The sequence below is a fragment of the Arvicola amphibius genome, chromosome 12, assembly GCF_903992535.2.
Source record: "Arvicola amphibius chromosome 12, mArvAmp1.2, whole genome shotgun sequence".
NCBI classification, from domain to species: Eukaryota; Metazoa; Chordata; class Mammalia; order Rodentia; family Cricetidae; genus Arvicola; species Arvicola amphibius.
Window position 1 is genome coordinate 115,568,122 of NC_052058.2, and position 72,089 is coordinate 115,640,210.

General features: G+C 43.5%; 1 protein-coding gene across 1 annotated transcript; it reads right to left on the minus strand.

Moving 5' to 3' along the window:
- Positions 1 to 8,989: 8,989 nt before the first annotated feature.
- LOC119802839 (sialic acid-binding Ig-like lectin 13) lies at positions 8,990 to 17,842 on the minus strand. The gene is made up of 6 exons (XM_038314020.1): positions 17,392 to 17,842; positions 16,939 to 17,217; positions 16,730 to 16,777; positions 16,020 to 16,113; positions 15,067 to 15,147; positions 8,990 to 10,445 (listed from the first exon to the last, which is right to left on the minus strand). The coding sequence occupies exons 1-5, from the start codon at positions 17,840 to 17,842 to the stop codon at positions 15,075 to 15,077; spliced, it is 945 nt and encodes a 314-aa protein (XP_038169948.1). The 3' UTR covers positions 8,990 to 10,445; positions 15,067 to 15,074.
- Positions 17,843 to 72,089: the final 54,247 nt, after the last annotated feature.

The window sequence follows — 72,089 nt, forward strand, 5'->3', positions numbered from 1 at the left end:
TTGTTTGTTTTTGTTTTTGTTTTTTCAAGACAGGGTTTCTCTATAGCTTTGGAGCCTGTCCTGAAACTAGCTCTTGTAGACCAGGCTGGCCTCAAACTCACAGCGATCTGCCTGCTTCTGCCTCCTGAGTGCTGGGATTAAAAGCATGTGCCACTACTGCCTGGTGGCTCATCCAGTGTATTCTGGTTACAGCTTTTTCCTCTCCCCAACTCTACCCAGATCCTCCCTACTCTCCCTACTGCCCTAGTCCAAATTCACACTATTTCTTTTTCCTTCTCATTAGAAAGCTCATAGGCATCTAAAAAATTAGAATAAGATAAAATAAAAGCAAAACAGAATAGGACTAAACAAATAAACCAAAAGAGCTAAAGAAAAAGATTTTTAAAAATGAAAAAACAGAAGAAAAACACAAGAAACTCATAGAGATGCAGAGACACAACAGTGGCACACACAGAAAATTCATAAAAACAAAATTAAAAACCAAAAGACTAGTAAGGTAAAAAGCCAAACAAAACCCTCCAAAAATATTATCGAGTTAGTGTTGGGTTGGTCATCTATTGCAGGGCACAGGACTAGACTTTAAGTGTATTTGTATCCTCAGTGAGTCTCAGTTGGGGAAAACTGATGTTTTTCTTTTGTGAGTGGTTATCAATTGGAGATAACTTCAGGGTTAGAGATGGGGCTTGTGTCCACTTTTCTCTTTTAGTGCTGGTACTTCATCTGGTTTAGACCTTTGCATACTTTTTAAATTTAAAAGTGTGTTATGAAGAAAATATATAGCAAAGTGACTTGCTAACTTCCTTATTCATGTCTCTGCCAGTCACTTCCTATGAGTGAACACACACATTCCTCTCCCATTTTACCGCTGGCTTCTTTTAACAATATAGTCAAGTCTTGTGGCATAAGATGAGTAACGTTCCCTTGTGTGTGCCTTGGACATACATCGCTCTGTACTGGTACCCAGCTGCTCCCTGCTATGAGCTGTGATGATCAACACTGACGTGGTGATAGATCTTGGCAGCGCCATGAAGAACCCAGTTTCACCCGTGAGGACACAGTCAGAGGTGCAACCACTGGATCAGATGCTCGTGTATCTGTGGCTGTTTGGGGTTTTACCATGGAGCTTTCTGCGGCAGCTGAATCACATCGCATTCTCAGCAGCAGTGCCCCTGAGTTCCAGTTCCTCTGTCCCCTTAAGCCACTTCCCATTTTTAAAAGTTATTCTTGAAATGGGCATAGAGTGGTATTTTATTGTGGTTTTAAGTTACTGTTGGCATATGTTCATTTTGAGGGTCATGTTGACATTTCCATGCATGCCTAGTGTGTGACTTGATATTTACCCCTCCTCTGCTCTCTCTTACATCTCAGTCCCACTCCACCAACCCCTTCCCCCACTATCCCTAGCTGTCGCTCTTCTACTTCAGTTCTTGTGCTGTGATGGCTAAAGGAACCCTATTTTATCCCAAGCATTGATCTTGGTACCCACTAGTCTTTGTTCCTGATTCCTGTCCCTGGAAGATAAGTTCCGAGAAACCTTGACCCAGTGACCCTCACCCGAAAGTCTACAGCCATGGCCATCTATTTGTTATGATAATGACTACTTTTTTTGGGTTCTATAACCTGCTTAGGAAGGTTCCCAGAGATTGTTCTGAGTTGCCTTCACCACTTAACTTGGCAGAACAGACCAATCTTTGATTGCTTGCATAGATATTGATGGTCTTCTTGTGGTTTTCACCTTTAGAAATCCTTGCCTCAAATGCAACTCAAAATGACTCTGAGATACCATCTTACAACTGTCAGAATGGCTAAGATCAAAACCACTGATGACAGCTTATCCTAGAGAGGATGTAGAGTAAGGGAAATACTCCTTCATTGCTGGTGGGAGTACAAACTTGTACAGACCCCTTGGAAATAAGTATGGCAGTTTCTCAGAAAACTGGGAATTAATCTACTTTAAGACCCAGCAATACCACTCTTAGACATATATCCAAAGGATGATCAATCATACCACAAGGACACTTGCCCAAATATGTTCATAGCATCATTATGTGTAATAGCCAGAACCTGGAAACAACCTAGATTCCCCTCAACTGAAGAATGGATAAAGAAAATGTGGTACATTTACACAATGGAGTATTACTTGGTGTTAAAAAAATGACTCATGAAATCTGCAGGCAAATGGATGGAACTAGAAAAAAAATCATCCTGAGTGAGGTAACACAGACCCAGAAAGACAACCATGATATGTACTCACTCAAAAGTGGATATTAGATGTAAAGCAAAGGATAGCCAGGCTACAATCCACAACTCCTGAGAATCCAGGTAGCAAGGAGGACACTAAGAGGGATATGCATGGATCCCCCTGGGAAGGGGAAATGAATGAGATCTCCTGGGTAAACTGGGGTGGGGAGTAAAAGGGAGGGAATGTGGGATGGTCAAGTTGGGAGAAGGACAGAGAGGGAGGACAGTGAAAGAGCTATCTTGATAGATATCATTAGATAGGAACCATTATGAAGTTAGAGAGAAACTTGATGCTAGGGAAATTCACAGTAATCCACAAGGATGACCCCAGATAAAACTCCTGTCAATAGTAAAGAGGGTTCCTGAACCAGACTTCTGTAATAAGATTGATGACTACCCTAATTGTCATCATAGAACCTTCATCCAGTAACTGATGGTTGCAGATGCAGGGATCCACAGCCAAACACTGGGCCAAGCTCCTGGAATCCAGAAGGAGAAAGGGAGGAGGGGTCATATGAACAAGGTGGGGTCAAGGACTTGATGGGGTAACACACAGAGACAGCTGACCTGAGGTAGTGGGAGCTCATGGACTCAGGATCGACAGCTGGGGAGCCTCCATGGTACTGAGCTAGGTCCTCTGAATGCAGACGATGGTTATATGGCTGGGTTTGTTTGTGGGACCACTGGAAGTGGAACCAGGATTTATTCCTGGTGCATGAACTGGGTTTTTGGAGCCCATTCCCTATGGTGGGATACCTTGCTCAGACAGGACAGAGGGGCTTGTTCCTGCCTTACCTGGATATCCTAGGCTTTGTAGAGCCCCCATGGGAGACCTTACCCTTTCTGAGGAGTGCAGAGGGGATGGGAGGAAGGTGGGGGGTAGGAGAAGGGGAGGGAGGGAAACTGTGATTGGTATGTAAAATGAATAAAAATGCATAGCTTACTATTAAAAAAATCCTCCCCTCTTCTCATGGCCATCTCAAATTTGGCTCAGAGATTGTGGTCCTGTCATCCTGCTGGCAGTAACAAATACATTTTTAAATTATAATTGGATTGAGTCTATGGTCTTTTCTCAGGGATTACAAACTCCTTATCAGTAACTTTTCTACTCTGCATACGGCAGAAAACATTTCATACTGGCTTACATTACCTAACATGATGATGTCCATTCCATATGCTTTCCTGGGAACAACAAAAAAAAGTCATGATTTTATTTATGTATTTATGCATGTAATTATGGTCCTCAGTCTGCCCTTGAACTCACTATATGTAGTCATGGATGACTTTGAGCTTCTGATCTTCCTGCATCCACCTTCCACATACTGGGATTACAAGCATGGGCCACTCTCTTAGCCAGTGTTCTATTGCAAAGAGACACCATGACCACAGCAACTCTTACAAAGGAAAGCACTTAGTTTATTTAGGCTTGCTTACAGTATCAATGTTTTAGTCCATTGCCATTATGTCAGGAAGCATGGTGGCATCCAGGCAGACATGCTGCTGGAGAAGGAGCTCAGAGTTCTACATCTGGATCCACAGGCAGCAGGAAGAGAGAGTCACTGGGCCTGTCTTGGGCTTCAGAAAACCTCAAAGCCCACCCCCAGTGACACACTTCTTCCAACAAGACCTTACCTCCTATCCTTTCAAATAATGTCACTTCCTGGTAACCAATCATCCAAATATATAAGCCCATGGGGGCAATTCTCATTCAAACCATCACAGCCACCAGGCTGGTTTTCTGTGTTACCAGGACCAAACCCGAGGTTCCGTGCATCCTGGACCAGTTCTCTTCCACCTGTGCTGCATTCCTAGCCTCCAGTTACAGATTCTGACTTATATTTAGAATGCCTAGTTACATTTGAGCATTTTGTCATGTGTGTATGAACTGTGTGTTTGGATTTGGAGAGCTGTCTGTCCATATCCCCGAATAATTGCAATTACTACTACTACTGCTACTACTATTACTACTAATTTTGGTTTTTCAAGACAGAGTTTCTCTGTGTAGCCCTGGCTGTCCTGGAACTCACTCTGTAGATCAGGGTGGCCTTGAACTCAGAGATTTGCCAGTCTTTGTCTCCCAAGTGTTGGGATTAAAGGTGTGTGCCACCGCAGCCCAGCTCCCTGAACTATTTTCAAATGCAATTATTATTCCTTTATTGTGAAGCCACTACTTTAAAAAGGAAAGAAGGCAGTCTCTTTCTACTTGTTTACAGTCTTCTTTAGGGTAGGGTTGCATGTGATGCAGACTGACTGACCTTGAACAGTTTTATAGGTGAGGATGAGCTTGAACTCCTGATCATTCTATTTCCAACTCTCAAATGCTAAAATGACAGGCATGAGACACAACACCCACCCAGTTTCTTCAGTACTCAGGATGAAACCCAGGGTTCTGTGTTTCCATGAAGGATCTCGCACAGTAGGGGCCATCCTGCATCACACAGTTGTTCCTCACATCCAACCACTAGTGTCCCTTGGGTTGCAGGTGTAAGGGGGTTCATATAACTACAAAGGCAGAGACAGGAGTGTCACGACAGGAGGCCAGCATGTCAATGGCCTCCACCACCTGGAGAGATAAGAGGTAAATACCAGTTCCTAGCTGTCTCTACAGGGACAGTTACCCATGTAACACTGACTTTACCACAGGCACTCCAATCTCAGTTCCTGGTCTGCTGCACTGAAAGAAGAAACCATCTGTGTTTTAGACACCTGCTGTGTGTGACTGTGTCAGGGGCCATCAGAGGCTCATGAGGCCGCATCCACTAAACATCCCTGATCGGCCCAGGGAAGAAGGAAGACAGAGGATTTTCACTGTTGCAGTAGCCTTTTCCATTTTTAATTGTATTTATCAGTGTGTGCTCAGTCTGCAAAGGGAAGGCTTACTAATCTTCCAGTGTAGTACACTACACATTTTTGCTCATACACATTCCCATTATCTTCTGCTATCTTCCCTGTCACTTTTTTTCTGTCTCTGATCAGCTTTCATGTCGTGTGTCTGTGCACATAAACCTACATTCCATGTATGAGAGAAACATAGCATTTGTGCCTTTCTGGTCCAGCTTACTCTGTTTAGCTTACCAATATCCAGTTCCACCCGTTTTCCCCCAAATTTTATCATTTAGTTGTTTATCTGACTACACTTCTCACAGGGGTGCCCGTACTCCCCCAACCCACATCCTTTCTTCCAACCTGGCTCACCTCTCTCCAACTAAGTCTCACCCCAGTTCCCATGGTCCCATCAGAACACCCTCTGTGAGTGGTCTTGGGCCCTATACGGGAACAGCCCAGACTAGATAAAAACATAAAATGTGAGACTTGGGTTAATCAATGCTGTGAGAAACCTGGGCTCTCACTTCATAATAACAAGCATGGAAGAAACAACATTGTTGGGGGATATTCATTCGATCACTACGAACCCCAAGTTTGCTTTTGCATTAATTAAATAAAATTAACCTTGGGTCAGGAGGCTGAGTTAGCAACTAGCTGACAGAAAGTAATCACAGAACATCAGATGGCATGTGGAAGAGAGAGAAAGAGAGAGAGAGAGAGAGAGAGAGAGAGAGAGAGAGAGAGAGAGAGAGAGAGACTCACCAGAAGTAGTACCAAAGGGCTTTGAGTGGCACAGGTTTATCTTTGTTTTTGCTTTTCTGAGCATAAGAACAGGCCCTTTGGAAGATACCAGCAATGACAGAAGGTTAACTAGATGCCACTCAACCTCTTTGAGCTAGCAGGGTATTACCTCGAGTTTTATTTATAAAGAGAGTGGTAGAGATTTAGTTAAAGCTAACTTTAGTGGCAGCAGCAGACCCAGCTCTGCGGGAACAGAATCCTGCTAGGCTGCAGTCTAAGCAGCAGGGGCTTGACTATTGAGTCACAATTGCTGGCTAAAATAGAAGTAGACTAAGGCACAGCTGCTGTGCCTATAGGTAAAACACAGCATGGTGAAGTCAGGCTGTTCATGACCATCCTGTTTATTTGAAAGCTTATTGGGTACATGACCTTGTCACATCTGCAGGTGACTGGCAAGCTTGGCTGTTACTAACTCTCTGGTCTACTATTTTAGTTTGGGTTGGGGTGGGTAGACTACCATACTATAGCAGGGGACCAATCTTTTTGTTCACCTGTAGCTAGACTTAAACTGGCTCAAGGCATTTTCACTTTGAAAATGAACCTATCACTTAAGAAAAAAACTCCTACAAATACCACTAGAGAACAAATTGCAGATTTGGAACACAGATTAATAAAACTATATATACTTGAATATGACCTACCCCTACCCCAAGAATAGGATAAGCTAAAATACATAAATGGGATTGGTTCAAAATGCAAGACTGCTCAGCTAAGCAAGTGAATGCTCCATCACACACACACGGCATTTAAAATCCCTTCGCCTGACCTTCCACATGGATTAAACATACATCCTCATAGGACCTACCTGGTTCAGGCCACCATCACCTCCTCTAGGATGCAGCAGCTCCTTCTCCTTAAATAAAGTCTGAGTATGGAATGGTCCTTCCCCAGACCTTGTTCTCCCTTGCCTCCCAGCAACCATGAGGAGAGCAGACCTCCTTCAGCATGCATTTGCCCTCTAGTATACTCTGTCACCGTCGGCCAATAGCAATAGAGCCAAACAGTAGTACAGACTCAAACCCTGATTTAGACCAACCCTTTCAGCCTTCGGGTGTTTTGTCACAGTGGTGAAAAGCCTACGGACATACCCTTCTCTTTGCAGCCCTAGGATCTGTGTGGTAGTTTGTGTGGCCCCCATAATCCCATAATCCCACAATCTCATATTAGGAGGTGTGGCTTTGTTGGAATGGATGTGGCCTTGTGGGAGGAAATGTGTCATTGTGGGGGTGGGCTTTGGGATTTCATATACTCAGGATACCACCCGATGTCAGTCAACTTCTTGCTGCCTTCTGGTCAAGATGTAGCCCGGACCACATTTGCTATCACGTCCCTACGTGCCCCATCATGAAACCTCTGAACAGTAAACAAGTCACCCCAATTCATTGTTTTCTTTATAAGAATTGCCACGGTCATGATGTCTCTTCACAGCAATAGGAACCCCAAGACAATCTGCCTTGTGTGGTTCTCAGCACGGCAGCCAAAGAAGCCTGTTAAAGTGAAAATCCATATAGCTTTTTTCTCCTCAAAGGCTTTGCATTCTTGCCTCACTCTGAAGTCCTCTTGTTCGGCATCCTGCCATTCTCTGTTCTGAACAACCATCTTTTTCTGTGGGTGACGTGATGCACCAAACACAAGTTCCCCACACGACCTGCTGAACTGTTTCTGCCTCTGAGCCATTGCACTGTCTTTCTCCCTGGGACACTTCCCTCCAGGAAATGCACCAGACATCTTTACTCCTGCCATCACCCCTGATGCCTTCAGATTAGAAGACTGTCCCCAGTCACCAGGCCCTCTCCTGCATGATTTCTCTGAACTTTACCCACCATCCCCTGATTTGTCCTAATTAGTTGTGTTTATTTTTTCATTCTAGTTATGATAATGAGTTTGACAATTTCTTCCTGACAGAAATGGGGGTGCATCTCTAGCCCTTACAAAAATGCTAGTCCCTGGAAGGAGCTCAGTATTATTCACCAAGATGGTGCACAGTTAGTGACTGGCATCACTCCTACACAGAGCCCTGTGTGCATCACAAGCCCTCATCACCCAAAGTGACACACGGACATAGGCAAAGCCTTCTCATTCATTCATGGCTGCTTATGCCTGAAATAGTCACTCAGAAACTACATTATTTGCATTAATGTTTGGCCAATAGCTTGAGTGCATTGCCAGCTAGCTGTTAGATCTAGAATTAACCCATTTCTATTATTTCATATTTTACCACGAGGCTCATGGCCTATTGGCAAGGTTCCAGCTGGCAGCTCGCGTCTTTCCCCTCTGGTAGCTACATGGCATCTCGCAATTCCGCCTTTTTTCTCCCAGCATTCAGTTTAGTTTTCACTGCCTAGTTCTGTTCTGCCCTGCTATAGATTCAAAGCAGTTTCTTTATTCATTGACCAATAAAAGCAAAACATGGCAGAAGGACTTCCCACACCACACAGGCCAAGCCTGAGGAAGATGGAAGGGTATTGAGGAGTAGGCCCAGCATGGGCACAGTCTCTGGTGCAGGAGGATGGGGTAGGCAGGGTGACAGGATCATCATGCAGGATGGAGGAGCTCAGAGTGAAGACACCATGAGGCCCCTAGTACAAACTTTCATGGTTTTCAGTCTCTATCCATAGCAAGAACACAAAGTGCTCAGACTATGGAGGGAGAGGGTGATGGTTGCATCCACAAATATATCCTAGTGCTAGGGAGACACAAAGGTATTCTGGGGTATCCACCAGAGAAAACTGCTTGGGCATGGGTTTAAGCCAATAGAAAATCTTTATTAGCTGGATGGCAGCTACCCTGGGTATTTGCGATCCCAGTGTAACACTGAACTTTCCCCAGTGTGAGCTTTGAAGCACAGACACACTGGTCTGGGTTGGCACACTCCTGTTAACAAGAACAGTTAGCCAGAAGCAGAATTACAGAAGCCAAAAGCCATGGACTTGGATAGACTAGGTCATTATTTTTGTTTTGGTCTGTGGTATTGATGATGCTGAATTTTACAGCCTGAGTGATACTCCTCAAGAAGTTAGCTGTGATAAGGTCTGAGGGCCTCCCAAGGTCTAGGTCCCTGTTACATTCTCCAGTGGTCTTAGTGATTCAGTCAAAGTGTGAACTCATACTATTTTAGTTTAAGATGCAGGACACCTGTGTTAATCCAATCAGAAGTAGAGACCCAGCCAGTGCTACGAGAGGGGGGCAGGGAACAAACCAAGAGAACAGACTGGTGTCAATTATTTGGTTTTTGTCTGTGTCTCTTCTCTTTTTGAGTCTTTTTCCCCCAGCCACAGCGAGATTTTTGTTTCCATTACTCCTGATTAATTAGCATAGAAACAACAGGTTTCTTCCAAAGCTATTTATTGTTGCCTTTATCTCAGGAACAGTTTTTTGGGACCATTTCAGTATCTAACTGTATATTACTGTAGCTTTAGTCCAGAAACAGAACTGTTTAAAACCTCTAGGTCCCGATCAACCTGTCACTTAGTTTGGAAAGCATTAGAAAGGGCACATTTAGTCAAGCCATTGGTATGTGCCTACCAATTAGTCTCAGGGGCTTGGTAATATTGCTGGTGTCCAGATGTGCTAACCCACAAGGCCGAATAGCAGGTGTCAGAATTAAGGGAAGTGCCTAGGTTAAAGATTCAGGAATAGTAGACAAGTTTTAGTCTCTTTTAGGTCCTTATAATTTGGGTGGTTCCCAGTCACAGTGAGTTGTCACTCAATGGGCTGACAGGCTGGTTAGCTCCTATCCTATATAGTATGGGAGCTGGGTATCTAAGCATAACCAGCAATCCTGGCTGATTTCTGGCTGGGAATGAATAACTCTATTCCCAGGGTCCTTTCCTATGGTATAGAGTGATCCTCCAAGTTTTCCGAAGACTGGAATCTTTTTAAAAGATTTTTCAGGTTTTTCTAACTACAGGTTTTGAATTGGAAACACCTTTGTTCCTGGCACCTAAGGGTCCCAGCCTTAGGGAATGCATAAAATTGTAAACTTGGTATTTCTGTCTCAAAAGATAATCCCCCATATCTTTGCTTTGTTTCAATACAACCAAACAAAGTGGGGATGAGTGAGCAAAAGTCAAGATGAATATGGGTTGCTGGCCTATAGTCAACTAGCAAATACATATCCTGTATCTGTCTTTCTCAGTCCTAGGTCCAGGCCTAAGGCCTGTGGGGGTCAGACCATAACTCTATACTCATACCCTTCATACCCATAGAAAAAAGCATAAAACTCAGGAGGACGTAGAGGGGCAGGGAGTGAAAAGGCCTGGGGCCCAATGAAACCTTAGTTTTAATGTACATAGTCCAGAGACAGTCCAGTTGGCATCATTGTCCATGGCTTCTATTTGCTTGACCTGGGTGTGATGGATCCGTCGTGTAATGCCAGCTACCTTCACAGCCACAGGAATGGAGAGAATCTCATTGTAATGTCATTTCTAAGTGGTTCCAGTGCCCCTTTGGCTACCTGCTAGAACCAGAGAGTATCAGCAGACTTCAGCAAGGAGAAACTGGCACTTGGAGGTCAGATGGGTCTCTCGGATAGCCCAGCAAATACACTTTTTGGAGGACTGGAGGTTCTGTTGTGACTTAAGAAAAAAAATGGTTAGAGGGTTCTGCCAACTGCTGGTCTCTGGGCCTGGGATGCAGTGGAAGAGGTCTTCCAAATATGTCTCATGGGGTAAATTCCTTCCTAATGGGGTATAGCAGGCCTGAAGCCAAGGAAAGAGGTCTATATACCCTTCTCTGGACTCTAAAGATAGTTTCGTTATAATTTTATTTTTTTTATAACATCCTATTTTTTCTACCTTCCCAGGACTCTGAGTTCTATAGGAACAATGAAGTTTTCAGTGTATTTCTAAAGCTTTAGCTATTAACAGAGAGGTTTTGGCTTTGAAAGCCAGGCCACTGTCAGGTCCCATTGGCTAGGAGTAGGCCAAATCCGGAAACCAGTCTTTGGAAGGGCTCTTAAGCTTCTACTTACAATCAGAACAGTTTCAGCCCAGGTGGGGAATGCATCTACCCACCCAGAAAAGATAGCTGGCTTCTATAAAAACGAGCAAGTATTTTTAATCTGCCCCTAGCATGCCAGATCACTGTGAAGTCAGTATTCTAAGAGCATACCAGAGTATTGGTCTCTCATTCAGAACCCTTCCTGTATAAGGGTTCTCTGGCTTTGATCTACTTAGGCACAAGGCTGGAATCTGGCTGAGGCATCCTGAGCTAACTATAACAACCTAGCTGGCCTGAGCAACTCTACTCTGTGAATCTCAGGCGAGCAGCCTGATAAAGATCAGTCCCAGAGTCCTGCCAGTTGTTTCTGGGAGAACGCTATTTCCCTCTGTTGTCTTCCATCAACCTTTGGGTTTGAAGTGTCCATTTCTTCTTTACCAAGGAGTCTCAAGCAGCACTGGGTTGGGGTATGTCATTAGAGTATCAAGAAGGCCCCTCTGTTCTTCGTGCCATTCATTGTACAGCAAAGTTTTCATGGCCCCAGAGTGTGGGTTAAGACCTCTTTATTACAAAAGACATTACAGTCTTTTGTTTGTGGGCAAACAGATGGCAAATCTTTTGAGACTTCTGGAAGGGCTAGGGCTGTAGCAGACATCAGGAATGTTTCATAAATCTCAAATGCTTTTTGTTAGGTCTCAGTTCAGGTTTGGGGCTCAATGAGTGCTCCTCTTTGTGCTGGTGTGTAAAGAGAGCTGATGGAGGAGTGTCTATGTGTTACTTTCATTATTAATAAAAAGAACTGCCTTGGCCCTTTAAGAGACAGAAAATTAGGTAGGCGGAGTAGACAGAACAGAATTGTGGGAACAAGGAAGCAGAGTGGGGAGACGCTTCAGGCAGTCGCCATAGTGAGGCTCCATGCTTCTCCTCTCCGAGATGGACGCAGGTTAAGATCTCTCCTGGTAAGCCACACCTCGTGGTGCTACACAGATTACTAAATATGGGTTAAAGGAAGATGTGAGAATTAACAAATAAGAGGCTGAAACTATGGGCCAGGCAGTGTTTTAAAAGAATACAGTTTCCATGTAATTATTTCGGGTGTAAAGCTAGCCAGCGGCCAGGCGGCAGGAAAGCAGCCCGCCGCTTCCTTCTACAGAGAGCCCTTGCTATTTCCACAGACTCTGGCGTCCAGAAGCAGAAATAACTAGCTGCACTTAGGAACTCTCAAGACTGTCTCAGTCTTTGGAGCTGGGATCTGAAGGATGGCAGCATCTTACTCTGAGACAGGCTCCCTTTGCCTGCCCTCAACTGGGACTCAAGATTGGCAGCCTCTTATGTGTGGAGCTGGGCTTTCTTAATTGGTATTCTCTAGCCCAATGTCTGTAACTCTTGCCGCAGCATCTCAGTGGCCCCTTTATGGTCTATTTTCCTAAGAAATCGCTGACAGAAGGGAAGGAGGAATACATTTAGTGTCTTTAAATCCTTGGGACAACCTGGTTCAAGTATACTGCCTGCTGTAACACCCCTCTAGGTCTGTCTATGTAAAAGCAAACATGGTTGACTCACGTCTGCCAGTGGGAGGCTAAGGTCTAAGACAGTGTACACTTGATTTTCTAGAAGAATAAGACTCATGAGAATCGGAGGTCCCAGGTTTCATTACAGGTAGGAGAGGTGTATTCCAGGGTAACTAGAAGGATACCAGGGTGCCCGTCTCTCCAAGCCAGCCAACATGGACTGCAATTTCCCTTTTTGTTTCCAGGGTCATTAGGTATACGGAGTAGCTGAACTGGTTAGCTGAACAATCTTAGGAACTTGGTGTTGGGTCGGTCCTGGAAGTTGATTTCCACCCATAACCTCATGAATCTTTGTCTTCAATCTGAGAAATAGCCCACTGTATCTTTTGACTATAGGCAGAACTTGCAGCTAGGAGGGTAAGACACCACAGTTTCGCTGGGTTTCTGTCAGTCTAACTGAGTCTCATTACAGAGAAGGTGACAGTGGCTTTTGGTTTACACTAAAGGTCTCATCTCAATCAGTTGTCTGTTGTCAAACACCTTTTGAGCTACCTCCTGCAATTGGGACCTATTTATATTTTTAACATTTTGAAACTTTTATGTTTTTTCTAATATCTGGAGCCAACTAGGTGATGAGAGAAATCTTTTTAGCACCTGTCTTTAATTATTCTAAAAAGAACCTAGTGGAAATTGTTTAAAGTTTCCTTGGTCAGTGTTGGTCATAAGGGAAAAATATGTCTGGCATTGATCCCCCAGCCTGGCCCAGGGTTGGGTTCTTTACTTTTTTCAGAGAATGGTGTTTTCCAACTATACAGGTCACTAATTGAAAAGAAGACATAAATCATGAAAGATAAAGGAACAGAGCTTTCTCTTTTCCTTGGGGCTCACCTAGGGGAACTTCCCCCTTCTTTAGAGCTGCTTAGAGCAGGCACAGAGCAGAGAGAATGCTCACTGGGGAAGTATTTCCTCCTTCCATGTGTATTAAATAGCAGGTGTTTTGGATGAGAGGCCCAGCTCCTTCCATCTCTCCACAGGGACCAACACTGAGCAGGAGTCAAGCAGGAAAACAAGCAAGCACTCTCAGTCCTGGAGTGGGGCAGACAGGTGAAGGTTGTTTTTTCAGGAGTGGGGTGGGGTATTTCTCTGGGCAACCTAACAGAGACAAAAGGATTTGGGCCTACAACAAGAGGGTCATACGTCTCAAGCCAGGGGATTCTCACACCAAAGAAAGCCACTGATTAATACAGGGAAACAACTGACAGAAGCACATAGACCCTCCCAATCCAAGAGAGAGAGAGAAAGAGAGAGAGAGAGAGAGACAGAGAGAGAGAGAGAGAGAGAGAGAGAGAGAGAGGAAGAAGAACGAGAAGAAGAATGAGAAGAACGAGAAGAAGAAGAATGAGAAGAAGGAGGAGGAGGAGGAGAGAGGAGAAGGAAAAGGAAGAGATAGGAGCGAGAAGATTAGATAAGAAGAACAAGAACAACAACAAGAAGAAGAACGAGAAGAAGACAAAGAAGAAGAAGAAGAACAACAACAACAACAACAAGAACAAGAACAAGAAGAATAAGAATAAAAAGAAGAACAAGAAGAACAAGAACAAATAAAATCAGGTTACATGGAAGGGGTATAGCGAAGCTGTTTTTGTATTGGAGAATTAGAAGAGAGTGGGTAGAGAAGACAGAGAGACAGAGACAGAGAGACAAAGAGGACAACCAGTGGTGAGCCCCACACATTCATACACCCGAACAGATGGTGGGAATCCAATGACATCTCACATGGTTCCCAGACACTGGATTAGCATCCATGTCTGATCTCTCCTGTATCCAAACAGAAGGCCCCTTAGGCAGACTTAACTCTGCTGGTGACGGGCAGGGTGACTTTCTCATTGGTTTCATTTTGGAGTGTAGGTGTCCGGCTTCTCTGAAGTGTTAGGCAGTAACTGATCCAAGAGAGTCTTGCGGACCTGGAACTCAGGTTGTGTACCCCCTAGGAGCTCTTTGGCCACCACACTCTTTCTCATTTCGAGGGGCTCTAAGACCCCCAGTATCTCAAAGTCTGGTCTCTGGGGATCTTGGTAGAACTTCCAGAAATGTTATGGGGGTACCTTCCAGAGCAGACTACTTGGTTTAAGCTAAGAGAAAAATCTATATTAGTTGACCAGAGACTACACTGAATGTTCAGGATCTCAATGCAGCACCAAGACATTCTCAGTGTGAGCTTTTAAGTCCCAAAACACTGTTCTTGGTTGACTTACTTTGGTTAACAAGAACAGTTAGGCAGAAGCAGAATTACAGAGGCCACATTAGCACCTTTAGAAACTTTCCCAGAACTATGGACTTTGATGGATTCGATTTTTGTTTTAATTTTGGTAGGTGGTGTTGACCATGTGCTGAGTTTTATGGCCTGAATGGTAGTCCCATTATGGAGTCAGGTATACTAAGTTCTGGGGCCCTGCTACAGAGGCAGGAGGTAAGAAAGAGTCAGCAGCCAGGGAAAGATAAAGTTCAAGGATAATCAAGGTTGGGTGGATAACAGGGTCAGTATGGGACATGGGGTGAGGGGTACAGAGAGGCGACAGTAGAGATTCCCAGATAGTTCTGGAAAGAGATGGGGCTGCTGATCCAGGAGAACCATGGGAGGAGGGTAGCAGGTCACCAGTGGCCATGCAAAGCCAGGCCATACTGGGTCCATCACAGGAAAGAGTCCCGAGGGACACCAATGCTGGGCAGCTTCCACATCACTCACCTGAGAGACTAATCCATGGCAGTTTCTGCATAGTCCACCTGTGTTGCTGGCCTCTCTACTTTCTTCCTCTGGGATTTTATGCTGAGTGAGGAGACCAGAGCCTTCAGTGTGGGCATGAAGGGGACCAGGTACAGCAGTCACCTCCCCTGAGACTCAGTCATGGGCTGTAAGGGTGGCTGAGAGGGAGCTAGACACTCAGATGGCAGGACCCAGCCCTGGAAGACAGCCTTCTTCCTGTGAAGGCTGTTGGAATTAAGCCAAGAGGATGGGCACTACTATCGGGGTTTTTTCTTGATTGACACATTTAAGGTGGAAAGGCCCACTCTAAATCCAGATCTTTTGAGATGGGGAGATCTACCTCCAATCTGGGCCACACCTTCTTCTGGTGGCACTCTCTAAAAAAAGACATGGAAGAAGAAAGCTCTTGCCCTTTCCCTGCTTGCTCTAACTCTGCTTGGCAAGTCCATTCCTTCATGGGTATCAGAGCCTACTTCTTTGGGATGCCAGTGTATATTGAAGACCAGCTGAGACATCCAACCTCATGGACTGAACAAATGTTGAACTCTTGGACTTTCTGTCAGAAGACAGGCATTGTTGAAATAGTCAGACCAGAGACCATAACTTGTAATCCACTCTAATAAATCCGGTTTCTCTCTCTCTCTCTCTCTCTCTCTCTCTCTCTCTCTCTCTCTCTCTCTCTCTCTCTCTCTCTGTGTGTGTATGTAAGTGTACTTACATTCCATCAGTTCTATTTCTCTTGACAACTCTGACTAATACACTCCCTCATCTGCCACATTTGACAGCTCCAGCTTGGTGGGGTTAGTACCCAGGAGCTCCCTGCCTGGATTCCAACCCTTAAGACCTGCATCTTGTCTCCAGCACTAGTAATCTAAGATTCAGTCCTGTGTCTCTGCCCTCATCACACCTCCCTTTGGCCCAGGAGCAGCACTCACCTGAGGAAGAAGAAACAGATCCCAAGAATCAGGAATTTGATAGTCGCCTCTCCAATGGCCACGAGAACCACCTCTGCCAGGGGCCCTGATATCCCTGAAGAAATGTAGATGGACCTGAATTTACCTGCTAATCCCAGACCCCCCCATAAAACTTAGATCTGATCCTCCAAATCTTCCTGCATCCCAGAACTGAGACTCATCCCGATGCCAACAATATTTCAGAAAAAAAAATCACTCTCTTCTTTCATAATTAAAGCTTCCATCACAGACGAATGGTGGCTATCTATAATCTCACTACTCAGAAGGATGAAGCAATAGGACCATAGGTTCAAAGACAGCTTAGGTTTCATAGCAAGATTCTGCATCAAAAGTCAAAACTAACAATTGCAGTTAAAAATATCAAGGACTTACAGAACTGAAGAGCACATTTGCATATGGGAGTAATGGATACACAATAAGAACTTTTCAAAATTTTTATATTTTTATTTGCCTGCATGTATGTATGTGCACACATGAGTGCCTGGTGCCCTCAGAGGACAAAAGAGGCTATCAGCCCCTCTGGAACTGGAGTTACAGATAGCTACAGGCTGCCATGTGGGTGCTGAGAACTGAACCTTGTTGGTCTACAAGAACAGCCAGGATAAGGAAGGATGGACCCTGCTCTGAACTAAAGAGACTCTCTTCCCCCAACCCAAGGTGAATCCCCCTACCTGGACCAGCTCCTCCAGGGGCATGGGTTGTGGCGTTCTGTGTAGTATCTTAGCAAAACAAAAACAAAACAGTGTCTCAGGTTTCAGCCCTATTCCCCACAACTGTCCAGAAAGAACAGAATCTGAGAGGTATAGGACCTGTGTCTGTCTCAGTCCCTAGCCTAACTATGACACAGTCACCATGAATCCCAGCCCTGGGTTGAACTCACAGGAGACATTGATCTGGACAGTTTTTTGAACAGTCACACCGACTCCAGGGAAGGCCACTTGGCAGATAAGGTTGGTGCCATGGTCCTGGAACCTGGGTGTGAGGGTCAGCACTGAGGAGAGGGTGGCCCTGGGGCCCAGAGATGCGAGGGCAGTTGTCATCCAGGAGAAGATGGGAGGCGTCCCCCGCTCACAGGCCCATGGCACAGAGCACGTCACATTGGTAGGAAGGCCAAGCTCCAGCGTTTGTGGAATGTCGATGTTGGGGATGTGAGTGAGGGCTGGTGAGGCAAGAAAGACACGCAGGATCAGGATGAGGGAGTACAGCCATGGAGAGACACAGGCTCTCACCCAAATCCTCTGTTACTCTCCTCCTTCCCCAGTGACTCTCAGGCTGGAATCCTAGCTCTGCTCTGTGACACCCATGAGCTTCCTTTCTGGCCAGAGTACTTTACCTGTCACTTGCACAGAGAGCTGATCCATATAGTAATTCCACTTTAAGGAGTCTTTTTCCATCCTGAAGAAGTAAGAACCGCTGTAGGTCCTCTGCACATCTCTGATGTCCAGAGAGCAATCATTGTTCCTTGGGTCCCCGGCGAGATGGAACTGACCCTGATTCTTCACCGGTTGATTTGGGTTGTTTGTAGCCACGGGCAAATCATGGTCTGTATTTGCCCCTGCTCTGAACCAGTAGCCAAAGACCATGTCTGAGCTTCGGTTCCCAGACTGTTCAAAGAATGTGCAGGGCACGAGAACACACAGACCCTCCTGCACTTTCACTAGGCTGGACTTCAGTTCCAGCTTGTATGTCTCATAGGTAACCGTGGACACCTTAGGGAGAAGAAAGTGGTTTCCAGGTGCCCACTCGCAGACCCAGAACAGAAACAGCAGTCGGGGCAGTGGCATCCCGATGGATGGCTGAGAGTGAACAAAGGGAGGGAGACGCAGGCACAACTTTCTAGAAATTGAGAAAGCTGAAGAAAATCAACAGATTGTGGCTCACAGAAGAGGAACCAAAGACTGCAAGTGGCCTGAGTCTTCCTGTCTGCAGAGAACACATGAAAACCCAGCAGTCAGACAGCCAAGGGGCCGGAGAGACCCGGGTAGGGAGAAACAGAGGAGGAGAGTGATGGAGACAGCTCTGCGAGAGGTTTTGTCGCAAAAGCGTGAGGACCTAAATTTAGATTCACAACACGTACACAAAAATCTGAGCGTGAAGCCGGGCGGTGGTGGCGCACGCCTTTAATCCCAGCACTCGGGAGGCAGAGGCAGGCGGATCTCTGTGAGTTCGAGAACAGCCTGGTCTACAAGAGCTAGTTCCAGGACAGGCTCCAAAGCCACAGAGAAACCCTGTCTCGAAAAAACCAAAAAAAAAAAAAAAAAAAAAAAAAACATCTGAGCGTGACATTGCATGTCCGTAATCCCAGGGTTGGGAAGGCAGAGCCGGGAGGATCCCTAGCACACGTCTGCTACTCATTCTACCCGAATTGGTCATCTCCAGATTCGGTGAGACACCGTCTCAAAAACTGAGGGGAGGAACTGGAAAGGTGGCTCAGCAGTTTAAAGCACTTACTACTCTTGCAGAGGACCCAGGATTAAGTCCCAGCACCCATGTGGTGTCTCACAGTCATGCATAACTCCAGTTCCAAGGGATTTGACATCCTCTTCTGGCCTGTACACATTTACACCCAGGCAAAACACTCATACACATAGATTAAATAGTAAATCTTAAAAATATTTTAATGAGGCAGAGAGTAGTTAAGGAAGACATCAACCTTGGCCCTCACACCCACACTTGTGCATGAACACTGCATGCATAAGACACAGACATATGCACACACATATATACACAAAAAGAAAGGGGAGAATGATGGGTGGGTGGAGGGAGCTAGGAAGGGAGGATGGAATAAAGGAAGGGAGGGAGGAATAGAGGATGTTAACAAGCAAGTTCTGAGGGACTTCCTCCAGCACTGAGGTGGATCGGGTACAGGGGTGTCAATTTAAGGTGTCTCCTTAGGAGGAAGATCTCTGATGAAAAGGAGCCATCTCTTGTGTTTGTACTCTCACTTTTCCAGGAAGCACACAGTGAGCTGTGGGCATTGCAGAGCTGGACATTTTATTTTATTTTATTTTATTTTATTGTTTTTTGTTTTTTTTTGTTTTTTCGAGACAGGGTTTCTCTGCAGCTTTAGAGCCTGTCCTGGAACTAGCTCTTGTAGACCAGGCTGGTCTCGAACTCACAGAGATCCTCTGCCTCCCGAGTGCTGGGATTAAAGGCGTGCGCCACCACCGCCCGGCTGAGCTGGACATTTTAAATAAAACCCATTGATTCCAGTTTATGTGACCCCTATACTCTTGGGTTTGTAACCTCCTACTAGGGTGTGGTCAACCTACCAGGAGCCACATCCTTAAAATCTGACTCTCCCTATCCCAGCAGCTGTCAGTTGCCAATAGCTCTTCAACTAGGGGGCGGGGTTTCATGCTCACCTCTCCTCTCCATGCTGGGAACTGGTCTGGCTTGGGTTTTCACAAGTCTTATGCATGCTATAGTGGATGGCAACCACTATGAGTTCATATGTGCAATATCTCTGGTGTGAGCCAAGGATGCTGCTTGCTTGTAGTCATCCACTGCCTCTGGCTCTTACATTCTTTCCACTCTTCCTTCTGCAATGATTCCTGAGCCTAAAGATAGAGAGTGGTATAGATGGCCTGTATAGGGTTAAGCATGCTGCAATTTTTATATGTAGTTCTCTCTTTGTTGTTGAGTAGGATCTTATATTCTAAATTTTGAATTGTTTCTGTTTGTTTATAAATTGTTTAATTAAGAGTCCTTAGTATGCAGTGAATACCTGCTTTAGATGTTGTCTCACGGCATGTAATATTTCACCATCTATACAGCCTTTTTCAGGAGTAAGAACTTACTGCTACCTAAACCTTCTTTGTGTGTACAAGGAGACCCATGATATGTCCAGGAGGAAGAAAACAAAGATTATTAAGGAGGCTGGTTCAGACAGGCAATCATCCTGGAGAGATGGCCACAGGCTAGCTCAGCCCAAAGAAACTCAAAGCCCCTTTGCCTGGGACCTATAAAAGTTTCCTTTCTCCTGTGAATGGTCTTGGTAGATGTGACTAAGTGAAGGACTTTGCCCACTAGGGACCATCCTGCATTGTCTATGGCCTTCAGATCCAATCACAAGTGTTTCTCTTAGGTAAAAGCTGATTCAGGGTTGAAGCCATGTGACCCCAGAGGCAGAGATGTGAGTGATGGAGAGGGGACAAGGATGGCAATGACCTCCACTGAGTGGAAAAGCAAGGGTGGACAGTCCTTCTGACCTCTTCAGGGACTGTTGTAAGAGGTCACTCATTTGTTCCCAGCTGCTCAGACCTGAAATAATTACACAGAAACCATATTTTTTTTTGAAATACTGTTTCACCAATAGCTTAAGCATATTTCTGGCTAACTCTTACATTTTAAATTAATCTGTGTATTGTCATAAGGCTGTGGCTTACTGGGTACAGTTCTGGCATCTGTCTCCAGAAGGGCTACATGGCTTCTCTTGTCTCTGCCTTCTTTCTCCCAGCATTCAATTTAGTTTTCCCCATCTACCTATATTCTGCCCTGTGTAGGTCTAAGACAGTTTCTTTATTAATCCACGGTATTCACAGCATACAGAGGGAAATCCCACATCACTTCCCCTTTTCTGTTTAAAAGAAAGGTTTTAACTTTAACATAATAAAATTACATATAACAAAACAGAATTACAGTTACAGTATTTATATCTACTTTATCTTTTATCATAACTAAGGAAAACTATAATTATAACTATCTATTTTTCAACTCCATCAAAGACCCCATAAAATATAATATTATCTAAGTAAACAGGAAGTACATTGTAAGCAATTTCCAAAACTTTAGAATTGACAGAGACATCTCACTACCTGGACAGTCACCCAAAGTTGTTCTGTACCGTTGGGGCATCTATCTTCAGGCTACAGGCTCATAGTATCTGGTAGACTTTTCCATGAAGCAGGAAATTTCAAAGACAGTTCCGCCTATATTGGCAGTTTGTCACTTTCTTCTGTGTCCTATAGAATGCCTAGAAGACTCTTCCATGAAGCAGGAATCCTGAAGGGTCATCTCACCTTTAGGCAAGTTCAACCGTCATTTCTCTGTGGGTCCTGCATCTCCAGTTCATACAGCATAACATCAAACAGTCTAGGCAAGAGCAGTTTCTTGCCCAAATGGCTAGCAAACTCCATAAGGAGCCTCTTCAGTGCCCATTTTCCTCTTGAAACTAGATTGGTACTGCCAGGAACAGATGTGTCTCATTGTCATGAAAAGTCTAAGTTCTTAAAACATTTTCAATGCAACATTCTGTAGTCTTTGAAAGGTTTGATGCAGGGAGCCGATTTGCCAGCCACCATCACAAGATGGCGCTGAGCCCCTGCAGCGCCGAGTAAACAACTCCATATTAGGCAAGGCTCTAGACAGAACCTCCCGCAGGCACTACCCGTGTCCACTCTCCCTATATAAGTGGCTGCCGTTTAGTGCTCGGGGCCCCTCGCTTTCAGCTCTCCCCTTAACCAAGAGGCTCCAATAAAGCGTGATTTGAGAAGAATCCTCCACTCGGTGGTTGTTCTTCCCTGCTGGGCAGGGGGGTTCGCCGCAGTTTGAAGAATGCCTATCCACCTGAAATATATCTCTGTACATCTAGAAAATCTAACATTGACTACAAACTTGACTATTATAAATGACTCTCTATTAGGTTGTATTTCTTAATTATGTCTTTTAAAATGAGCTGTATAAACACAACACCTTAATCAAGAACAGAAATATACAAATAACAAATTTGACCGTAAATTTTTATCAATAAACCAAGATCCATATCAATTCAAATCTCTATAGCAAGGGACAGTCACCCATGTAACATGTTGCTTAGCATCCAAGGAACCTGACTTTAGATTTCCAACCTTTTGAACCACAAGAGAGGAAGCATCTGTGTTTCAGACACCTGCTGTGTGTGGTTGTATCTGGGGCTACCAGAGCTTCATGAGGAGGAAGCTCCTGAGTAGCTCTGACAGGCCTCAGGGAAGGACAGGGGCAAACTTACCCCTGAGTGCCAATCTCTGTGTTCAAGTGTTTAAAACTTTACTAGTTTCCGTTGAGTCTACAAAATGAAGTGTTTTAGACTAACATTTTCCTTCTCATATGGCATGTGTCTGCAGTCATACCTTTGTGAACACACCATAGCCAAGTACAACTTAGTGATAACTTTTCCAATCCACTTCCCTATTACCTTCTCCTATTTCTCCTTTCTCCTTTCACTAATCCCCTTCTGTATTAGTTAGTGTTCTCTAAAGTGACTGAGCTTATAGATGAAATCTCTCTAAAGAGAGATAGACAGAATTTATTAGAATGACTTACAGGCTACCGTATGGGAGAAATCATACCAAGTATTAAACACTGATTCAAAGTGTATGCCACCTTCTGGAGAACACTGCCCCAGCTACCCACACTGCTGTCCCCTAATTGACATGGCAAGTGTGTCTGCAAAAGGCCATTCTTTCATTCTGTTAGGCCTACTGCTTATGGATGGTGGGGACATGGTAAAACCATGGATTCCATGATCTTGGGCCCACTGTCGCACTTCTATGGCTGTGAAGTGAGTTCCTTGGTCAGAAACAATACTGTGCAGAGTACCATCATGTTGGATAAGACATTCTTTAAATCCACGGATGGTGGTTTTAGTCAAAGCATTATGTACAGGAAAGACAAATCTATAACATGAATAAGTATCTACTCAATAAGGACAAAGTTCTTTCCACAGAGAAAGTGTCCAATGTAATTGGACTGCCACTGGAACACTGGCTGGTCACCACAGGGAATGGTGCTATATCTGGGGCTCAATGTTGGTCTATATTGTTGGCAGCAGTGGTTATAGCCAGGTCAGCCTTGGTGGATGGTAGTCATGTTGTCAAACTCATGCATAATCCCCCATTTCTGTCACCATGTCCATTTTGATCATGGTCCCACTGGGGAATGACAAGAATATCCGGGGAAAGAGATTGGCTGTCACAGAATGGGTCATCCTTGATTACTGAACTCCTCTTCAACTTAGGTCACCTTTTGATGAACATTTACATAAGACATACATATCTTTACATCTTTTATCCACTTGGAAACAACACACATCTGGCCTTCTTTTTCTCCAAAAACTGTACTGCCCAAAGTTCTGCCTACTGTGAAGATTTCCCTTCACCAGTGTCTTTCAGCATTGTCCCAGGAAGGGTCTGTAAAGTTGCAGCTGTCCACTTTTGGGTGGTGCCTACACATGCAGAGCTATCAGTAAACCAGGTCCAAATCCTCTCTTTCTCAGTCAACAGATCATAGGGCACACCTATGACACTAGAGGTGCATTCTTGGTGGCAAATGGTGTTTTAATGGGAGTTGAAACAACAGGCATTTGAGAAACTTCTTCATGTAACTTGTTTGTACTTTCAGGACCTGCTCAGGCCCAATCATGTAAACATCACTTCCATTTGATGCTGGATTGCTGCTGTGCAGTGACTTGGCAGATCAGATAACACACAGATCATGAAAGACAGCCCAGGTTGCATGGTAACTTGGTAGCCCACCATTAAATATTCAGTTTCCACATAGGCCCCATAGCAGGGCAAGAGATGACTCATAAAGGGAGAATAGTGGTCTGCAAATGATGGTAGAGCTTTGTTCCCAAATTCTAAAGATCTCTGATGTAATTCACCTAGAGGGGCCTACCAAAGGCTCCAAACGGCATCCTTATCTGCCACTGACACCTCAAGTACCACATTGTTCAAGTGATAGAGTAGCCTGTACAGCAGCCTGGACTTGTTGAAGAGCCTTCTTCACTCTGTTCCAGGCTTCACTCAAAGCTAGCAACTTTGGGAGTCTTGTGGTATTTGGACAAAATAGCAAACTCAGGTGAGAAAAGTTCTGTCTCCAGAATTCAAATAGGATGACTAAATGTCGCTCTTCTTTCTTGGTGGTGAGAATGGCCAGGTGCAATAACTTATTCTTCACCTTAGAAGAAATGCCTCTGCATGTTCCACCCCACTGGACTCATGAACATTTCACTGAGGTAGAAGACCCTTGAATTTTATTTGGATTTATTTCATCCTTTGATATGCTTATGTGTTACCAACAAGCCCAAAATGGTAGCTATCTCTTTCACACTTGGTCCAATTAGCACAACGACTTTAAAATGGGGCATCAATATGATATTGTGTAGAAGGAATGAATGATCTAGATCCCTTCTAACTGAGTTATGACACAGGGCAAGAGAATGAATATATCCTTGACATAGAACTGCAAATGTCTACTGCTGGCCTTGCCAACTGAAAGCAAATTGCTACTGGTGATTCTTAAGGCAAGTACTGAGAAAAAGGCATTTCCTAGATCAATAGGTGCACATCATGTACCAGAAGATGTGTTAATTTGCTCATGTAAGGATACCACATCTGGTACAACAGCTGCAAAGTGAGTCACTACTTGATTGAATTTTTGATAGTCAACTCTCATTCACCACGATCTACCTGCTGCACTGACCAGAAGGGAGAGTTAAAGTGAGAGGTGGTGGGAGCCACCACCCCTGCATCTTTCAAGTCCTTGATGGTGACTCATTCCTCTAGGGATGCAATACTGGTTTTGATTCACTATTTTTCTTGGCAGACACAACTCTTAAGGCTTCTGTTTAGCCTTTCCAACCATAATAACTCTCCCTCCAAAGGTCAAGGAAACAGTATGAGAATTCTGCCAAATTCTAAGTACAGATATCCCAATTATACATTATGGGACTGGGAAAATAACCACAGGATGAGTTCAGGGACAGACTGGACCTACTACGAGTTGGTTTTTAACCAACTCCATTGATTACCTGACCTCCAAAAGCCCCTACTTTAACTGGAGTGATAGAATGTTTTGGGGGATCTCCTGGAATAAGTCAGTTCAGAGCCAGTATCTAATAAACCTCAGAAAGTCTGATTGTTACCTTTCACCCGGTTTACAATTACCCTTGTAAAAAGACTGTAGGTCCTTCAGGAAAAGGACCAGAGAAAAGCTTATAGTAAAACTTTTAGATATTTTTATCAAAGTTCTTCCATACTATTCCATCATTCAAAGGGTCTACAAACTGGCTCAAGTCTGGAAACTGAGTCCCTAGCCAAGATTCCTTTCTGTCATGAGCCAATATAGCTTTTCTTTTATTGTCCAAGAATGTTTCCACGTATACAGAGCCAACAAAAACGAAATAGACTTCTTATCTATCCTATGCCTGGAAACACCATGATTGACTAGCTGATATCAAAGGGCCATATGAGTCACGCCACCATAAAATTCACCCTGTTGATCATTGTGGCTTAGGCCATTATGAGCATTGCTTTGTCTATGCTTGTCCATCATGATACCTTCAATCCCTTTGCCTTTGGTGATTGAGTGCTGTCACCTGGCCCCTGCTACCTCAATACCCAATAAAAACCCATAGCACTGAATTCATCCAACTGAGTAGTAGCATCTCTAGTCCTAAGGTCTGGCATAAGGAAAGGGTAACAAAAATTCTTCAAATGTGCTGGTGCCCCCTCACTATTTTCTGTCTTATAGGATTAGTGAAAGACATGTCTTCTGGGCCTTCCCATTGTGAAGGATTAGGTTTTACACAATGCATTCACTCTACCATTGCAATTTTCTTGAGCTTAAACATTCCTTAATCATTAATCTGAGCAGCTTAGAATTTTTATTGCTGTGACAAAACATTATGATTAAAAGGCAAGTTGTGGAGGAAAGGGTTTATTTGGCTTATACTTCCACACTGTAGTCCATCACTGAAGGAAGCCAGAATAGGAACTCAAACAGGGCCAGAACTTGGAGGCAGGAACTGATGTGGAGGGCATGGAGGGGTGCTACTTAGTGGCTTGCTCCATAAAATTTGCTCAGCCTGCTTGCTAGTTTCTTCTCCCTCTACTCTTCCCAGTTTCTCCCCATCTCTTCTTCCCTCTGGGCCAAATCCTTCTCTGACTCTCACTAGAAAAGAATAGGTTTCTAAGAAATAACCAAATATGACAAGAGAAAATATAATAAGATGAAGCAAAAACTATCATATTGGAGTTGGATACAGCAACCCAACAGGAGGAAAAGAGTTCCAAGATCAGGCATAAGAGTGAGAGTCCCACTTGTTCTCACAGTCAGGAGTCCCATAAAAATTCCAAGTTAACAGTGGGATACCTTGCTGAGCCTTGATGGGGGAAAGGGGTTTGGCCCTGCCTCAACATTGTTTGCCAGACTTGTTTGACTCCCTGAGGGAGGCCTTACCCTTTCTGAGAAGTGGATAGGAGATGGAAAGGGGGGGTTGGGATGGGAAAAGAGGAGGGAGGGGGAACTGAGGTTGGTATGTAAAACAAAAAAAAATAAAAATTGAAACATAATATTTAACAACAACAAAACTCTAAGCTAATAGCTGTAATATATACACAGAGGACCTGGTGCAGATCCATGTAGACCCTGTGCTTGCTATTTATGTCTCTATGAGCTCATATGAACCTTGCTAAGCTGACTCAGAGGTCCTTGTTCTCCTGGTGTCCCCCATCCCCTCTGGTTCTTACAATCTTTACAGGATTCCCTGAGCTCTGGGGAGAGGGATTTAATGGACACTTCCCACAGACTCTCTCTGCATAATGTCTGACTGTGGGTCTCACCATCTGTTCTCATCATCTGCAGAGAAAGCCTCTCTGATGATGCCTGGATAATGCTATGCTCAGATCCACAAAGTCCCTCAGAAACCAACAATGAGACTGAGTTTGTATGTAAAAGCAAAGAGACTTTATTCTTTTTTGTTTTGTTTTGTTTTGTTTGTTTTTCGAGACAGTGTTTCCCTGTAGTTTATAGAGCCTATCCTGAATCTAGCTCTTGTAGACCAGGCTGGCCTTGAACTCAGAGATCCACCTGCCTCTGCTGGGATTAAAGGCGTGTGCCACCACCACCTGGCTAAGAGACTTTATTCTTACATAAGTTCGCAAACTTGGAATGATGGGAGAGCCCTGAGCTCAGTTAGGGTTCGGTTTTTTTATAATAACAAAGGTCAGGGTGAGGTATTTCTAAGGTTCAGAACAACTGATTGGCTGACATTTGTCTAGGGGTGTTCTGGTGAAAAGTAATGGGTGTGTGCTGGCAGGTGATTCTACAACAATTGGAGTGTTAGGAATTTTCTTTGGTTGGTCTGTTCATGGGTGGTATCTGGGTAGTCTCAGTTTGTGGTCTTTCTTAGAACCAGACATTGCCTTAGGGTAAACTACTGAGACTCAGACCTCTATTTAACTTGTCATGGCTGGGTCTTACAGATAAGGCACTGACCTATGAGTATATCAGAATATCATTAGAGCCCGCTCTCTGACAGAACTCAGGACCACCAGCCCAGGTATAGATCCATCACTTAAGAAAATGCCCCACAGACTTGCCTAAAGCCCGACTGTAATGGATTAAATAAAAATGTTGCAGGATGCCCGGTGGCTGCAGTGGCAGAAATGCTGCAGGACCCCAAACGATGGCAGCAGGCCATGTGGCAGCAGGCAGTGGGCAGCGGGTCCCCAAAGCAGCCAGTCCTAGGTAGGGATGGTGCAGTTCCTCGAGTGGCTACAGCAGGCTACAAGGAGAGACAGACAGATGGGCATGCCATGAGACCATGCCGCAGGCCCCTGAAGGCAGCTGGTTTCAGGCAGGGAGACACAAAGTGACAGGTGAGAGACAGAGATGTGGATAGGCATGCCATCCAGAGTAAGGTTGGGATATTTATGGAAGGAAAGAGGGAGAAAGAGAAAGAAAGGGAGGAGAGGGAGAGGGAGGGAGAGGGAGGGAGAGGGAGAGGGAGAGGGAGAGAGGGAGAGGGAGAGGGAGAGAGGGAGAGGGAGAGGGAGAGAGAGAGAGAGAGAGAGAGAGAGAGAGAGAGAGAGAGAGAGAGAGAGAGAGAGAGAGACAGACAGACAGGGAAAAGTAGGGGAGAATGGAGCAAGGCAGAAGCTGCCTCTTGGGGAAGAGATGGAAAAGGAAGGAACTCAGGCTGGAAGCTGAAGATCAGCTTGTCTTGGTGCATGAGGGAAGGAGTGGGCATGTCTTGTCTCTTGAAGAGATAGGACAGACCATTACACTGATATTATGGGAGCATTTTTTTCTGTTGAGGTTCTTTCCTCTCAGATGACTTTAGTTATTGTGACAAGTTGACATAAAACTATCCAGCAATCCAAAGGATATCAGGCATCTCCAACTCCTTTTTGACAGCCGTTTTGACAAATGTGTCTAGGCTACCATTCAACAAACTTTTGACACATCTTTTTTAAGCCATGTGAGTTCCCATATTAAACCTAGACTCTCCACTCAGAGGGCCCATATCAAGAAACTCAGCCTAGTCCAGGTTTATGTTCCTTCCACTATTGCCCCACACTCAAAAAATCCATCCACACACATATTCATGAGACTTCAGATAGAATGAATTAACAAACTCATAAACTTCTTTGAAGTATAGCACACCTCCTCATGGATCACACTTTCTTCCTTCCCTCTAGGAGTGTGCTTATTAGCCTCAAGTCTGATTATAGGTCTAGAGGTAACTATTGGTGGGTCTTGAGGGACTTCAGTATGTCTTGTCTGGCATTTCCTTCAGAGAGAGTCCCTGCTCGTTCAGCAGACAGTGAAAGATTAATTTCCTTAGTCAAAGGTGAAAAAGGCAATATTTCAGGGGCTAGAGGTGTTAATTCATCTGTTGAAGGTGAAGAGACGGCTTCAAGGGGTACAAACCCTTGAGAATTTGAAGGTTCAAGAGTTCTCAGCTTCAGTAGGGTCCTCCCTCACATCCCCATCCCAGGTTGCAGGTTTCAGTTCTTTACCAACTAGTGCCCTTAGTTTAGCTGCTGATAACCTCTGAGGCTGGTGTAATGGTAAAAATAAAACAGCACCATTTTGCAAGGGTCAGCAGCAGGCAGAGGGTCATGAGGGGTAGCAGGTCCCAGGCAGGGAGCTGTGTGGTGGGTGAGAGACCTCATAGGGTCAGCCAGTCCCACCAGGCGCTGCTGTTGGTGAGAGACAGAGACGGATAGGCACACCATGCAGAGTGAGGTTAGATATCTACTTAGTGGGTTATGGAGGGGAAAGGGGAAGGGGAAAGGAGAGAAGGGGGAAGAAGAGAGAGAGGAGCGGGAAGAGGAGAAGTGGGGAAAATGGAGAGAGGCAGAAACTGCTTTTTCGGGAGAGAAATGGAAGAGAAAGCTCAGGCTGGAAGTGGAAGGAAGATCCACTTGCCTTTGTGGATGGGGGTCAGGAGTGGGAAGGGACCTATGGCGTTTTACTTTTACCATAACAGGTTGGCCCACAGAAGGAGTATCCAGAGAGCAAAGACAAACATTCTTGGCATGGCTAGGGTTTCCTTGACTGACTGCTTTCATTGGGACCTCTGCCTCCTTATCCTTGAGATTTGCTGTGTGAGTTCAGATCCCTGAAGATTTCTCCATAGGAACTCCTGCTGTAGCTTGAAGGTTTCCCTACTTCAGGGCTTGACTTCTGGACCCTCACATTCATGTTTTATGAGCTTGAGTCACTAAAGCCTAATCCCTTATGAGAAGTGAGGTTCCAAAAGTCAGTAAAAGAGTCAGAGAAAGCCTCTGTTCCTGCTGTTAGGAGTTCCATAAGAGGACCAAGCTACATAACTGTAACATATATGCAAAATACCCAGGCCAGTCCTGTGGAAGCTCCCTGGTTGTCAGTTCAGGTTCTGTAAGCACCTATGAGCCAGGGATGATTCTATAAATTTTCCTGTGGTTTTCTTGACCACCCCCAGGCTTCTATAATTCCCTTTTCCTTCTTTTGCAGGGTTTCCTGAACTCAGCCTAGTATTTGGCTGTGGCAAACCCCCCTGACCAGCAGGGAAGAACAACCACTGAGTTGAGGATTCTTCTCAAATCACGCTTTATTGGAGCCTCTTGGTTAAAGGGAGAGCAGGAAGTGAGGGGCCCCGTGGACTAAGCGGCAGCTGCTTATATAGGGGGAATGGACACGGGTCGCGCCTGCGGGAGGTTCTGTCTAGAGCCTTGCCTAATATGGAGTTGTTTACACGACGCTGCAGGGGCTTGGCGCCGTCTTGTGATGGCTACCGGCAAATTGGCTCCCTGCATTTGGCTATGGGTCTTCTTCTGTATTCATCAGTTGCTGGATGAAGCTTCTCTGATGACAACTGGGCTAGGCACCAATCTCAGCACATCCCATAGGCAGGGCAGATTGTACTTTGAAGGTTATGTGGCTGGGTTGGTTTCCTGCTTCCTCTACTTGAAGTCTTGCCTGGCCATAGGAGATGGCCAGTTCAGGCTATGTGTCTGATATTGCTAGGAGTCTTAGCTGGGATCATCCTTGTAGATTTGTTGAAGTTTTCTTTTTAACAGGTTTCTACTTAACCCCCAAATGCCCACCCTTCCTGTCATCCCTTTCAGTACCCTTTCTCCTCCATCCACTCCTAGCCTGATCCTTCAAGTTCTAATCCCCACCCTCCCCATGTTAACCCAGGAGATCTCTTCTATTTCCTTTCTCCAGTGATATCCATACATTTCCCTACTTGGGCCTTTCTTGTTATCTAGTCTCTCTGGGGCTGTGGGTTGTAGCATAGTTGTCCTTTATTTTATAGCTAATATTCACTTATGAGTGATTATATACCATGTTTGCCTTTATGGGTTTGGGTTGTCTCACTCAGGATGATTTTTTTTCTAGTTTTATACATTTGTCTTCAAATTTACTGGGTCATTGTTTTTAATGACTAAGTAATACTCCATTGTGTAAATGTACCACATTTTCTTTATCCATTCCTTGGTCAAGGGACCTCTAGGTTGTTTATAGGTTCTGGTTATTAGAAATAAAGCTGCTATGAACATAGCTGAGCAAGTTTCCTTGTGGTATGATTGCACACCCTTTGGGTATATGCCCAAGAGTGGTGTAGCTGAGTCTTGTCATAGACTAGTTCCCAGTTTTCTGAGAAACCACTGCACTGACTTCCAAAATGGCTGTGCAAGTTTGAACTCCCACCAGCAATGGAGGAGTGTTTCCCTTGCTCCACATTCTCTCCAACATGAGCTGTCCCTTGTTTTTGATCTTAACCCTTCTGACAGGTGTATGATGGAATCTCTGTCATTTTGATTTGCATTTCCTTGATGGCTAAGGATGTAAATGTTGTAATTTAAAAAGTGCTGTGTGAAAGATGCCACACAATAGAGTTTATGTGGAGGGATTTTTATTAGGGGAATGGGAATGTAAAAAGAGGAAAGGAGGGGGAGACCAGCCTCAGTGGGTCAGGAGCAGTAGATGAGAAGAGAGAGAGGGAGAGAGAGAAACAAAGAGAGAGGAAGAGAAAGAGTGAGATGGGAGGTGGGCAAGGCCCTTTTAAAAGGGAATGTAGTGAATGTACACAGCAGGTGCTCTTTAGTTGCTGCAGCTGAGGACATATCTTGTCAGAACAACTTTTTATTTATTATAAAAAAGGCAACGAGTTAGAAAAAGGTAGCAAGTAATTTGGGAATGAGGATGTCACGTTCTCAAGACAGCTTCCTGCCAACCTGGGGTCATCAATCATCTTTGGGGGACCTGGGAAAGCTGGGTTGCTGGCCACTTCCTGGAGTATCTGGCTGTTTCATTTCACTATCCAGGCTCTGTGGAAACATCAGGCACAGCTAATAGCCTTATTCTTCCAGCTCTATTGCCAACATTATAGTTCTGTAGCCATAACTGATTAAAAATGGTCAGTGGATCTCCAAAAAACATCCCAATGGGAACAAAGAGGTATAAATGATGACAGTGAAATTACCTGGTGCAAGTGAGAAGGAAACACGGAACATGCAACAAACCCACTTAGGAGTTGATTAGAGGAGGTGTGCACAGGCCTGGGGAAGTCAGTGTGCAGAGAGAGAGAGAGAGAGAGAGAGAGAGAGAGAGAGAGAGAGAGAGAGAGACAGAGACAGACAGAGAGACACGGAGAGAAACACAGAGAGAGACAGAGAGAGACAGACAGAGAGATTGGTGTGTCCAGCTTTTAAAAGCTGCCTAGCACATGTACACAGGGGGTTGTTGCAGCTACCTTATACACAGATGGTTGGGCTCACACATGCACACAAGGGCTTAGCTGAGTCATATGTGGATGATACAGCCACAATGTATGTGGGTCATGGGCCATTAGGCACTTCTGTCTGAGGGCTTGTTCACACATGCATGATCCTAGAACCTGGAAATGTCAGCCTTATTGTGGCTGAAATCATTACAGACATTACAGACATTACAGACATTCCATAAATGAGGCAGAGAAGTAAGACCCAAGTGTCCACACTTCCTATTGTCCCAGGAATTCAGAGAAGATTAATTTTGAGATGGCACAAACTGCCTTGAGTTTGGTTAAACTGAACTGAAGACCCTGACCTAAAACCACACAACTATAGACATCTGATTTTCTATGAATAAGCCAAAATTATATAATGGAAAGAAAAAAAGCATGTTTAACAAATGGTGCTAGCATAACTGATGTCAGCATGTAGACAAATGCAAATAGATCCATATCTATCCCCATGCACAAAACTTAAGTCCAAGTGGATCAAAGACCTCAATATAAATTCAGTTACACAATCTAGTGAAAGAGAAAGTGGGAAACAGCCTTGAGGTTTCTGTGATTTATTTGGGGCCCAGAGCAGTCTGGCCACACTTGGAGCCCAGGCTGCACAGCTGTCACCGCAGGCAGCACTGAGTTCCAGGAAAAGCCATAAGCTGACACCACCCAGGGAGGGCCAACATCTAAAGGGAAGCACCTGATAGCCCAACCATTAGATAACATTAAGATAAGACCTTAAAATATCCCTGAGCCCAGGACTCACCTAATCTCTTTTTACCAAGACTCCTAGACAAATGTCAGCCAATCAGGGTTCTGAATCCTGAAATTACCCTCATCCCAACCTCTATTATGATAAAAAAAACCCTTCCCCGACTGGGCTGGGCACTCTATACTCTCAACCGCTGTGTTGGACAGATGGAGAGTCCAAGTTTAAACTGGATTCAAGGCTCTCGGCTTTACATATGAGTGTGGACTCTGTGGTGGCTTTTGGGGGACCCCACAATCTTGGTGTAACAATTTATTGAGTTGTTTTTATTGAAGAAGCTGTACAGTCATTGTGTGACTTTGGTCACAAGTATTCCTGGTACACCTGGAACTCTCATATTACTGAGTACTGTAAACAGTGCACAGTAAGAACTGAAGTTGCACGGGTGTGATTCTCTCCTTCAAGAAACATATGGATTACATCATGGGCTTTGGCATGAACTTGTTTTAACCCCCACCCCACAAAAAACTATTATGTAATAATCAACAACCACACCTCTGTATGGCTTTTCAGGATTTAGTCCTTCAAGGTTGAATCTTCCTACCACCTGTAAAGTCTAAATTCATCCTGGAGTGATTGTCCTGTGTAACATGGAACAGACACATTGTTACTGCCTCTAGGTTTGTAATTTAAGTTCCTGTCTTTACTTTTCTCAAAGACAGATTGTGAAAGCATTTGAAACTTTGGACTGGAAAAGCCAATGAGGGCTCAGAGCTTATACTTTTTTTCTATTTAAGATTTATTTTTTATGTATACAGTGTTCTGCTTGCATGTGTCTTGGCAGGTCAGAAGAGGACACCAGATCTTACTATTACAGATGGTTGTAAGCCACCATGCAGTTGCTGGAAATTGAACTCAAGACCTCTGGAAGAGCAGTCAGTGTTCTGAACCACCAATCCCAGAACTTATGAATTGTTGTGGGTGTAATGGTAAAAATAAAATGGCACCATTCCCTGAGGGATGGCAGTGGGCAGCAGGCCACGAGGGGCAGCAGGTCCCAGGCAGGGAGCCACACAGCCTGTGAGGGACCTCAGAGGGGCAGCCGGTCTCATGAGGAGCCGTGGTAGGTGAGAGACAGAGACAGATAGGCATGCTATGCAGAGAAAGTAGGTATTTATTTAGTAGGTTATGGAGGGGAAAGAAAAATGGGGAAAGGGAACAGGGGAAAGAGAAGAGAGGCAGAGAAACAGAAAGAGAAATGGAGATAGGAGAGGAAAGGAGAGGAGAGAAGATGAGAGGAAAGGACAGGAGAAGCTACCTTTCTGGGAGAAAGACAGAAAGAGATGGTCAGGCAGGAGTGGATGTGGCTTGTTTCTTAAAGGTACAGGACAGACCATTACAGTAGGTACTTTCAAGATAATGCTGAGAGAAATACAGACAATAAGAAGCCTGGCTTGGGGTTTCTGAGACAGCTGAGACTCATCAGGGTGTTTGTGTGATAGTTTAGATTGTGAATCTGTAGTTGCAAATTAGTTGATGATATGATAACATGAGGGGACAATCTGAAGAGGCCCACCCACTGAGCAAAGAACTATAGGCCTCTCAGGTTTTCTAAGGAACTCTAGCCCTTGGCTCATGGCAGCAAACCTCAGCTGCTCTCCAAGTCTTCCAAGCCTTCAAGACTTGATTTTTACATATTGCCAAATTAAGCTATCAGTTTGACTTACAGCCTTGCCCTTGACACAGACACACAACCATGTCTTTAGTGTGCTGACCTTGAATATTTAGGCATGTTAATTAGGTGAGCCAAATTGGGTTTTTGGTTGCTGGATTCCAGTACTTTGATAGCTGGATCTTGGTATTCAGTCTCATGAGAAGGAAGTGGTCAAAGAAGGGAATAGACCTTGGTGGCTAGATTTAGAATGATAATCTAACAGTTAGCAAAGGCAGAGGGAATGGGAAGAAGGGCAAGGACTGCCAGAGACATAGACTCCAGTGGGCTAGTGTCCCTTCAGTTAGAAACTAGGCTGGCTTAGTAACAAATAGTGAGTTCTCTAAGATCTTTTATGATCTTGCTAGCCCCAGGCAGGTGGATAGTTCTTAGCTACATTTCTGTGGCTGTGCTAAAACTCTATGACCAAGACAACTCATAAAATAAATCATTGAATTTGGTTAATGGGTTCAGATGGTTAGGGTAAATGATGGAGAAATGGAGGAACAGCTGAGAGCTCACAGATTGACACACACTCATGAGAGAGAGCAAGATAGAGAGAGAGCAAGAGAGAGTGAGTGAGAGCAAGAGAGAACAAGAGAGTGAGAGAGAGCAAGAGAGAGTGAGTGAAAGAGAGAGAGCAAGAGAGAGCAACAGTAAGAGAGAGAATGAGAGAGTCAGCAAGCAAGAAAAAGAGAGCAAGAGCAAGAGTGAGAGAGTGTGTGAGAGAGAAAACAATAGAGCAAGAAAGTGAGAGAGAGCAAGAAAGTGAGTGAGCAAATGAGAGAGAGCAAGGGAGAGTCAGAGAGAAAGAGTGGGAATTGAATGAGTCTTTTGAAATTTCAATGCCTGTCCCCAGGGACTCACCTCCTCCAACAAAGCAAGACCTCCTAATCAATCCTTCCCAACCAGTTCCACAAGCCAGGGCCCAAGTATCCAAATCTAGAAGCTTGTGGGGACCATTCTTTTTCAAATTATCACAGCTAAGTTTCTAGTATCAGGCATCAATCCCTCCCTGTTAATCAGGCTTTAAGTTCAATTAGACAACTGTTGGTTTACATTAACATATGAATGCCATTTCTTGTACCATTATGAATATTTTGCCATGATGTTAACTGTTGTGGTTCATAGGTGCTGCAGCTGTGTAGGACTGTTGGTGGTTTCCCTCTCCTGGCAGCTCACACTTTCTGGAACTATGAAATCTAGCCCCCAGGGAGAAGGATGTTCCAGGTCAGATCCAGATCAGATCCTCTCAGTCCTGTGTCCTGTATTCATGGTATCTTCAGCAATAGAGACTTAACTTTAACCTCTAGAAAGCAACCAAAGGTAACAACAATAGTCTATATTGTTTTAGGAGCCTCTTGAAATCCTATAAGTAACAAATCAAAAGGATATTTCTCATGCCTAGTACTGGGGTTTTTGTTAGCTAATCTGTGGTTCTTGGGAGAACATTATCAGGTCAAGTGAAATAACTTTAACTCTCCATCTATGTGTACATACACATAGATTATTGTGTTGTGGAATATTTGTTTAATGATGCAAAGATGTGTTGCATTCTTTTATGTTGCATTTTTTTAACTCTTTGAAGCTGTGTTTGCCTGCCTAAAACACCTGATTTGTCTAATAAAGAACTGAATGGCCAATAGCTAGGCAGGAGAGGGATAGGTGGGGCTGCCAGGTGAGAGAATAAAGAGGAAGAGAAGTAGAGAAGAGATGAGCAGAATGAGAAAAGGAGAAGCAGGGGACCACCATCACCCATCCACACAATCAATCATAAAATAGAAGGAAAGAAATAAAATAGAAAAAGAAATAAAATAGAAGGAAAGAAAGGTATACAGAGTACAGAAGAGGCAAAAGGTAGATGGAATAATTTAAGAAAAGCTGGCTAGAAATAAGCCAAGTTAAGACCAGACATTCATCAGTAAGAATGAGTCTCTGTATTTATTTGGAAGCTGGGTGGTGGGACACCAAAGCATTAAAAAATTAGCTACAACATGTAACATTTTACTTTTTGGGTATGGGATACCTTGCTCAATATAGTATTTTTTAGTTACATCCATTTACTTGCAAACTTCATTTTTCTTTACACCTGAATAGTATTTTTCTGAATGTATACTCCATATTTTCAGAGTCCATTTGACAATTGAAGGAGATTTATGCTGTTTTTCTTCCTAGCTATTGAGAACAAAACAATACTAAACATGACTGAGCAAGTATCTGTGAAGTAGAGTGTGAATGTTTCAGGTTTTGATCCATCTGGGGGTGATTTTTTTTTTTTTTTTTTTTTTGGTTTTTCGAGACAGGGTTTCCCTGTAGTTTCTAGAGCCTGTCCTGGAACTAGCTCTTGTAGACCAGGCTGGCCTCGAACTCAGAGATCCGCCTGCCTCTTCCTCCCGAGTTAGAGGTGATTTTTGTGCAGGATAATAGGTCTGATTTCATTTGTCTCCTTGAAGACATTCTGTTTTTCCAGCTTCATTTTCCAGCTCATGTTTTGGCATCTTCGTCAGATATCAGATGACTGAGTTTTGAATCTTCTATTTTGTACATTGAAGTACATATTTGTTTTTATGCCAATAGCAGAGAACCCTGACTATCTTGGGTCTTTTGTGGTTCTGAATGAATTTTAGGATTCTTTTTCTATTTCTGTGAAGAATGAGATGGGTATTTTGATTAGGATTACATTGAGTCTGTAAATAGCTTTTGGTATGATGATCATTTTCATAATATTAATTATATGAATCCATGAGCATTGGGTGCCCTTTTTTAGTGTCTTTCCTAATATGTTTCTTCAGAGATATAAAATTTTCATTTTTATATCTTTTTAGAGGTCTTTTTAAAAACTTTTGCATCAGTAGCTTTTTTCCCCTTGTTTTTGGTTTTTTCTTTTTTTTTCATGGTTTATTTTTTTTTATATTTAAAAATTTCCATCTCCTTCCCTCCTCCTCCCCCTTCCCTCCCCTCGTCCTCCCCCTTCGCTCCCCTCCCCTCCACCCATACCTCCCCTCCCTCTCTCTCCAGGCCAAGGACCCATCAGGGTTCCCTACTCTATGTTAAGACCAAGGTCCTCCCAACTCCCCCCAGGTCCAGGAAGGTGATCGACCAAGCTGAGAAGGCTCCCACAGAGCCCATCCATGCAGAAGAATCAGAGCTCAGCGCCATTGTCCTTTGCTTCTCAGTCAGCCCCCGCTGTTGGCCACATTCAGAGAGACGGGTTTGGTCGCATGGTCCATCAGTCCCATTCCAACAGGAGTTGGTGATCTCCCATTAGTTCTGTCCCAACATCTCAATGAGTGAACACACCCTTCACGTTCCTGACTTTCTTTCTCATGTTCTCGCTCCTTCTGCTCCTCATCAGGACCTTGGGAGCTCAGTCCGGTGCTCCAATGTGGGGCTCAGTCATTTTCTTCATCTATCGCCAGGTGGAGGTTCTATGGTGATATGCAAGAAATTCATCAGTATGGCTATAGGAAATGGCCTTTTCAGGCTTCCTCTCCTCAGCTGCCCAAGGAACTAACTGGGGGCATCTCCCTGGAAACCTGGGAACCCCTCTAGGGTCAAGTCTCTTGACAACCCTCAGATGGCTCCCTAAATTAAGATATATGCTTCCCTGCTCCCATATCCACCCTTCCTGTATCCCAAGCATCCCATTCCTCCGAGCTCCCCCCATTCTCCCCTTCACGCTTTTCTCTCCCCATCTTCCCTTGGCCGTGTCTCGCCCCACCCTCAAGTTCCCAATTTTTGCCTGGCCATCGTGTCTACTTCCAATATCCAGGAGGATTACTATATCTTTTTTGGGGGGTTCACTTTCTTATTATCTTCTCAAGGATCCCAAATTATAGGCTCGATGTCCTTTAATTATGGCTGTAAACCGATTATGAGTGAGTACATCCCATGTTCATCTTTTTGGGTCTGGGTTACCTCACTCAGAATAGTATTTTCTATTTCCATCCATTTGCATGCAAAATTCAAGATGTCATTGTTTTTTTACCACTAAGTAGTATTCTAGCATGTATATATTCCACAGTTTCTTCATCCATTCTTCCACTGAAGGGCATCTAGGCTGTTTCCAGGATATGGCTATTACAAATAATACTGCTATGAATATAGATGAGCAAATGCTTTTGTAGTATGGTTGGGCATCTCTTGGGTAGATTCCCAATAGTGGAATTGCTGTGTAGTGTGGAGCTGTGGGCCGGCTTCCCGCCACCCGGCTCCCAGCCACCGGCTAGCTTATGCCCTGAATAACAACACACAAATTGTATTCTTTTAAACACTGCCTGGCCCTTAGTTTCAGCCTCTAACTCACATCTTGACTAACCCATATCTAATAATCTGTGTAGCACCACAAAGTGGTGCCTTACCAGGTAGATTCTAGCGTACGTCCATCTTGGGCTGGAGCTTCATCGCATCTGGTATCTCTCTGAGGAGAGGCACGGCAGTCTGCCTAACTTAGGAGAGGTGTGGCATCTTACTGATCCTTCTACCTCACTTCCTCTTCCTGTTCTGTCTACTCCACCCACCTAAGGGGCGGTCTATCAAATGAGCCAGGCAGTTTCTTTATTAGCCAATGAAATCAACTCAAACAGAAGACTCTCCCACATCATTTCCCCTTTTTCTGTTTAAACAATAAAAGAAAGGCTTTAACTTTAACATAGTAAAATTACATATAACAAAATAGTTATCAAGTAAGAATTAGTTACAATACTTATATCCATTTTATCTTTATCATAACAAAGGAAAACTTTAACTATCTATCCATTCTTCAACTCCATCAAAGACTCCAGAAGGATATAATATTACCTAAGTAAATAAGAAGCAAGCAACTTACAAAACTCTAGAAATGACAGAGACATCTCGCTGCCTGGACAGTCACCCAAAGTTCCTCTGTACCATTGGGGCATCCATCTTCAGCCTTCAGGCCCATAGTTTCCAGCAGACATTTCCATAAAGCAAGAAATTTCAAAGACAGTTCAGTCACTTTCTGCTGTGTCCTGCAGAATGTCTTGCAGACTCTTTCATGAATCAGGAATCCCGAAAGATTATCTCACTTTTAGGCAAGTTCAGCAGTCCTCTCTCTGAGGGTTCTCTATGTCCAGTTCATGCAATAGTCCAGGCAAGAGCAGTTTCTTGCCCAAATGGCTATTAAACTCAATAAGGATCCTCTTCGATGCCCATCATCTTCTTGAAGTAGATTGGTGCTGCCAGGAGCAGACATGTCTCATTGTCATGAACAGTCCTAAGTTATTAAAACATCTAAAATGCGATATTCTGTAGTCTTTGAAAGATATGAAGAATGCCTATGTAACTTAAAATATCTCTTTATAGCTAGAAAATCTAACTAACATAACTACAGGTTTTAATATTATTGATAACTATCCATTAACAACCTATATACATTACATTTTTAAATGAACTACACAATCACAATACATTAATCAGTATCAGAAATATACATATAACAAAATTTACCTTAAATTTAAATCACTAAAGGAAAATCCATATCAATGCAAATTATTCATCTCCATATCATATCCCCCTTTAAATGTAAAAAAAAAACATTTATAAACAATATTTGCGAACATGGGCACAGTTATTTCTCTCCAAACTGCTTCCTGCTGAATGGGGGCGCTGTTAATCAGATCTTCATGGTGTAACGTGTGCCAGGTTCATCTCAGTCATCAGTTGGGTGAAGGTGTTCACTGCAACCTTTCAGGAGGGTGTGGTCTATCATACCATATTGGGATAGATGCAATCCATAGGGTCTTATTTTCTGTAAAAACAAAAGAAGAATCTCTTTTCCAAAGTATTATATGCTTAGATCCAAATTCTGAAGTAAAGGTATTTTCAAAATACCTATGTTGTATTAGTTCAGCAGCATTTACAAACAAATATCTTTTAGCAGCTGTTGCTTCTTCCTCAGCATTCAAACAATTCAAAGAGAGCATAATAGCATACAGTATCAAGATTCTCTGTGAATTTTCCATCTTATATGACTTTATTTTAACCTCTATTTCTTTTATTTTTACTTTTATTTTTTGAGACAGGTTCTCTGTATTCTTTGTCCTGGAATAACTTTTTGGACCAGGCTGTCCTTGAACTCACAGAGATCCACTGTCTCTGCTTCCCAAGTGCTGGGATTAAAGGTGTGTGCTACAACACCTTGAACTCACAGAGATCTGTCTGTCTCTGCCTCCCACGCATTGGGATTAAAGGTGTGTCCTGCCACACCTTGAAGTCACAGAGGTCAATCTACCTTTGCCTCTCAAGTGTTGGGATTAAAGGTGTGTACTATCATACCCAACTACTTTCTTTCTTCCTTTTTTACCCTAAGAACTTTAACCTTTAGCTTGCGTATATTTTTAACACACTGTAAAACATTTAGAGGTTTTCTTTGTCTTTTAATCTTTCTTTACTGTATATTTCTCTTTTTCTGACCACATGAGTCTTTAATTTACCAAACAATATCAGTAGGACTAAAGCCGTGACTTTGGCGGCTGGATCCAGCCCATTCCTTAGCTTTCCAGCCTTGTGGCAGAGGTACCAGCTGTAGCCATGTTTATCATCACAACTCTGTGGCCGTTCAAGGTCCCTGCCAGCAAGCAAGCTGCAACAGTGTTAAACAACACCCCAAAGCTCCGTAGTCAGGACTGCCTGCTTGAAAGAATCAGAGTTTGCCCTGGCAGGATGGCCCAGAAAGCTGGCATTTTAAAATGGCACAGCTTTTTTTCCTGCTATGGCTAAAAAACAAAAAACACATGTTCAGCTTTTCATCAACACCATTTAAGTGTTTCGTGGCAGGACCTCTTAAAAGAGCTGCACGGTTTTGCAGCTAAAGCTGAGTCAGGAAGCCTCTATTAGATGAGAGCGCATGCTAGTCTCTAGCAAGCAGAACCAGACCCGAGAAATTGCTGCTATCAAGAAAACATGCTTTACTCTATTCTTTCCCAAGCTTTCTCAAGCTTTCTGTGGATTCAGTTATCCACTTTGGGGGCCATTCTGTAGTGTGGAGCTGCGGGCCGGCTTTTCGTCCTGCCTGAATCCCACATGGTTAGCTTATGCCCCAAAATAACAACACACAAATTGTATTCTTTTAAACACTGCCTGGCCCATTAATTTCAGCCTCTTATTAGCTATTTCTCACATTTTCTCTAACTCATATCTAATAATCTGTGTAGCACCACAAAGTGGTGCATTACCAGGTAGATTCTAGCATACGTCCATCTTGGGCTGGAGCTTCATCGCATCTGGTATCTCTCTGAGGAGAGGCACAGCAGTCTGCCTAACTTAGGAGAGGTGTGGCATCTTGCTGATCCTTCTACCTCACTTCCTCTTCCTGTTCTGTCTACTCCACCCACCTAAGGGGCAGTCTATCAAATGAGCCAGGCAGTTTCTTTATTAGCCAATGAAATCAACTCAAACAGAAGACTCTCCCACATCATTGCTGGGTCCTGGGGTAGGTTGATCCCGAATTTCCTGAGAAACCACCACACTGCTTTCCAAAGTGGTTGCACAAGTGTGCATTCCCACCAACAATGGATGAGTGTACCCCTTACCCCACAACCTCTCCAGCAAAGGTTATTATTGGTGTTTTTGATTTTAGCCAATCTGACAGGTATAAGATGATATCTCAAAGTTGTTTTGATTTGCATTTCCCTGAAAGCTAGGGAGATTGAGCATGACCTTAAGTGTCTTTTGGCCATTCGAACTTCTTCTGTTGAGAATGCTCTGTTCAGTTCAGCGCCCCATTTTTTAATTGGGTTAATTGGCATTTTACAGTCTAGTCTCTTGAGTTCCTTATATATTTTAAAGATAAGACCTTTGTCAGTTGCAGGGTTGGTGAAGATCTTTTCCCAGTCAGTAGGCTGCCTTTGTGTCTTGTGACAATGTCCTTTGCTTTACAGAAGCTGCTCAGCTTCAGGAGGTCCCATTCATTCAATGTTGCCCTTAATGTCTGTGAAGCTGGGGTTATGCTTGGGAAACGTTTCCCTGTGCCCATTTGTTGTAGAGTACTTCCCACTTTCTCCTCTATCAAGCTCAATGTGTTCAGATTAATATTGAGGTCTTTAATCCATTTGTCCTTGAGTTTTGTGCATGGTGATAGATATGGATCTACTTTCATTCTTCTACAGGTTGACATCCAGTTATGCCAGCACCATTTGTTGAAGATGCCCTCTTTCTTCCAATGTGTACTTTTGGCTCCTTTATCAAAAATCAGGTGTTCATAGGTTTGTGGTTTAAGATCCGGGTCTTCTATACGATTCCATTGGTCAACTTCTCTGTTTTTATGCCAATACCAAGCTGTTTTCAATACTGTAGCTCTGTAATAGAGTTTGAAGTCAGGGATGGTAATGCCTCCAGAAGTACCTTTATTGTATAAGATTTTTTTGGCTATCCTGGGTTTCTTGTTTTTCCATATAAAGTTGATTATTGTCCTCTCAATCTCTGTGAAGAATTTTAATGGGACCTTGATTGGGATTGCATTGAATCTATAGATTGCTTTTGGTAGAATTGCCATTTTTACTATGTTGATCCTCCCAATCCATGAGCAGGGGAGATCCTTCCATTTTCTGGTATCCTCTTCAATTTCTTTCTTCAAAGACTTAAAGTTCTTGTCAAATAAATTCTTCACTTCCTTGGTTAGAGTTACTCCCAGATATCTTATGCTATTTGTGGCTATTGTGAAAGGTGATACTTCTCTGATTTCCCTCTCTGCTTCCTTATCCTTCGTGTATAGGAGGGCGACTGATTTTTTTTGGAGTTGATCTTGTAGCCTGCCATGTTACTGAAGGAGTTTATCAGCTGTAGGAGTTCTTTGGTGGAGTTTTTGGAGTCGCTTATGTACACTATCATATCATCTGCAAATAACGAAAGTTTAACTTCTTCCTTTCCAAATCGAATCCCCTTGATTCCCTTATGTTTTCTTATTGCTATTGCTAAAACTTCAAGCACTATATTGAAGAGATAAGGAGAGAGTGGACAGCCTTGTCGTGTTCCTGAATTTAGTGGGGTACTCTTGAGTTTCTCTCCGTTTAATTTGATGTTAGCTGTCGGCTTGCTGTAAATAGCTTTTATTATATTTAGGAATGACCCTTGTATCCCTAATCTCTCCAGGACCTTTATCATAAAAGGGTGCTGAATTTTGTCAAATGCTTTTTCAGCATCTAATGAGATGACCATATGGTTTTTATCCTTCAGTTTATTTATATGATGGATTACATTGATAGATTTTCGTATGTTGAACCAGCCCTGCATCTCTGGGATGAAGCCTACTTGATCATAGTGGATAATTTTGCTAATGTGTTCTTGGATTCGGTTTGCCAGTATTTTATTGAGAATTTTTTTTTATTTTTTTTATATTTAAAAAATTTCCATCTCCTTCCCTCCTCCTCCCCCCTCCCTCCCCTCCTCGTCCCCCTTCCCTCCCCTCCTTCTCCCCCTTCCCTCCCCTCCCCTCCACCCATACCTCCCCTCCCTCCCTCTCAAGGCCAAGGAGCCATCAGGGTTCCCCACTCTATGCTAAGACCAAGGTCCTCCCAACTCCCCCCAGGTCCAGGAAGGTGATCGACCAAGCTGAGAAGGCTCATCATTCTTTATTGAGAATTTTTTGCGTCAATGTTCATGAGTGAGATTGGCCTGTAATTCTCTTTCTTGGTTGAGTCTTTGTGTGGTTTAGGTATCAGGGTAACTGTAGCTTCATAAAAGGAATTTGGCAGTGACTCTTGTGTTTCTATATTATGAAATACCTTAAGGAGTATACGTATTAGGTCTTCTTTGAAGATCTGGTAGAATTCCGCATTGAAACCATCTGGTCCTGGGCTCTTTTTGGTAGGGAGGTTTCTCATAACAGTTTCTAATTCTTAGAGACTAACAGGACTATTTAGAGCATTTACCTGGTCCTGGTTTAACTTTGGTATATGGTATTTATCTAAAAAACTGTCCATTTCTTTTACATTTTCCAATTTTGTGGCATACAGGCTTTTGTAGTAAGATCTAATGATTCTCTGAATTTCCTCTGTGTCTGTGGTTATGTCCCCCTTTTCATTTCTAATCTTATTAATTTGTGTGTTCTCTCTCTGCCGTTTGCTTAGTTTGGCTAAGGGTTTGTCAATCTTGTTGACTTTCTCCAAGAACCAGCTTTTTGTTTCATTGATTCTTTGGAATGTTTTCTGTGTTTCTCTTTTGTTGATTTCTGCCCTCAGTTTGATTATTTCCAGTCTTCTACTTCTCCTAGGTGAGTCTGCTTCTTTTTTTTCCAGAGCTTTCAGGTGTGCTGTTAAGTCACCAATGAGTGCTTTCTCCGTTTTCTTTAAGTCGGCACTTAGTGCTATGAACTTTCTTCTTAGCACTGCTTTCATTGTGTACCATAGGTTTGAGTATGTTGTGTCTTTGTTTTTATTAAATTAAAGAAAGACTTTAATTTCTTTATTTCTTCCTTGACCCAGGTGTGGTTCAGTAGTTGACTGTTCAGTTTCCATGAGTTTGTGGGCTTTCTGGGGGTAGCATTGTTGTTGATTTCTAATTTTAATCCATGGTGATCCTATAAGACACAGGTGGTTACCAATATTTTTTTGTAACTGTGGACGTTTGCTTTGTTACCAAGTATATGGTCAATTTTCAAAAAGGTTCCATGAGCCGCAGATAAGAAGGTATATTCTTTCCTATTTGGGTGGAGTGTTCTATAGATATCTGCTAAGTCCATTTGGTTCATTACCTCCATTAAGTCTTTCAATTCTCTGTTAGGTTTCTGTCTGATTGACCTGTCCATTGGTGAAAGAGGAGTGTTGAAGTCTCCAACTACTAGTGTGTGTGGTTTGATGGCTGCCTTGAGTTCTAGAAGTGTTTCTTTTACATAAGTTGGAGCTTTTATATTAGGGGCATAGATATTCAGGATTGAGACTTCATTCTGAAGGATTTTTCCTGTTATGAGTATAAAGTGTCCCTTTCCATCTCTTCTGATTGATTTTAGTTTGAAGTCAACTTTATTGGAAATTAGTATGGCCACACCGGCTTGTTTCTTAGGTCCATTTGCTTGATAAACCTTTTCTCAACCCTTTACTCTGAGTAGATGTCTGTCTTTGTGTTTGAGGTGTGTTTCTTGTAAACAGCAGAATGTTGGATCCTGTTTTCGTATCCAATCTCTTAGCCTGTGCCTTTTTATAGGTGAATTGAGTCCACTGATATTAAGTGGTATTAATGACCAGTGGTTGTTAACTCCAGTTATTTTTTTGTAGTAGAGTTTGTGTGTTTCCCTTCTTCTAGTTGTGCTGGTGAAGGGTCGCTAGATGCCTGAGTTATTGTGGGCGTTGTTGGACTCCTTGGTTTGTGACTTTCCTTCTATTACTTTCTGTAAGGCTGGATTTGTGGCTACGTATTGTTTAAATCTGTTTTTGTCCTGGAATATCTTGTTTTCTACATCAACGGTGAATGCAAGCTTTGCTGGGTATAGTAGTCTAGGCTTGCATCCATGTTCCCTTAGTGTCTGTAGCACATCTATCCAAGCTCTTCTGGCTTTCATGGTTTCCCTTGAGAAATCAGGTATAATTCTGATAGGTTTCCCTTTGTATGTTACTTGACCTTTTTCCTTTGCAGCTCTTAATATCTGTTCTTTATTCTGTATGTTTTGGGTTTTGATTATTATATGGCATGGGGATGCTTTCTTTTGATCCAGTCTATTTGGTGTTCTGTAGGCTTCTTGTACTTTCATAGGAACATCCTTCTTTAGGTTGGGGAAGTTTTCTTCTATAATTTTGTTGAATATGTTTTCTGGGCCTTTGAGTTGTAATTCTTCTCCTTCTTCTACCCCATTTATTCTTAGGTTTGGTCTTTTCATGGTGTCCCAGATTTCCTGGATGTTTTGTGTTAAGAATTTGTTAGATTTGTTTAGTTCTTTAATCTGTGAATTTATTTCCTCTATAGTATCTTCAGAGTCCGAGATTCTTTCTTCCATCTCTTGTATTCGGTTAGAAATACTTGTCTCTGAAGTTTCTGTTCGTTTACTCAGAGTTTCCATTTCCAGTCTTCCCTCAGCTTGTGTTTTCTTCATTATCTCCATTTCATTTATCAGGTCTTGTACTGTTTCCCTTACCTGTTTGATTGCTTTTTCTTGTTTTTCTTGTTTTTCTTGGGTATCTTTGAGAGATTTATTTATTTTGTCTACCTTTTTGTTTGTCTCCATTTCTTTATGGCAGTTTTTTACCTCCTGTTTAAGGTCCTCTATTATTTTCATAAAGTACTGTTTAAGGTTGGTTTCTTCTATATCTTATGGGGTAGGGTGTTCAATTCTTGTTGTTTCAGGATGTCTGGGTTGTGGTGATGGCATGTTGTTGGAGGAGCTCGTGCATTGGCGCCTGCCCATCTCTTCCTTCTAAAGGAGCCTGGAGGTGCTTGGTGTCCTAGACCAATCTTTGCTGTGACTGAATCTGGTTGGATCTCCCCAGTGCCAGAGGAGGACCTATTCCTTGTGACACAATCTAAAGGAGCCCATACTCCCTTGCAGGAATCCTCAGACCTGCCCGGAGGCCAGAGTCTGACCCCTTTGGGTGGATGGCCTTAGTACAGGAGCAGGACACCTGAAAACAATAGGGAAGGCTTGGGAGAGGCAGGGACATGAGAATCAAAGACAAGCCTGCCTGTTTTTGGTTTTTTCGAGACAGGGTTTCTCTGCAGCTTTTTTAGAGCCTGTCCTGGAACTAGCTCTTGTAGACCAGGCTTGCCTCGAACTCACACAGATCCACCTGCCTCTGCCTCCCGAGTGCTGGGATTAAAGGCGTGTGCCACCACTGCCTGGCTATCAGTAGCTTTTTTATTTAAACTTTTTCCATCTTACATACCAATCCTAGTTTCCCCTCCCCCCACTTCTCCTGGTCCTCTAACCTTCCCCCTTCCTCCCTATCCACTCTTCAGAGGGAGTAAGGCCTCCCTTGAGGAGTCAACAAAGTCTGGCATACAAAATTGAAGCAGAACCAGGCCCTTTCCCCATATCAAGGAAGAGCCAGATATTACACCATAGGGAACAGACTCCAAAATTCCTGGTCCCACTGCCACCCCCCAATAGATCAAACTACATAACTGTCACCCATATTCAGAGGGCCTAGTTTGGTCCTATGCTTGTTCCCCATATATCAGTCCATAGTTTGTGAGCTCCCACTAGTGTAAATGGAGACTGTGCTTACATTTCCTCACCACCCAGACCCACACACACAGAATAATCACACAGAAAATATATTAATTACCACACTGATTTGATCATAATTATCAGAATTATGATTTGATCATAATTCTAAATTTTCTTTATGTCCCCATAAGATTATCAGCATCCACAATCAGGAGGAAGGATGCTGGAAAATTGTGCCCATATTCCCAACAAATGGACTGTTAATATTTTTCTTTGTTTAGAGTGTTGGTTACAATTTGTATGAATAATGGTCAGGAAGAAAGCTAAACAAGAGAGATTTGGTTCAGAGTTCTTATTTTGAAAAAAAGAGGAGGGAAGTGCTGTGGGACAATGGTTTTACCCTGTAAAGATTTGTTTCTTGCACTTGTTTAATAAAATGCCAAATGCCATACTACAACTAAGGTCATGCAGCTCTAAATGGCCTGCACTGTCACAGGTACCATGGTGAAATCTGGGCTGCAACTAGGGGCCATGTCTGGGTCTGTGGACCTACTTCAGCCAGGGTCTGTGTTGATGTCTGTGGCACACAATACCATTGAAGACCACACCAATGCCAGAGTTCTGGGTTGTCACCTGGTACCGTGTTGGTGTCTGAGGGCCATACTGCCCTAGGGGCCATGCTGATCTCCACGGCCTGCACTGCCACCATGATGACATCTGGGCCTGGGCTGCTACTAAGGACCATGTCTGGGTTCATAGTCCTACTACAGCTGGGGTCTTTGTGGCTGTCTGTGGGCTATGGTAACATCAAAGACCACATGGATGCCTGAGGTCTAGGCCACAACCTGTGAACATGTTGGTATCTGAGAACCGTTCTGTCACTGGGGCAATATTGTTCCTGTGGCTTATACTGCCACATGGGGACATGGTGTCCTGTAGGCCGAGGCTGCCTGTCTAGGGCCATGTCTGGATCCATGGCCTATCATCATCCAGGTTCTGAGTTGGTGTTTGTTTTACCTGTTATCACTGAGGGTTGTGCAGATGAATGGGGTTTGGGCAGCTACCTGAGACCATGTTGGCATCCAAGGAATCTCTATCTTGGCTGTAAATATTATGGAAAGAACTTATCAAACAATAGTTTATTCCAAACAAACTAAGTTATTTCCATTCATGGGCAAATGATTTTTTTTTCTTTAGAAAGCCAAATGCCTTATCTTAAGCACTTGTGAACCATCTAATGGTCAGTTGTGAATTCTTTATACCCTGGGACACTTTTACTACCAGAAGAAAAAAAAAAACTAATGAAATAATGACCCATATTTCTTGATCTTCAGGGATTTTGGCTAATACTATCCCTCCAAATACATGTGCCTACCTTAGCTTAGCTCAAGTCTCATCCCCAGTCCTGTAGCAGACTGCATGAAAGGTGCCATTTCTCCAACCATACCTCCATTCCGTAAGGACCTGCTGAACCTCACAGTAGACTTAGCTTTCTCTCACTTGTGGTCTCTTTCAGTCCATGCAACAAAGACAGAAACAGATATCAAGACCTAGAAATACCACTCTAATCCTAACCCTGGCTGCCTAGATACCAGTCCAAAAACACAAGCATCAGCTGCTAAGTCAATGCACCTCCACAAGAACCCAGAAACACTGCTGCAGTAGGCCCTGAGAAAGGCAACATAGCTGAATAGTAAGACAAGAACTTCAAAATGGCAGTTTTGAATATGTTCAGATACTTTAAAGAAGATATGAATGAACACTTTAGTGAAGACCATGAAAGTATAAACAGTACAAAGGGGTAACGAAAATAGTTCAAGACTTGAAAGTAAAGATAAAATCACTAAAGAAAACCCAAACATATAAAACTAGAAATAAAAATTTAAGAAGTGAAACAAAAACCTCAGAGTTAAGCCTCACGAACAGAGTACAAGACATAGAAGAGAGAATTTCTCTCAGTCATTGAAGACATGATGGAAGAAATGGTACCTCAGGCAAACAAAATGTTTAATCTAAAAAAAAAATAAAATCCAGGCATAAAACTTCCAGAAAGTTTGGGATACTTTGAAAAGACCAAATCTATGAATAACAGGAATAGAGGTTATAGAGGAGGCCCAGGCCAAAGGCACAGAAAATATTTTCAATAAAACCACAGAAACAAACAAAAAATTCCCAAAACAAAGAAATTCCCAAAACAAAGTAAGATGTTTCTATCAAGGTAGAAGAAGCAGACAGAACACTATATAGATGGGACCAGAAAAAAATTCCCCAAGACATAATAATCAAAACACTAAATGTATAAAACAAAGAAAGAATATTAAAAGCTGCAAGGGGGAAAATACCATGTGCCATATAAAATTAGATCCATTAGAATAACACCAGACTACTCAGTCGGGACTCTAAAAACTATAAGGGCCTGGATAGAAGTTTTACACACTCTGAAAGACTACATATGCCAATCCAGACTATTATACTTAGCAAAGCTATCAATTACAATAGACAGAAGGGTTAAAACATTCTATGATAAAACAAAAAACTAACAAGTATCCATATACATACAAATCCAGCCCTAATGAAAATGCTAGAAGAAAAACCTCAAACTGAAGAGGTTAACCATACCCACAAACCAACAAGGAATAACTAATCTCAAGACAGAAAATCAACAGAGGAGGAAAAGCTCACAACACAACAACAAAATAACAGGAATCAACAAACACTGTTCATTGATAACCTTCAGTAATAAAAATAATTCTGCAATAAAAAGACACAGAAAAAGATGCCAGAGCATTGCCAGTAAATCACAACCTTATAGTGATACACAGATTAATAGAAATGGATTAATTTAAGATGTAATAGTTAGCTAGGAATATGCCTGAGTCATTGGCCAAACAACGTTGCAATCAATATAGTTTCTTTCTGATTATTTTGTTCTGAGTCACCGGTAAATGCAAGTACAGTTTTTGTCTACAATGGCACCCAATGAGGGACCATTACAGAACATTTCACTCAAATACAAAAAATATACCTTCTTCTCAACATCTCATAGAACTTCTTCCAAAACTAGTGACACACTTGTTCACAAAGCAAGTCTCACCAGATATAAGAAATTTCAAATAAAATCCTGCATCCTCTCTGACCACTATGGATTAAAGTTGGAAATCAGAAGCAACAGAAACAACAAAAATGTCTACACATTAACGGAAACCAATAACTCACCACTGAATGAGAAGTGAGTTGATATATAATTTTCTTTTTGACACAAGGTTTCTCTGTAGCTTTGGTGCCTGTCCTGAAACAAGCTCTTCTAGACCAGGCTGGCCTCAAACTCACAGAGATCTGCCTTCCTCTGCCTCACAAGTGCTGGGATTAAAGGTGTGCACCACCACCACCTGGGTTGAGTCAATATAGAAATTAAGAAGGAAATTAAAAACTTTGAAGTTGAATGAAAGTATAAAGACAACATTCCCAAACTTTTGGGGCACAGTTAGTTCTAAGAGGCAAGTTCAAGCACTAAGTGCTTACATCATTTATTTTCAAGAAATTTCATTAGCAACTCAATGGCACACTGGAAAACTTTAGAACAAAAAGAAGAAATAACACCTAAAAGAAGTCGATGAAAAAAAAATAATCAAACTCAGTACTGAAATAAAACAAACAGTAAAAACACAATGAGTCATAGAATTGGTTCTTTGAAAAAAATCAATAAAATTTATAAACTGCTAGCCAATAACTAAAAGATGAAGTAGAAGATCCTAATTAAAAACAAGTTGAGGTGAAAAGGGGGATATTGTAACAGATTTTGAGGAAATCTAAAGTATCATAAGGGCACACTTTAAAAATCTTTACTATGCCAAATTGGAAACCTAAAAGAAATGGACAATAATCTTGATATATATGGCCTATCAAAGCTAAGTCAAAATCAGACAGGGAATTTAAACAGATCCATAACCCCCAGTGAAATGGAAATAGTCATTAAAAGTCTTCCAATCAAAAAAGCCCAGGGCCTGATTGATATATCAAGAAACCAGACCTTCAAAAAATTAATGTCAGTACTCCACATTATTCCAAGATATAGAAGCAGAAGCAATATTGTCAACTTCTTTTTATTAAGCCATAATTACCCTGATACCTAAACCCAACAAAGATCCAACGAAAAGAGAATTGCAGTCTTTGGAAGATAGATGGGAAAATTCTCTATGACATACTTGTGAACTTTATCTAGGGACACATTAAAAAAATTACTCAGTATAATCAAGTAGGCTTTATTGCAGAGATACCGGGATGGTTTAACATACATAAATCAATAAATGTAATCCACCATGCAAATAGACCAAAAGACAAAAACCACATGATCATCTCACTAAATGCAGAAAAGATCTTTGACCAAATCCAAGATCTCTTCACGATAGAAGTCTTGGTGAGCCAAGTGTGCAAGGGACATGCATCAACAGAATAAAGCTGATTTACAGCATGACCACAGCCAACATCAACTTAGATGGAGAGAAACTTAAATCATTTCCACTAAAGCCATGAACAAGTCAAGATTATTTGCTCTCTGCATGTCTATTCAATATAGTACTTTAAATTCTAGTGGGACCCATAAGAAAACTGAAGGACATCAAAAGGATACAAGTTAGAAAGGAGGAAGTCAAAGTATCGTATTTGCAAGTGATATGAGAGTGTACATAAGTGACCCCCAAATTTCCCCTGGGAAACTTCTACAGCTTAAAAACAGTTTTAGCAAAGTATGTGCATACAAAATTAACTCACAAAATCAACCCCCCCAAACTCCTCAAAATCTCAGTAGCCTTTCCATATACAACTTCCTATATAAAAACAACTGTCAATATACAAACACCTTCTTATATACAAACAGCTTCCTATATACAAATGACGTCCTATATACAAACAGCTTCCTATATACAAACAGCTTTCTATATGCAAACAGCTTCCTATATACAAGTGACATCTTATATACAAAGTTTCCTATATACAAATGGCTTCCCATATACAAACGGCTTCCTATATGCAAACAACGTCCTATATACAAACGGCTTCCTATATGCAAACAACGTACTATATACAAACAGCTTCCTATATACAAACGATGTCCTATATACAGCTTCGTATATACAAATGGCTTCCCATACACAAATGGCTTCCCATATACAAACAACTTCCTATATACAAATAGCTTCCTATATACAAATGACTTCCTAGATACAAATGGCTTCCTATATACAAATGGCTTCCCATATATAAACAACTTCCTATATACAAATGGCTTCCCGTATACAAACAGCTTCTTATATACAAACGACTTCCTAGATACAAATGACGTCCTATATACAAACAGCTTCCTATATACAGTTTCCTATATACAAACAGCTTCCTATATACAAACGATGTCCTATATACAAACAGCTTCCTGTATACAAATGACTTCCTATATACAAATAGCTTCCTATATGCAAACAACATCCTATATACAAACAGCTTCCTAAATACAAACGGCTTCCCATACACAAATGGCTTCCCATATACAAACGGTTTCCTATATATAAACAACTTCCTATATACAAATGGCTTCCTATACACAAATGGCTTCCTATACACAAATGGCTTCCTAAATACAAAATATGGAAGAGGCTGAGAACAACTCAGAAAACAACACTTTTCACAATAAACCTCAAGAAATAAAATATCTTGGGATAACTCTAACCACGTCAGTAAAAGACTTAAAGAAAAACTTTAAGACAGGGAAGAAATAATTTAAAGAAGATATCAGTAGATGGAAAGATCTCCCATGCACATGGGTTGGTAGGATTAATATAATTTGGCCATATTTCCAAAAGTAGTCTACAGATTCACTACAATATCCATCAAAATTCTAGCTTAATTCTTTACAGAAATTGGAAGGACAGTTTTCAGCTTCATATGGACACTCCCCAAATCCAGGATAGATTAAAAAAATCTTGAATTATAAAGGAATTGCTCACACTATCAACATCCTCAATCTTAAGTTGTATTACAGATGTCTGGTAATAAAAACTTCATGATATTGTCATGAAAATAGATATGCTTTTTATCAATGTAATTGAATTGAAGACTCAGACACAAATCTACATACCTATGGATACTTGAGTTTTGACAAAGAAAGTGCAAATACATGTTGGAAAAAACCCTAGCATCTTCAACAAATGGTGCTGGTCAACTGAATGTCTGCATTTAGAAGAATATAAATAGATCCATACGCACACCCTGCACAATACTCAACTCTAAATGAATCAAGGACTTCTACATAAGGCTAGCTAGTCCAAATCTGAAATAAGATAATATGAGGAATAGTCTTGAACTTATTGATGCAGAAAATGACTTTCTGAGCAGAACACTAGTAACATAAGCAGTAGAACCAACAATTAACCCATGGTACCTCATGAAACTGAAAAGCTTTTGTATGGCAAAAGACACAAAGAACAAAAAACACAAAAGCAGTAGGTTACAGAATGGAAAAGTTTCTTTACCAAACAGAATCCTGATAGATGACTATTATCTAAAAGAAGTGGATATCAAGAACAAAAACTGGACATCATGAAAGCAAATAATCCAACTAAAATGGAATACAGAACTAAACAGAATTCTCAAACAAAGAAGCACAAATGTTTGAGAATCACTTAAATGTTCAACATCCTTAGTCATTAAGGAAATGCAGATCAAAACTATTTTGAGATTTCATCAGCAGTCAGATCAATAAAATAAATAAGAGCTCATCCTGATGAGGATTTTTGGAAAGGTGAACAACTTACCCATTAGTGTTGGGATCCTCCATGAAAGGGGAACTAGAATATATAGTTATGGAGAGATGAGGCTAGGGGAGATTTTAACAGAAGGATTAAATGGAGAGTTGAAGTCCGAGGAGGTAAATGAGGGTATATGAGGAGGGATAACTAATTCTAAGGGTCATTTGAGGAGTCATAGAAAGGCATTACTGTAGAAGGTTCTTTGAAACCTCTATGAAAGAAATCTAAATAAAGTCACGAAATAACAAGGGAGATTCTTCATCCATTCTTCCACTGAAGGGCATCTAGGTTGTTTCCAGGATCTGGCTATTACAAATAATGCTGCTATGAACATAGATGAGCATATGCTTTTGTTGTATGATTGGGCATCTCTTGGGTAGATTCCCAATAGTGGAATTGCTGGGTCCTGGGGTAGGTTGATCCCGAATTTCCTGAGAAACCGCCACACTGCTTTCCAAAGTGGTTGCACAAGTGTGCATTCCCACCAGCAATGGATGAGTGTACCCCTTACCCCATAACCTCTCCAGCAAAGGCTATTATTGGTGTTTTGGATTTTAGCCAATCTGACAGGTGTACGATGATATCTCAAAGTTGTTTTGATTTGCATTTCCCTGATAGCTAGGGAGGTTGAGCATGACCTTAAATGTCTTTTGGCCATTTGAACTTCTTCTGTTGAGAATTCTCTGTTCAGTTCAGCGCCCCATTTTTTAATTGGGTTAATTGGCATTTTACAGTCTAGTCTCTTGAGTTCCTTATATATTTTAGAGATCAGACCTTTGTCAGTTGCAGGGTTGGTGAAGATCTTTTCCCAGTCAGTAGGCTGCCTTTGTGTCTTAGTGACAATGTCCTTTGCTTTACAGAAGCTGCTCAGCTTCAGGAAGTCCCATTTATTCAATGTTGCCTTTAATGTCTGTGCAGCTGGGGTTATGCGTAGGAAACGGTTCCCTGTGCCCATTTGTTGTAGAGTACTTCCCACTTTCTCCTCTATCAAGCTCAATGTGTTCAGATTAATATTGAGGTCTTTAATCCATATACTACTCAGTGGTAAAAAACAATGACATCTTGAATTTTGCATGCAAATGGATGGAAATAGAAAACACTATTCTGAGTGAGGTAACCCAGACCCAAAAAGATGAACATGGGATGTACTCACTCATAATCGGTTTCTAGCCATAATTAAAGGACATCGAGCCTATAATTTGGGATCCTTGAGAAGATAATAAGAAGGTGAACTCCCAAAAGAAGATATAGTAATCCTCCTGGATATTGGAAGTAGACACGATGGCCAGGCAAAAATTGGGAACTTGAGGGTTGGGCGAGATGCGGCCAAGGGAAGATGGGGAGAGAAAAGCGTGAAGGGGAGAATGGGGGGAGCTCGGAGGAATGGGATGCTTGGGATACAGGAAGGGTGGATATGGGAGCAGGGAAGCATATATCTTAATTTAGGGAGCCATCTGAGGGTTGTCAAGAGACTTGACCCTAGAGGGGTTCCCAGGTTTCCAGGGAGACGCCCCCCAGTTAGTTCCTTGGGCAGCTGAGGAGAGGAAGCCTGAAAAGGCCAGTTCCTATAGCCATACTGATGAATTTCTTGCATATCACCATAGAACCTCCACCTGGAGATAGATGAAGAAAATGACAGAGCCCCACATTGGAGCACTGGACTGAGCTTCCAAGGTCCTGATGAGGAGCAGGAGAGAGAACATGAGAAAGAAAGTCAGGACCGTGAGGGAACCTCCACCTGGCGATAGATGAAGAAAATGACTGAGCCCCACATTGGAGCACTGGACTGAGTTCCCAAGGTCCTGATGAGGAGCAGAAGGAGCGAGAACATGAGGGAGAAAGTCAGGAACGAGAGGGGTGCGTTCTCTCATGGAGACGGTGGGACAGAACTAATGGGAGATCACCAACTCTAGTTGGAATGGGACTGATGGATGGAGGGCACCAATGAAAGTGTCTTCCAGACACAACAGGACCGGAACACACATGAACTCAGAGAGAGTGGCAGCATGCACAGGTCTTCATGGGGCCCCAGAGCTGAGAGAGGAAGTGGACAAAATCTCCTATTCCCAACCAAGATGATATCTACCATTGACAACTATTAGCAAAAAGAGAAATTAGATTTCTCCAGTGGAGTCTCACTGAGTATGCAAACACAGTAATGAGTAGGCCCTGCACCCAACAGGATGGCCAACACAAATGCACTAAATTGGATTTTTGTAGTTTTTTTTTCTCATATGGCTTTTGGGGGACTTTTATGTTTTTTAGTGTGTATATTTTGTGTTTTAAATTTTAAAGATATTTTAAGAGAGAGGAGTTGCATGGATAGAGAGGTGGAGAGGATCTGAAATTGATGAGGGAGATGAAACTGATCAGAATGTACTGTATAATCTTCAATAAAAAGTCTTTCAATAATCCTCTAAGAATGCTTATATAAAAGCCTAATAAGAGGAACATGAAAAAATGAGTAATAAAAGCAAATCAGTGATTAAAGTCATGAAACTAATAAAGAAATCAAAGAACTATAAAATGACTGTCACTCCATGTTCATTCAGAGACTCAAGAAAGGAAGACTCCATGGAGCTGCTTGCATGTAAATATGTACATGTCCTTAAGCCACCCCAGGAATTCATCACAGCACTGGGATATAGTATGGCTCACATGTGAACACATATGTCCCCACCTCTCAGACATAATACAAAAGCAAGCCTCACATTTGAACACATGTGCCTATGCTACTACCACATGGTACCATAGCACATTAATGTGGCATAGCTTGGCTGTGATGTTTGCTCACCTCACAACATCACAGTACACTAGTATGGCATACATATGAACACATAATGTTTGTTGTTTGCATGGTACACACCTTACCACAACACAGTGACATGCATGGATCATGTGTGAACACACATGCCAATTTTACCATGCCATGGTGCCATGGTGAGGTTTGCGTGTAAACCTGCTTGCCTCTGTTGGGTGAGACTATGGCAAGGTGCTGTAGCATGGCAGAACAGCATGGCACAGACTCCCATCTTATCATGAAGATGCGCCCGTGCCAGCCCAGTGTGACAGAGCAACTCGCATGGGAATATGCATGCCCAAGTGGTTGTGGCACAGACCCACATCTCGGTGCAGCAGTGCAGCTCACATTTGATGACAAAGGACCATGCTATTGTTGTTACATCCTCCATTGTATAATGGAGCTACTCAGCTCACATGTGAACATGTGTGCCCATGCACTGCCATACAGGATAGTGCAATGGAACAACTTGTTTTGGAATACTGGTGCCCATTCTGCCAAGTCTGAACTAGCATGACCAGTCTAGTGTCTACATACATGCCAGTGATGCCACCACACAGAGCCACAGTGTGGCTCATGTGTGAACACACTGCCCATACCATTGCAAAATGACACCATGGTATGTATTGTGTGAAAACACATGTGCCCACACTGCCTAGACTGGGTGCTGTGGAATGCCTGGCATGTGAACAAGCATAATCATACCTCTACTGCACAGCACAAAGATGCAGCATAGTGACATGTCTCATGTTTGAACATGCCTGCCTGCACCGCTGTGGTATGACTCTATGGCATGGCCCCTCACACAACATGGCTGAGCAGATCATGTGTCAACAAGCATGACCATGTGATGTGGAAAAATGAAGCCGACCAGGTCATCCATGAACATGCATGTCCATGCTGTCCCAGCATAGTGCTATATCAAGACTTGCATTTGAACACTCATGCCCATGCTACCACAGTGTGGCACCATGGCAAAGTGCCATGGCATACCTCATGTGGGACCATGCATATCCTTGATACTGTGGCATGGCATATCAGCACAGTTCACATGGAAACAGGTGTGAACAACATATCCATGGCATAGTGGCATGACACAATGGCATGGAACTGAGGCACAGATCTTATGGACATGCATGATCATATTATGGTATCAAACCACAGCACACTGTTACAACAAGCTGCCACAGGATAGCGGTGCACATTAGATATGAACATGCATTCAGTCCACCATAGCATGGTGCTCCAGGACAGTTTATGTGTAAATAGGCATGTGAATGAGCATGTCACACCATGTAGCACAGTGCTGAGGCATGGTTCTCATGTGAAATGCAGACATACACTGCCATGGTACAGCATGTTGGTTCAGCATTTGAGTGAACATACATGTTCACATGAGCACACAAGTGCAGATCATTGCCCTGACAGAGGTTGCATTAAATATGCGTGCCCATGCCACTGTAGCACAGTGCTTTGACCTGGCTCACATGAGCTTATGCTGACCCAGAATACTGCAGAAGCATCGATCATATGTGAGCATGCATACCCATGCTAGTAGGGCAAACAGTCATGGTACATATTGTATGGCGTGGTGTTCATGTGAATATTTGTGCCCAAGACACCATGAAATGTTTCTGGAATGGCACCCTAGCATTGCTCATGTGTGAACATGCATGCCCATGCCTTCGGGACACAGCAACATGGCACACAGCATGTAATTACAAGTACCCTCACCTGCATTTTATGATGAAGCAATGGCTCTGTGGCACAGATTACATACGAACACACATGCCCATGTCATCATGGTAAAGCACCATGGCACAGGGTCACGGCATGATATTCATGTGAACATATGTGCTCATGCCATCTTGAAATGGCAGTGTCATAGGACACCCTGACATAGTCCATAATGTGACTCATATGTAAGCATGTGTGGCCATGAAACCATTTGGCAATGTCATGTTAAGCTTAAGTGTATAGACATGCGTGCCCACTCCTCTGTAGCATGAGACTGAGACACATCTCGTGTGTAACACATATACTCATGCCCATGCAATACAGTCCTAGGTGCAGCTCTCATGTGAACATGTATTCCTACAATTCCAAGGTATACTCCCACAGTATGGCTAGCATGTGGAAATGTGTGTCCATGTCTCCATGGCACAGTGTCATGGAATGGCTTGTAAGCAAACAGGTGCAAACACTACCATGGTACCATAGTATGGTGTGGCTCATGTATGAACACTATGCCACTATGGTTTGGATCATGTGTGAACATGTGTTCCCTCCAGCATAACACGATACTGCAGGACAGCTTGTATGAGAAACATGAATGCACATAAGACTGCATCATGAAGTTGCATGTTCATCCCGTGAAGGCACCATGCACCGGCACAGCACTATGACCTGATTGCGCATGAACACTTGTGCTCATGATTTGTGGCATGCCACTACACTGTGGTTGAGAGTGAGTGTGAACAACCATGTCATCTCAGCCATAGTGTGTCTTGGATGTAAGCACACATTTGGTGCAAAAGTTGCAGTGCCAACCACATGTGGACATGTGTGCTCATGTGGTTAAGGCACAGGGCCACAGAATGGCTCACAGGTAAGTATGCCAGCACTGCCATGTGGTGGCAAGGTACACCAACAGATCTGCCACAACCCAGTGTTGCTGCACGATGGGAGGAGAAACCCATTCATGGGCCTGCTGTGTACCAGTGCCACAGCACAATGGCGGGGCATGCCAATTTGCATGCCTCTCACATCCTAGAACTGCCATGTGGTGTCAGGGCATGCCTGTTAGCATTCTTGTTCTGTGCCAGGGCTGCTATGTAACAGTGTGGGCACATCTGTTCAAATGTTCGGCCATGTCCATGTGATGGTGGGTCATGCTTGTTTATAGATCTGCTGTGTTCCTGCCTGTTCACATGTCTGCTGTGATCAGTGACATTAAATGGGGGCAGAATACACCTATTTGCATGCAAACACCAGAAGGTGATGCAGGCAAGCCTGCTTGGGTGTCTGCCGTTTCCCAACACCGCCACACCTTGCCTGAGGTGTCTGCTGTTAAATGTAGCACAGGCTCGCCCGTTTGAAGCGCTGCTGTGCTCTGCTGCCAACACATTGCAATCCAGACAGGCCTGTTTGAATATCTCCTGAGTCCCAGTGCCACCACAAGGTGGTGCTGTCACACCTGCTTGCAAGCCTGCCTTGTTCCATTGCTGGCTCCCTGTGCAATGGGCACACCTATTTGCTTGCCTGCCCTGTCTCTTTATGCCAAGTGGTAGCCTGCACTCGCCCTGACCCAAGCGTTTTACATTGCAGTCTTATGATGTGGAAGCACGAGCAAACCTCTTTGCATCCTTCCTGTATCACACTGCCACCATGTGTGCCTGGGAGATACCTGTTTACACAGCTGCCATGTCTCCAGGCCATCACATGGCTTCCCAGGCTTGCTTATTCTCAAACACGCCGCACCCTGTTGTTGCTATGTGGCGTCACGGGCATGCTTGTTTGAATTTCTGTCATCTCCACAACTGCCACGTGGCAGTGTGAGAAATATCTGTTTGTAGGGTAACCATGGCAGTGCCTTTCATGTAGATGTGATAGCACACCTGTTTATTAGCCTACCATATCCCAGGACTGCCACCTGGATGCACGGGCATGCCTGCTTGAGTACCTGCTATATTCAAGTGCTTATATGTGATGGTGGGGGCATGTAGGAGAAATCGCACACCAGGGTCAGGCCTGTTTGCATTTCTGCCAAGCCCCCACACTACTATGTGGTGGCTTGGACACACTTCTCTCAAGGCTCAACAACACCACATGGAGGCATATCCACATCTTCACACACACCCGTCACATCCCATCTTTGACACGTGGGGGCCCAGACAAGCCGGTTGCATACCATCTGTGTTCAAGCAAGGCTTCATGGTGGTGCAGGCCCAGCTGTTTATAAAATTGCAGTGTCCCAAAGATGCTGTGTGATGGCGTGGGAATGACAGTTGTTTTGCATTCTGTGTCCGGCGCATCTACAAGTATGTCTGCTCACACTCTAGATGTGTCTTAGCACTGCTACCTGGCACATCTGCTTGCTCACTTGCAGTGTCCTATCTCTGCCTTGTAGTGGTGTGGGTGCAAATGTTCATGGCTATCATCTCCCAGTGCCAACATGTGATAGCAAGGCCACACCTGTTTGTACAGCTCCATGTCCTAGCCCTGCCAAACAATGGTACAAACATTCGGTTCTGTGCTGGTGTTGCCACATGGAAGCTTGGGCGCACATCAGAAGCACACCACACAGAGCAGCCAAGGCATGACTGTTGGTCCAGCTACACCTCCTAGGACTGCCACAAGGTGATAGGGACAAACCCATCCATGTGTCTGTTGTGTGCAAACAGGCACACCTGTCTGCATACCTCTCCTGTCCTAGAATGGCCACACAGCAGCACAGGCATTGCTGTTTGCATTCTTGCTCTATGCCAGGGTTGCCATGTGGCAGCCTGGGCACACTTGTACTTACCTCTCCCAGTGTCACCACAAGGTAGCAAAGACGAATGCTTGCATCTGCTGTCTCTGAGTGCCACCTTCTGATGGCACTAGCACTTAAGTTGGTGCACTGCCATGCCCCAGTCATGTCATGACATGGGAAGGCTTGTTTGCACCTGTGCTGCCTCCCAATGCTGCCATTTGGTGTTGTGGCTATGCCTGCTTGCTTGCACCCACTACACTCTAGCCGTGCCACCTTCTGGCACCAGCACTCCTGTTCATGGATCCAAGAGTCCTAGTGCTGCTGAATCTGCTCACACCTGTGTCCTCTCCCAGTGTCACCTTTTGGTGACAAAGACTGACTTATTCATATGTCTGCAATGCTCTCATGTTTCTTCCAGTGGTGCAGACATGCCTGTTTGCATGTCTGCTGTGTCCCATTGCCACGGCATGACAGTGCCTGAGTGCCACCATGTGGCAGTGTGGGCATGTCTTCTGTGTCCCAGGACAGTCACACAGTATTGTGACACACTTATTCATGCAACCACTCCGTAGTGGCCTCTACATACCTGTTCCTATGTCTGCCATGTACCAGGGTCACGAACTTGTGGCATGGGCTCACTTGTTTATACGCTTTCTGTGTCCCAGCCTCTTGTCAAGGGCAACCTGAGTACAGCTGCTTGCATACCTGCTGTGTCCCAGTGAAGCAATGCAGTGGCATGGGTGCATCTGCTCACACACCTGCTGTGTCCCATAGCAGCAATGCAGTGGAATGGGTGCATCTGCTCACACACACAGTTCCTTCATGTGGTAGCCTGGGCAGGCCTCCCCTTTATGTCACATCACAGATCTATCACATAGTGGTCTGTGCTTGCCTGTTCACATGAAGTCATGTCCCAACACTGCTAGTTGGTGACCTGGGCACTCCTGTTTGCACACCTGCCATATCCCAGGGCCACCAAGTAGTAGCCTGGGCACACCTGCTTGTCCACTTGTTGTGCCCTAGTGTTGCCATGTAACTAGTTATGGCTCTTTGCACTCTTGTGGTGTCCCATGCTCCTACTTGGTGGCCTAGAAATACTGGTTCACATGCATGCCATGTCTTAGCACAGCCCATTTGCATACTTGCTGTATTCCCGGGCTGTCATATGGTGGCATGGTGTGGTGGTTTGAAGGAAAATGGTCTCCGAAGGGAGTGGCACTTTTAGGAGGTGTGGCCCGGTTGGAATAGGTGTGGTCTTCTTGGAGGAAGTGTGTCACTGTGGAGATGGGCTTTAAGGTATCATATGCTCAAGTCATGTCCAGTGAGCCAGACCACTTTCTGTTGCCTGTGAGTCATAATGTAAAGACTCTAGGCTTCTGCTCCATCACCATGTCTCCCTGCATGTTTCCGTGTTGCCCCATGATGATACCAGACCAAACACTCTGAAAATGTAGCCATGCCAATGAACTGTGTTTCCCTTAAAAGAGTTGCCATGGTCATGCATGCTATCTTCACAGCAATAGAAGCTATGACTAAGACATGGGTGTATGGGTTTGCAGGTCCCAGTGTCCTAATGCAGTCGCCTAGGCATGGCTGTTCACATGTGTACTGGGTGCCAGTGTAACCACCTGTTCCTATGCATACGGTGTCACAGAGCCACAAAACTGGCTACTCAGGAACACCTGTTTTCACACCTGCAATGTCCCGATGCTGTCATGTATCTGCACAGAATGCCTATCACATGACTGTTCTGTTCCTGTACTGTGATTTGACAGCCTGGATATACTTTATTACATGCTTACTATGTTTCAGTTCCACCACATCGTGGCCATGCCAGGTTTGTTTTCATGCTTGCTATGTTCCCGGACTGCCACTGGGTGGCCTGGGCATGCCTACTCCCATGTGTGTCAGGTCTCAGTACCAGTAGGTAGCTGTGCTTGGCTGTTTGCATGCCTGCCATGTCCCGGTGCTTCTATATGTTGTAAGAAGGAGGCCGCTTGTTGGTTTCCCAGCTGCCCAGACTCCCTAAATAACCATGCAGAAACTTTATTATTTAAAACACTGCTTGGCCCATTAACTCTAGCTACTTATTGGCTAACACTTATATTCTAATTTAATCCATTTCTATTAATCTGTGTATCGCCTCGTGGTTGTGGCTTACTGGCTAAAGTTCTGGCATCTGTCTCCAGCAGGGCTACACGGCTTCTCTCTGACTCCGCCTGTTTTCTCCCAGGATTCAATTTAGTTTTCCCCGCCTCTCTACCCTATCATGCCAAGCCAGTTTCTTTATTAATCAATGGTATTCAGAGCATACAGACAGGAATCCCAAACCATCCACACACCAGCCTGGTTTCGCCTGTTTGCACACCTACCAAGCAGCATCCTAATCATGCCTGATCACATGCCTGGTGTGTTCCCAGGCTGTCACACTGTGGCCTGAGCACACCTGTTTCCATGTTTGTCAAGTACCAGTACAGTAGTTTAGCAGCCTTGGCACACCTGTTTGTATATCCTCCATGTCCTAAGTTTACAAAACAACAAAAATTGCAAGCCTATTCACACACTGCATGTTTCAGAACTGTAGATGGAGGATGTTTGTTCATTTCCTGGCCACTGAGACCCAAAATATTGCACAGAAACTATATTAGTTACAATTCTGCTTGGCCTATTAGCTCAGGCTTCTTAATTGCTAGGTCTTATATTTTAAACTAACCCATTTATATTAATCTGTATATTACCACAAGGCTGTGACCTACTGGCAAGGTTCTGGGATGTCTATCTCCTTCTGCAGCTACATGACATCTCCTTGACTCTGCCTACTATCTGTCTATCTCTTCTAGCCTGGCCATGTTCTGCTCTGCCATAGGCTGAAGCAGCTTCTTTATTAACCAATGGTAATAAAACATATTCACAGCATACAGAGGGGAACTATCCGTTGATGTGTTCACAATTTTTTATATGCTTGCATTCTTTAAGTCAGGCATGCCTATTGTCATGCCTGCTGTGCTCCAGTACCACTATAGGAAGGCCTAAGCACCCCTGTTTGCATGCCTGCCATATCTCAGTGCACCAAACTGGTGGCATGGACACACCTGTCTACACACCTGCTGTGTCTGCATGCTACACACCTGCTGTGTCTGCATGCTACACACCTGCTGTGCACGCATGCTGCCAATTGTTGGTCTTATCACGACTGTATGAGAGCATTGTACCACCACCGCCATATGTCAACTCAGGTATGCCTGTACACACGCCTGTTGTGTCCCAGTATTAAAAACTGGTGACTTGGTAGTGGTGGTGCACACCTTTAATCCTAGCACTCAGCAAGTAGAGGCTGGCAGATCTCTGTGAGTTTGAGGCCAGCCTGGTCTACACAGCAAGTTCCAGAACAGCTAGGATGGTTACACAGAGAAGCCCTGTCTTGAAAAACCAAAAAGCAAACAAACAAAAAACAGAAAACAAAACAAAACAACAACAACAAAAGAAAAATGGTGACTTGGGCAGGCCTTTTTGCACACATGCCATATCTCCCCTCAAAAACATGGTGGAGTAAGCATACCTGTTCAGGCTTCTGCCATGTTTGTGCTGCCTCTTTGTAGTGTGAAGCTGCAGGGGCTGCGTCCCGCCACCCGGCTAGCTTTACCCAAAATAATTACACGGAAACTGTATTCTTTTAAACACTGCCTGGCCCATAGTTTCAGCCTCTTATTGGTTAATTCTCACATCTTCCTTTAACCCATATTTAGTAATCTGGGTAGCACCACGAGGTGTGGCTTACCAGGAGAGATCTTAACCTGCGTCCATCTCGGAGAGGAGAAGCACGGAGACTCACTATGGAGACTGCCTGAAGCGTCTCTCCAACTCTACTTCCTTGTTCCCACAATTCTGTTCTGTCTACTCCACCTACCTAATTTTCTGTTCTTAAAGGGCCAAGGCAGTTTTCTTTATTAATTAACCAATGAAAGAAACATAGACAGATAACTCTCCTCCATCACCTCTTGGTAACCTTAGCCTGTCTGTAAATAAGATTGTCATATATCAGTTCTGTTACCGGCAACCTGGGCAGGTTTGTTTGTATGCATGCTTCCCAAGCCCTTGTGTTCCCACTCGGTGGCCTGGTCTCACTTATTTATGCACATGCCATGTCCTGATGCCATGACATGCTGGTCTGGCTACATCATTTGCCTACCCTCAGTGACCCAGCACTGCCATGTGGTGCACTAGGTATGCCTATCCACACTTCTGCTGTGTCACTGGGCTGCCACTAGGCAACCTGGGCCTACCAGCTTGCACACTTTCTGTATTCCAGCATCACAGTATGGTCACACCTGTTTGCACACCTGTTGTGTCCCAGTGCCAACACTTGGTTGTTCCCATGCATGGTAGCCTAGACAGATGTTCTTGTACATGTACCCTCTCTTAGTATAGCAACATGACAGCATAGACATGCCTTTTTGTATGCCAGCCACGTCCCAGTTCTCACCTAGTGCACACCTGGGCATACATGTTCACTCATCTGTCATGTCCGCAGGGATGACACATGGTGGCCTGGGAAACATGCCTTTGTCCCATACATGCCTGCTGTGTTACAGAGTGACCATGTGGTGGCACAGCATGACCATGTGGTGACCCAGCAGTGGCTATTTGCAGTGACTGCCGTGTCCCAGTCCTGGCAAATAGCAGTTCGAGCACACCTGTTTACACTGTGCTGTGTCCCAGGGCTGCCAATTTACATGATGGCCTGAGTACATCTTTCTGCATACTTGTATCTCAGGGCAACCACAATGTGGCCTGCAGAGGGAGGCCTGTTTGCATGCTTGTCATATCCCAGGGCCGAAACGTGGCAGTCTGAGCATACTTGTTCTCAAGCCTACTGTGTCCACTGCTGCCACGTCATAGAGGTCTGGGTAGTTTCCACATACCATTACTGGGGAGCCTGGGCATGCCCACTCACCTCCTAACATGTCCCAGTGACCTGGGCACTCCAGTTCACACCCTTGCATGTCCCACTGGTGCCATTTGGCCACCTGAGCATGTCCATCAGCGCCACCATGTGGCAGCCCAACCATGTCTGCTCTTACTTCTGCCCTATTCCAGAGCTGCTAAGCAGTCAAGTGGGTACACCTGCTTGCATGCCTTCCATGTGTCAGGGCATGCACTTAGTGGCCTGAACACAACTGTTTTCATGCCTAGAGCAATGGCTTAGCAGTGCAGGCATGGCTGTTAACATACCTGCTGTGTCCTGTGATGACACTTAATGGTCTGGTCATGAAATGGCAGCCTTATCCGAGGACCGTGACATGGTGGTCTTGGCGTGTCTATTAACATGTATGTTGCATCCCACTACCACCCAGTGGCAGCCTGGGCACACAAGTTTGCATGCCTGCATTGTACCAGGGCCACCACATGGTGGTTGCAGTGTGGTGGCACAGGCATTTCTGTTTGTTCCCATGCCATGTCACAGTGCCACCTGTGCCAGGTACTAGCATTCCCCCAATGTGGCCAAGCTCAGAAAAGACACGTGGGCCACCCTACCCATCAGCTCCTGATATGACCAGGTTTGGAGACTGCATATGGGCAAACACACCATGGCCCTCTTACATGTGAGTGGGGATGAAGATGCTGTGTTCTTCAACATGTTCATATGTGACTTATTGGACCTAGTTCAGTAGTGGCATGTGGTACAACATACCCATACCTTCCAATATGAACAGCTTCAAAATTTACATGTGGGCCAACAAAATTACAGCCTTCGAAGTGACCAGCCTTAGAAATGGCATATGGCTCAACATGACTATAGTGCCATTACATCCCTGTTATACGACCAGATTTGGAAAAGGAATATGGGCCAATGGCTGTTTGAACACCTACCATGTCCCAGGGTCATCAGGTAACAGCCTGGGCATATGTGAGCATGTGCCCAATCACCTGCATCCCTTGTCTGAGCACTGCCACTCGACAGAACAGGCTCAGTGGTTTACATATGATCTGTAACCCAGTGCTACCATATGACAGTGAGGACTTTACCATACACATGCCTGCCATGTCCTGGAGAGACCACATGGTGGACCGGGCTCCCTGTTTACATGACTGTTGTGTTCCAGGACCACATGGGAGCCTGTGCACAACCACTTACACACTGACTGTATCTCAGTGCTACCGCACGGGGGCCTGAGAATGTTTGTTTACATATCTGCCATGTCACCACTGCACCATGTGGCAGCCTGGGCACAGTTGTTCGTAAATCTCCTGTGTCCCAGCACTGCCATGGGGCAAGGTGGGCACAAGTATTTGCACCTGTGCTTTGTCCCAGTGACACTGAATGGTGGCACTGACACATGTGTTTGCGACTGATTCCTGCTGCGGCACCATCTCATGGCAGACTGGCATGTCTGTTCACAGCTCTGCCTGTCGCAGCACCAAACATGGTTCAGCAGTGCAGCGCTTCCTTAGCAATCCCAGAGCTTTCTTTCCAGGACGGAGATGGCAACCATCTTCCTTCTTCCCTTCTTTTGAAGGAGAGGGGAAGGAAAAGAGAAACGCAAACAGAGAGGAAAGGAGGGAAAGAGGAGGTGGGAAGAGAAAAGGGAGGAGAAGCAGAAGAAAGGAAAGGAAAGGAAAAGGAAGGGAGAGAAATGTCCACAAGCCTCAGCACGAGGTGTTTCCTCACACAACTTTTTCTTTCTTTCTTTCTTTCTTTCTTTCTTTCTTTCTTTCTTTCTTTCTTTCTTTCTTTCTTTCTCTCTTTCTTCCTTCCTTCCTTCCTTCCTTCCTTCCTTCCTTCCTTCCTTCCTTCCTTTCTTTCTCTTTCTTTCTCTCTCTCCCTTCCTCCCTCCCTTCCTTCCTTCCTCCCTTTCTTCCTCCCTCCCTCCCTCTGTCTCTCTCCTTCCTTCCTTCCTTCCTTCCTTCCTTCCTTCCTTCCTTCCTCTTTCTCTCTCTCTCCCCTTCCTTCCTTCCTTCCTTCCTTCCTTCCTTCCTTCCTTCCTTCCTTCCTTCCTTCCTTCCTCTCTTCTCTCTCTCTGCTTTGTTATTTGTTCTATAGCCGTGTTTCTTGTTTGTTTGGTTTTGACACAGGGTGGGACTGTGTAGCCCTGACTGATTTGAAATTATGTAGACCAGACTGTCCTCAGTCTCACAGAAATCTGTTTGCCTCTATGTTTTAAGTGTTGGGATTAAAGGTGACACTCAACATTGTGACACTTAGCTTTCCACACCATTTCTAAAGCTGATCTATTGATCAGCTTTTCACCTTTATGGTGCTGAAGGTTGAACCCAGGGTCTTGTGCATACTAGGTAATTGCTCTAATGCTGAGATATAGTGTCAGCTCTGTACATAATTTAATTATAGGCTGTTAACTAACTACAAACAAACAAACAAACAAACAGTATGCCCATCCTGCTATGTGGTAGTGCAAGTTCAAGACTGGACTGGGCTGCATAGTGATACATTATTTTGAATCAAGGCATCCCTCCCCCAACACACACACACACACACACACACACACACACACACACACACACACACACACGGGCTGGCAATATGGCTCAGATGCTAAAGGTGCCTACTGTCAAGTCTGATGACCTGAGTTTGAGTCCCAGGGATCCACACAGAAGAAGAGAACAGACTCCTGTTTTAAAACACACATAAGTAAAAGTGTACCTGTATAGAGCATGTATCACGGATTGCTCATTGGTGGAAATCTCAGGATTGGAGGCTGCTCTTGACGAGAGTGTGATGCCAAAAACAAGCCTTTGCTGCTGCAGACTGTAGAGAATGGATTTGTGTCTTGCCCTGAACTTTCCTTGTTTTCTTCAGTCACCAACTAGGTTATTGTAACGCTTTTACTTTATACATTTTTAACATTTTGTCCTTTGATTCTTTATTAATAACACTTAGTTCCCAGCATCTCTGCATCCTGTCCAACAGAACAAAATTGAGCAACCACAGCCCCTCTGGATTGTCGTTTTGCACAGTTCACCTCCTCTCACATGGGTCTCAACCTTTCACTAGACTGTATTAGACAAACAAGAACACTTTATGATATTCTAATAAATGCCTTTTTTCCCGTTTAGAAATAGAGAACAAACCCAGGGTTCTGTGCTGCATTCTAGCATTCAGAGAAATTCCACTACTTTAAATTTCTTTAATATTGAGTTCTTAAAATATTTTCAGAAAACATTTCCATTATTATAATGAGGCAAGGGTAGACAGCATAATTAGAAGTGTTTACACATTTGGTAATGAGTCAATTTAAAATGATTACACAGGATGCCAAACACCAAGGAAACAGAAAACAGTGAGGAAATTTAATGAATTAACCTGGAATCACAAAAATTTAAGAAAAATCAAAAGAATAGTGATAAATGCTGAACAAATGTTAAAATGAATGAAATTTAATGAGTTCAATTTCGTAAAACTACGTGAATTTTATTTAAAACACAGAATAGATATTATAAAATGTTTTAAGATAGTATTAAAACAATGAGTGGGAAATAAGTTTTTAAAATGCAAAATCATGGAAAAGAAAACATTTGATACCTCTGACTGCATATAGAATAGGAATAACATATTCTGGGCCTTCTATTGAGCTTCAACATTTTTAGAGAGTTTTGGATAGGCATTAAATGCATGTAGCATAAAGTCCAAAGGATATAAATGTAAATTTAGTGAAAATGAAGTCTTCCTTTCCTGCTCTTCTGCTTTCCAACACACCTTCCCCAAAATACTTCTGCATATTTAGCCCTGTTACATGGCTTAGAAAATTAATTATAATTAGGAAATAATAACCCTTTTAATAACTCAGTCTAACAGTTTAGCAGTTTGCTTCATTCAATCATAGCAATATTTTCAAGCTAAGATATCTTGGAGAAGAAAAAATAATTATACAAACCTATGACCTCAGCACTTGGGATCTAGGAGAAGGAGGAACAGAGGTTCAAGACCAGTGGTAAATACACAGTGAGTTTGAGGCCAGCCTGGACTACATGAAATCCTGTCTGTGAAAGCAATTGTACTTAGGAGCTGGAGAGTTTCAGGATTAAGTGCATAGGATGATCTTCCTTCCAGGGACCTGATTTCAATTCCCAGCATTCACATATCCCCTCACAGCTATCTGTAACTTCAGTCCAAATTGCAGTACCTTCTTTTCTATTTAGATGGGTCAAGGCAGCCCAGTATGAGGAATAGGTCCCCAAGAGCCAGCCAAAGTGTTAGGAGCAGCCCGTGCTCCCATTGTTAGGAGTCCCATAAGTAGACCAAGCTACACAGCTGTCACATAGATGTAGAGAGCCTTGGTCAGTTCCATGCAGGGTTTCTGGTTGTTGGCTGAGACTCTGGGTTAACTATGATCCAGGTGAGTTGATTCTGTGGATTTTCTTGTGGTGTCCATGATCCCTCTGGTTCCTATAATCCTTTTTCCCTCTCTTCAGCAGAATTCTTCTAGCTTGGACTAATGTTTGACTGTGGGACTTCATTTTCCATCAGTTGCTAGATGAAGGCACTCTGATGATAACTGGGCTAGTCACTAGTCTGATCACAGCAGATGGCCAGTTCAGGCTATGTATCCACTATTGCTAGGAGTCTTAGTCGGGCTCATCCTTGTAAATTTGTGGAAGTTTCCCTTAATTAGTTTCTTCCTGATTCCAAATGCCCTTCCTTTTTTTTCAGTCATCTTTTTCAAGATTTCCCCCTCCATCCACTTCCCACCCCAATCTCTCAAGTTTCCATCCCCGCCTATTTCAAGTCCACTCAGGAAATCTCTTCTATTTCTCCTTTCCGGGAAGATTCAAGTGTGTAGTGCTATTTTGTTTATGTTTTGACAAATAAAGCTTGCCTGAAGATCAGAGTGCAGAGCTAAGCCACTAGAGGCTAGAGAGTGGTGGCACACACTTTTAATCCCAGGACTTGGGAGACAGAGACAGACAGATCTCTGTTAGTTCAAGGCCATCCTTGTTACATACACGATTGAATCTGTCTAAAAGAGAAACAGCTCACAAAAAGATAACCCCGGAACTTGGGATCACACGCCTTTAATCCTAGAATTAGGGAGGTGGAGAGAGAAGTTATATGGCTGGGTGGAGAGAGGAATATAAGGCAGAAGGAGACAGGAGGCAGAGCAGTCTGAGGTTTGATGGAGACAGTTGCAGTCTGACGAGGCAATATGAGGACAGGATTGCCCCTTCAGTTTGAGCATTGTAGAAGTAAAAGAAATCATTGTGGTTGGCCACTCTGCGTCTTTGATTTTCAATATTAACCCCTATATATGCTTCTGGGTTTTTATTAATAATACCAATTAGAATTTGTCCCATACATGAATTATTCCCTTGGTCCCTCCTTGTTACATAACCTCTCTGGGGCTGCAGATTGTAGCATGATTGTCTTTTACTTTATAGGTAA

What these genes read in the sequence shown, in the direction of transcription:
- LOC119802839 (XM_038314020.1), bottom strand. Translation starts at nt 17,842, where the DNA reads ATGCCACTGCCCCGACTGCTGTTTCTGTTCTGGGTCTGCGAGTGGGCA. An exon ending in GCTCTCTGTGCAAGTGACAG is followed by an intron (nt 17,218 to 17,391) that starts GTAAAGTACTCT and finishes TTGCCTCACCAG; the next exon opens with CCCTCACTCACATCCCCAAC. An exon ending in ATCTGTTTCTTCTTCCTCAG is followed by an intron (nt 15,148 to 16,019) that starts GTGAGTGCTGCT and finishes CTCCTCACTCAG; the next exon opens with CATAAAATCCCAGAGGAAGA.